Raw genomic sequence first — 60,948 nt, forward strand, 5'->3', positions numbered from 1 at the left:
GATTTTAAAGATATTATACAAGGGCTCTTTGATAACTCCCAAAAAATTTATTAATAGCTATACGTTCAATTCAGGGATAATTACATTTTTGGTTTTTCATGTTTGGGCCGATTTCACTTTTGGTCCCCCTTGTTCCAAAGTGAACAAAGTTCACCTCCATGTTTCCATTTTGTACACTTTTCGTCCACTCCGTCACATGGACGTTAGAAACTAACAGAAAACACTATTTCTGGGGTAAAAATGAAATTTAATATTGTTTTGGGGCTACAAAACAATTATAACTTTAAAGTACAAGTTGTAATTTTTTTTATAATATTGAGGGCTCGTTCGGTTACCTATATTGGATTAGATTGGATTAGATGAGATTGGATTAACCCCCTACTGACTAATTAATTATTTAGTCAATAGCATGTTCGGTATCTTAGATTAGATCTTCTATTAAATTTGTTAAATTTAGTTACTATATATGAATTGTCTATAAAACCACTTAGTTTAAAATAATACGATATGATTTTAAGGATAAAATTGTCCTTTTCCTTTCTAATCACCCTCTATTAAATTAATCTCTGGGGGAGGGGTGCTACTAATTTAATGCAATAGTAGCATCTAATAGCGGGCTTTGATTTTAGTAGCGGGTTTAAAAAAGTGTGAATCTTGTCAACCGAACGTGTTATTAGCCCCTACTATTTAGTCAGTAGCACCTTATAGCAGTAACCGAACGAGCCCTGAGTATAAGAAAAGTTGAATAATATTTAATTTTCACAAACAAAAGAAAATATATATATATATATATATATATATATATATATATATATATATATATATATATATATATAATACATTTAAAAACTCGCCCCCGACCCCGGAGACGACGGAATATTCCGGCGACACCTCCACCACAACTCATCGGCGGCCCGCCGCCCGGGAGGCGGTTCCTCCCCACCGGAGAAAAGCTTTTGGAGAAGCTCCGAGAGATGGACATTGCCAGAGACAGGTTCAGGCTCGACAGTCTGACACCGGCGGAGGCGTCGCCGCCGTCAGGGGAGTTTGACGGTGAAGGACGCTGTGAAAATTCTCAAAATTTCCCAGCTGGAGACGATGAAGTTGAGGCTGAGGCAGATTCCTGGAAATCTGCGGTCAAGATTGCTCGAGCACATATCAACGGCTAGAATTCGCCAAAATGCTTGACCAATCCGGAACAGTAATTGTTCTGGAACATCGTTTTTTAATGTATTATATATATATATATATATATATATATATATATATATATATATATATATATATATATATATATATATATATATATATATATATATATATTTCCTTTTTTTTTTTGCATTTTGGTTTGTGAAAATTAAATATTATTCAGTTTTTTTATACTTAATATTATAAAAAAAATATTTACAAATAGTACTTCAAATTTATAATTGTTTTGTAGCCCCAAAACAATATTAAATTTCATTTTTACCCCATAAATAGTGTTTTCTGTTAGTTTCTAACGTCCATGTGACGGAGTGGACCAAAAGTGTACAAAATGAAAACATGGAGGTGAACTTTGTTCACTTTGGAACAAGGGGGACCAAAAGTGGAATCGGCCCAAACATGAGGGACCAAAAGTGTAATTATCCCTTCAATTCATATTTCATTCTTTAATATAAATCCATGCTTATTTCCCTTTCTTAATAATTTTAAAATTGTCATTTCACTATTTTCTTCCCACTCACCCAGCCTTATATTCATTTTTCCTATTTCTTTTATATAATTTTTTTATTGATTTTCAAAATAAAAAAAAAATCTTCTTTTTTTAACATTTTTTTCCTCTATGTGAGGTATATTAATCAACTACGATATTAATTGACTAAGGGCATTATCAATTAACGAACTAATTGCTAAAATTATGGTTGAATAATGAATTGACTATTAAAAGTAACAAAAACAACTGTAATGCCGTCAAAGAAACCCAACACAATTCAACAAAAAAATCCACACAATAACCAACTGAAACAAATAACAAAACCAACTACAAAAAACGAAAAACAGCTATTTTTTTGCAAAACAACGAATATACAAAATTGTATTAATTTATACAAATTGGATGATGGATTGACAGTGACAGAACAAAAACACACCACCGCTATACCCCAAGTCCAACTACATGTGGCAAAATAGGTAATCAATATCAAAAACTGTATTAAAAAAAAGTATCGATTAACATTAATCGACTACTGCACATAGTTGATCAAACATTAATCGACTACTGAACGTAGTCGATTACGAGTCCAACCTGCACAAATTTTCTCTACCAACGTCGTTCTCCGCCATGTATATCCAAAAAACCCTAGATCTACTCCCCATCGTGCCCACACCACACCATCACCATCCCCACCTTCATTGACAATGGCCCCAACTCAATCTAGCCAAAAATCCTAGATCTACCACCATTTACTCCACCATCAGCCTTGTTAATACCACTCGGTCCCGCACCTGCACCACCATGAGTGTCACCACCACTACCACCACTATTTCCTCCAAAAGTATTCACTCTCATCTAGACCATCGCCTACGCCACTGCCAAAACCCGCAAATATATGGAAAGACGCCGTCTACAATCGCCCCCTCGGCCGACACCTTCAGATTCGTCGGGTGTTCCGGCGCCGTATTTTGGCGGTGTGAGAAAAGAGAGAAGAGAGGAAAAAAAAGGAGAAAAGAGAAGAGGGAAGAAATAAGGAGATATAAAAGAATAATGAGTATGATTTAAGAGGGTATATTGGGCAATTTAAATGTGTGAAAAATGTTATATAAGGCAAAGGGATTTTTTCAAATTATTATTTGGAGAAGAATCAACCTCACATAATTTTCCCAAATAAAATGGGTAATTTTCCCAAATGAGATGGGTGCTACTAATTTTCCCTTCATACAAACGAAAAAATGACTAGATTTCATGAACCTCTATTTATTTTTGTACAAGAAAAGTTAACTTGAGTGGGTTGAATAAAAAAACTTGTGTAACATTCTTTGTTGTTTCATAAGTAACAAAATGGCTACATATTGTACCACATTTTCAAGGAAAAAAAATTAACTACTAATATATTTTTTTATACAATTATTATCGTTCCTTAGTAATATTTATGTTTTTATTCTTAGGTTTTCACTTAGTTTAATAGCACTGCATAAGTGTTAAACCTATAATTCCTATAAAAATTATATGATTATTTTAGTGATAAAATATTATTCAATATAATTTTTTTTTTCAAAAATTATAAAGATAATAATTTCTTCCATATTTCACATGTCTATCATTTTTATTAAAAATGTATCCAATACTTTCGTAGAAGAATAATATTTTTTGGGTAAGTCGCAATTTAAGTCCATGGAACGGTACTTATTCGCAAATACGCCAACTCTAAAATATCGTCTACCAAAAGGGAAATCAACACTATCAAAGCCTAAAGTACCCCTTAAAATATAACTTGTCCAATTTCAAACCTAATTTAATCACTACTTTACATTGACCTCAATTTTAATAAATATTGTATATTGACCCCATTTTTACCAAATTTTGACCTGACGCCCTCATTGCGAATTTGGGATGTTTAAAAGGGTTAGAGTTAGTTTTGTTACATATGGTGCACTTAGTTTTGTTACATTGGACAGATGAGTTTATCGCAAAACAAAAAAGTTGAATGTTCCATTTTAAATTAAGTAGGGTTTCATGTCTTGCGTTTTTTGTCACTTGCCCAATATTTTATCGTATATGTAACTGATGCTTTAACCATTATTTTGTAAAATATACGGAAGAAAGATTTTTTTAATGAGGATAGTTATTGTTCCCTGCAAGGTGACTCAAACTGGTGACCAAACATTTCCTAGGTGCAAAGTGTTTACCAACAGACTACCTTATCTTGTTTTGAAAGATGTTTTTAGGGATTAGACATCTATCAATTAAAAAATGGTACACCGGAAGAATTTGAATACAATGATATAACTAGTACATTCATAAAAACTTTTGGCAAAGTCGCAAATATTATTACTCCATTTGTTTCATAATAACTGTAGTTTTTAAAAAATATTATGTTCCATATTACCTGTCATTTCAAATTTCCAATACTACATTAAATGCATTTTTTTCCTGTTTTAGCCTCATTAATTTAACTATAAGTATAAACTCTCTTTTATCACATCATTAAATAATCAAGGTTATTTTAGTCTTTCTAATGTTTTTTTTTTCTAAAATCAACACATTTATTGAGAATGCTAATACTTGTGCGAAACTAAAAACGACACTTAATAAGGAACATATTAAGTATTATCTATATTATATAATAAGATAAAATTTAATGTACTTATATCTCTCCATTGCTACACACATACATTATAAGTTGAAGTGCATGAAGGGGCAAGACCTCGACGAGGAAGATCGAAAGTGTGGCATAGGGACCAGCGAATCACCCCAACAAATGGATCCAATGCAATTTTATTTTTATATACTTTTTTTTATAAACTATTAGAGCATCTCCAACCATGCCATATAAAAAATGGCTTCCTAAAATTAATAGTATTTTATCAAACTATTTTAAACACTTAACTCCAACCATGCTATCTATATATTCGTTTGACGAAGGATTACGCAGCTAACCATATAGGTGTATTTGGTAAACATACAAGTAATTATGTGTCAATTGCATTATGTTCGAATTCCCTTTACACAATATCTCTTGTATAGTTTGCAATTCACGAGTATACATTTACCCAATACACCTGTATGGTTGGCGAAATTCATTATCATTATTTTACCAAAAAACGAAATCTCTCGCCCCCAGGGCCCCCATCCCTTGGCCCGACAAGTATTTGATGGAGGAATGTAAATTAAGGTAACTCAACGGCCCATTAAGGTAGCGGACCCGAACTTGATGCCCATAAGGAACCAACCCTCATTGGAGTTGAAATTCCCACACTGCAGACCAACTTACCACCCCGGAACCAGTTGAGCTACACCCATGTGGTATTGCGAAATTCATTATCATTAGTGTATTTAACCACCTTGTATTAATTATTAGCAATTTATGGTGGATTTCTATTTTTGTCGACATTAATGAATAAATTATAAAATAATTTTAAATGTCCAACAAATAATATTATGGCAAAAATGCTATCAATATTTATGTTAATATCTTACCTAACATGAATTGTTCATAAAATTAAGTTAGAGAATAATGTTTCTTAATACGAGTTACATCATCACTAATGAATACATTCAAAATAGGTTGCGATAGCAAAAAAAAAGATAACTAATTTTAGTTAGTAATAATTTATTTGCATAGTATCTTATATATATATATATATATATATATATATATATATATATATATATATATATATATATATATATATATATATATCTGTAAAAGTGTTTAATATTTATTTTTTTCTAAATTAGAAATTCAAAAAATAAGGTGTTGGAGGGCTTATAAGTTACAAGATTTAAAAAAAAAATACATATACCTTATCATTTTTTGTTTAAAATATTCGAATCAGTAAAAATAACTTATAAGCTTGTTATTCAAACAATTCTAAAATTTAATTTCAACTTATCACCTTTTAAAGTATCTTATCAAATATAAAAACTTATCAGATATTTAAATTGAATTAACCAAACACCCTATGAATCATTCCAAAAATTCATTTGGATGAGTCTACAACGACTCGATTTTGCATCTCTCACAATTTTGTCGGCCAAAATTAAAATGGCACACTTTCCTACTTACATATAATCAACCTCTCCTTTAATATAAGTTGGTAGACTGTATCGATCTTTCTTCTATTTATAATTAATATTATTTTGTTTTTGAAGAATCCTATTTGTTATTGTTGAATAACCATCGAATTACATTTGAAGTCTTGCACTAGAAATATTTGAAACGAGTGGTTGTGGAATTCGAACTCAAGACATTTTCATTTAGTTTGACTCTAATGCCATGTTGAATAATCATCTCAACTAAAAGTTTAAGCTGATAGTGAAATGTATCTTTTAATATTAATATGTTCAATAGTTATATTTAGCAAGGTTGTAAAAAGCGGTAATCGGGTCGGAGGCGGTCAGGGACCGACTCACGATTAATCGGTGCGGCGGTGATAATCGGTGATAAATCGAAAATAAATCGGTTTTTAAAATTTAATATAATATATTTCTAAATATTATTTATAAATACTCAAAACATATATAAAAAGATATTTAAACATAGTTATATCTCCATCATGTATATATCCTAATAACATAATAAAAGTTTAATAATAATAATAATAATAATAATAATAATAATAATAATAATAATAATAATAATAATAATAATAATAATAATAATAATAATAATAATAATAATAATAACATCATAATTCGTAAATATTCTTATAAAATCAAATGACAATTTTTTTGAATTTACATTTATTCTTGAACATTCCTGTCATACATCATTAGTTATTTAACAATAACAGTTAACATAAACAAAATAAAGCATAAACTCATATTTTTTTTTATTAAAATCCGAAGTTTTATTTTGAATTGTAAACAACCGATTTTTGGCCAATTTTTGCCACCGGGTTTGATCCGCCTTAAAGGTTTGACCACCTCGGACCACCTAAAACTGTCTCACAGGAAAAAAACCGATTTTTCAAACATTTATACTATAATTGTAAAGGTTTTGGACCGTCTCCCCTCGAAGACCGATTAATCGGCCGCCTCGGCCGAATTTTAGAATTGTGATATTTAGTGAGTGATATTTTCTCTCTCCGTAGGTGCAGAACTACAGTAGTGGGGAGACAAGGGTAAAATAGTCATTAGACGTGTACTTTAGGTCGTGTAGGAATTCGTGCCAATGGCCAAAGGAATATACTCTTTCCACTAAAGAATAAAAGTCATTTTTCTGGGTTTCTTCCTTTTCAATTTTCCTACAGTAATTAATCAGGGATAAAACAAGAAAATAATGTAGAATACATTAAATAAGGATACAATTTTCAGTTGGTGCTCATATAACCATTTCTTTTACAGGAATGAGTAACCACATTTTCACTTATGATTTTTAATTCTTGAAAAATATTTCATATTATAATTGTATCTGATAATCAAATTGTGATTGAATTATCATTTATGATGCGGGATCACTTAAATAGTAGTTCGAATGATCTTCGAATTGAAAATCAATTAACTCAAAATGTGGTTTAATTCTCGACCTTTGTGATTGATTGGTAGAGCGTACGTCATCGCATACCAGACGATTATAATATGATATTAAAGGCAAATACCATGTATAGAAACGATGAAATTTTATAAATTTTCATGTAAACCGATCGAGGAGAGTGATGTATATGTAAAGGTGATGATAAGGGATGTAAAGTAGGCCAACCTCGAGTCGAGCTTGACAGATTCGGCGATCTCCAACTTGAGCTCATCATGCTTTAATTTATCGAGCTCATTTTGGTTTATTTAACTTTTTTTTTTTTGTATATTTCTACATTGATATTATTGATGTTATATTATTATTAATAAATATAAATAAAAAAGAACTGAAAATAAATACGTTACAATGCATTTTTATATATTTTATTCACTATTTGTATTTAAATAAATAATAATTAAAAAGCTCGCGAGCCCAGAAATAAGTAAATTTAGGCTCGAGCCAACTCAACTCGTTTACGCCTCTAATGATGATTGGGGAATCCTAATTTGTACAATGTGACGTGTGATCAATACTACCCTAAGCTCTGGTTAACTTAGGTTAGGTTTTCTTTTTCCAGCTTGCACCAAAAAGTGAAATTTCTCGTAATCCCTTCCTTTGGTCCGACATATTTTTTTGTGGAGGAATGTAACAATGCTCTATTTTATTATATGAATGCATAAAATAAAATATGAGAATAAATTTCGCATGTGTCCCCCCACTACGGATTCTATTATATTGCTACAAGGACAACATTTTTGTTTGTTTGATATAAGTCCTCCTTGTTTTATGTATCTTCTTATTTCACGTGAACACCGCGCAAAACCACTAATCAGCTCCATATAATAAACAAATATATATATATATATATATATACATATATATATATACTCACAAAATACACGCATACATATGTATAGTAACATACACATACAAAAACACACGCACACACACACTAAAAAACAAAATTAAAAAAATCACTAAAATACACTACACTTTCTGAAATTTTCAGTCACACGTAATGAAAAAGAATCACATATAAATAGAGACACACACACACACAATCAGTCTCAGATACAGACTGACAAGCACAAATTTATGTGCACAAATACAAAAAATACATATACAAAGACACTCTCTCTCACACACAAAATATATAGTGTCACTCATATACTACATAATGTGCTTATGTGCACACGTGGCCGGGCACACAAATATACAACCCAACGGGTGGGTAAGTAAAATATTTGTAGAATTATTTAAAATAGAATAAATTTTAACCATAATATTTTATATTCTAAGGAAATATGGACAAATATATAAATTTACATCGAAGTGCGTAGAAAAAAAAAAAAAAAAAATTGTAGGGGTCAAAACACATATTTACAAAAACATATGGGGCTAACATCTAAATTTACAGAATATTATGGGAAAAAAAAAACATTTTTTTATGTTGGGGCCCACAACCACGGCCCCCTCGCCCCTCTTTAGGCTGCTAGTGCTTGCACACACGTATACAAATAAAAAAACAAGTTACACAATCATCTACACTAATATGAGAGTTTATACAAAAAGCTTAATTAACAAATTACAATTAACTTTAAAGAAAAGCATTGATAGAAATTAATGTTTAATTAGAGAGCTTAGCAAAGACATTTGCATTTGAAGTAGTTTTAATGGAGAGTTTGCATATAGAGTTTAATTATGTCCAAAAACTGGAGATAAGGGAACTTAGGGGAAATGTGTAAATTTTAAAATTATAGGGTGTATATATATATAAATATGTTATATAACATATATAACATTTTCTTTATGTATACATTTTTTTTTATTTCCATATAAATATATAAAAAATAAATAATATTACCAACTATCAGTTGACAATTAATCATTATATCATGTAAATAATTAGGGAAGCAACAAAAGTATTTGAAAATTCGCTATTCAAACATGTTTCTAACTTGTAGAAATTGCAAAATGACCCATAAGATGCCCGACAACTGACCTTGAGTGTCGGACACTGTTGGGCGAAAACCTACACGCAAGTGCACGTATCGTACAAGTAATATAGTGAACTATTAAGTCCGGATATCGAACCCACAGGGAATATTTAATTACTTAATCCTAGACGCTAAATTCTACCAATTATTATCAAGCCCACCCTACACAGTCGAATTTTAGAGAAAATTAACTAAATTAAACTAAATTAATAGCAAGCAAAAACAAGAAAGCAATTTAAAACGAAGATTTAATCAAGATAAGCAAGCCTAGGATTTTATTCTTCCCCCTATGTGATTATTACTCCCCCAATTCCTTCAATTATGCAAGCAATTAACCCGGATTATTAACCTGAGATGCTAAAATAATCATAACCCGCTTCCGCGTGTATTACGATTCTAATACTCTAGATTCAATTACTATATTCCTATGCAATTAATTCTAGAACACAGCATTAAGCACAAATCTCAATAATGGCTACCTAAGAGATTAACTATATTCCTATGTTAATACCACAAAGACTCTTCTACCACAGTTCTAATTATTAACCCGATCTTCCGATTCATGCGATTAACAATAACATAAAAGCACATAAGTTGATCAAGTTCATGCACTTAATAAAACAAGTAGAAGAAATAATCCGGAATTAAAACTTGCATAAAATCATAGAATTGGGTTCATAAATCCCACATAGGGTTCCAAATAAAATCCTAGAAATAAGTAGTTTAGCTACTCATAATTAAATCAAAAACGCAAATAAAATAAATCATAGACGATAAATCTTTGCTTGGAGTCTTCGAATTCTTCGTTATTGCTTTGTTGCTCTTGAAATTGCGTAAAAAGATGGATTCCTAATTGTGTGCTTGGCTTGGTCTTATATAGGGTGAAAAACTTGGGGAAGAAGGCAGTTTCCTTGTACAATTAAGATTCCTTCACTGCGCCAACTCGCCCATCCGGACGGCCGTGTGAGATTTATGCCTAAAATCCGCACGGCCGCGCGGTCTATTCTCCAGAATTCTGCTTTTTTCACTTTTGGCCCATATTTTCTCCAAAATTGCAGTTTTGACCCCATACTTTTCCAATTCTTCAATTTGTACCTAAAATACAATAAATCAACTTCTTAAGCACCAATTATCGTTAAAACACACCAAAAGCTCAAATAAAAAGATACGATAAAGTGTAAAAATATACACTTAACACACCCCCAAACTTGAACTTTTGCTTGTCCTCAAGCAAAAATCTACCAATAAGCAAATAACTCAACGATAACATCTCATCACATAGATCAATGATCAACTTCACGTTTTCAGAACTTGTAATTATAATGACAATTCCTTAGACATTCGCAAGCTCAAAATTCAACAACACTTAGTCACTCACCATTACAAAAAACCACAAATCATACAATTGCTTCAAGTATCCCATATTTGCAAGTTAAAAATAGAGAAAATTTATACTTACATGCATATGCTTGACTCCAAATACTCACCAAATTATTCTACTCTACTAATATCGAACATTAAGCTATTGGGATCATTGGGGCTTTGTGGCTTTCAATTGTTAGGCTCTTTGGTTCGAGGTAGGAAATATGGGTATGTGTGGCTATTCTTCTTGAATTTAGGTGATTACGCCAAAATTTGAAAGACAGGCGTTTGAAACAATGAATTCACCTATACGGACTTTAATAAACTCGATTCTCAAAAGTTCAAAAGTCTCCACTTTTGCTTTTGAGGCAATGGATCGAGTTTTCAAAAATAATTCAACAACTAGTCCTTATTTCTCCCTTCTAGTCTCTTCTTCTTCTTCTTTTTTTTTTTTTTTTTTTTTTTTTTTTTTTTCTTTTTTTTTTTTTTATATATATATATATAGAAGCATAGATATTTGTCTTTTTTTTTTTTTTTTTTTTTTTTTTTTTTAATTTTTTTTTTTTTTTTCGAAGAAGAAGAAGGACCTTAAGAAAAATTTCGACTGAACTTCCAAGGGGTAATTTTCAAGAATCTCCACCTATTCTACCTTACACATTGGCTAAAAGAAAGAACACCTTTTCTCCGAGGCTCAAATCAAGGTTCTAAGGATAATTTCGATAAAAAGGTCGGCTTGAAAGGCTCAAACGGTTCAAAGAAGGCCCAAATCATATCCCAAATCACTCACTACTCAATACTTCGTATCATATATTTCCTAGGGTGAGTTCTAAAACCGAACATAGCATGATATAGCACAAATTAATTCCAAATTTAAAATACAAAACATTCAACCAAAGCAATGCACAAAATGTGATTCCTAGCAATCATTCGCTTCTAAGTCCCATTGAATCGAAAGCTAAACAAACATCAAATCCTTATCACACAAAACAAGCAATCTCATCATCAAACATTGATCATCTCTCATCATCATAAATCATCGATGCATTCGACTCAAGCAATTTTTTTTTTTTTTTTTTTTTTTTTTTTTTTTTTTTTATATTCCGGAAAAACGAGAAAAACAATAAAAACGAATAAAACCTAATGCATGCAAACTAAAACAATTAAGCACAAAAATAACATGTTTTTCACCCCCAAACTTATAATTTTCGTTGCCCTCAACGAAATTAGCACAAAGTTTAAGGATAGAAAACACCTGATTTAGTCGGGGTCGATGTGATCGGGGTGCTCCTCCCTCGCTCTCTCACGCTCATCTTCATCGGCGGCTCGGACACGGGCTCAAGAATGGGTGCCGGCGGATGCCGGCTCGATGCACTCGGGCGTGCCTTGAAAGATGAGATTTTGAGGAAGTTGATTCGACTCTCTAGCCTCCCTGTCAATACCAACACAAAATAAGAATCGGAGAGTGTGTGAGTGAATTATGTGTGTGGAATCGAAGAATTTTTGGAAGAGAAATTCAAAAAAAATTCGAAAATTTGTGTGTGGGAGATAGAAAGAAGGAAAGAGGAGGGTTTAAGAAAAAAAAATGGGGGAGAAAATCGAATTTTCGAAAATTTAAAACATCCCCTGTTGAGTTCGGACGGCCGTCCCATTTTGCAGCCAATTTTCTCGGACGGCCGCACCGTTTCCCGAAATTGGGCAGAAGCCGGTTTTCCCTTCGGACGGCCGTGCGGGATTTTGTGAAGAAATCCGCACGGCCGCACCAATTGGCCAATTTGGGCAGTAGCATCGTCCGCTTCTCAGACGGCCGTGCGAGATTCCAAGTCTTTTTCCGCACGGCCGTGTGAAAAGTTTCAATAATTGCATTTTAAGGCCCTGAAAAATAAAAACTTGTTATTAGTGACCCTGAAACTTTTTAAATAATAATTTTTTTTTTTTTTTTTTTTTTTTTTTTTTTTTTTTCGTGGCCGCTCGACTCGACTCTCGACTCACGTTTTCGGCCCTGAAAAATAAAATTCAAATAATAAATTAGAATGCATGCTTATGATACTAAAAACGAAACGAAAAATGAAAGAAAAAATACGAAAAACAATAAGGCTCGGGTTGCCTCCCGAGAAGCGCTAAGTTTAAAGTCTTCAGCCGGACGTTGCTTCTTTAATTTCAAGCAAAAGTGACCGAAGTCACTTGGCAATCTTCACTCGCTTCCTAATACGGTTTGAGCCGGCTCCGTTTTACGTTGAACGTACGATTTGAATCGCGCTCCTTTATTTTGACCACCTCGTGCGGAAGAGTTTCTTGGACAATAAACGGCCGCGACCACTTTAATTTGCACCTCCTTGGAAGTAACCAAAGACGGGATTTGCACAATAACACCAATTGTCCTTTGTGCAATTCCTTTTTGATTTTCTCCTTACGACCACAATAGCTTGACTCATCCTTCTCTCGTGACTTGCTCGAGCTTTTGGGTGGCAACATCTTCCTTGCATTCTCATCGTCGTTAAGACCTCGACTCGTATGATTTTCTCTCGGAGGATTTAAAATTGAGTCCATAAAGTAAACTTGCTCCTTCCGATTCCCGTTTCCGCCATCATCTCCTGCACTCAAAGATGCTTTCCCATTGTCCAAGTGCAAAACATCAAATTTTTCATTATTTGTAAAATCCATAAGCTCAATAGCAAAACAATCATTATTATCACATGGATTTTTATTAGCACTAAAAACATTGAATTTGATTGTTTGATCATGCACAGTCATTGTAAGATCACCACTAGCACAATCAATGAGAGTTTTCGACGTGGCTAAAAACGGTCTCCCTACGATAAGAGGTATCTCCCTATCCTCATCTATATCTAGTATCACGAAATCAACAGGGAAGATAAATTTATTGACTTTCACTAGCACATTCTCTAAAATACCTTTTGGGTAAACTAAAGATCTATCGGCTAATTGAAGAGTTATAGCCGTCGGTTCAATTTCTCCTAACCCAAGATTTTTAAAAGTAGAGTACGGCATAAGATTAATGCTAGCGCCTAAATCAATGAGCGATCTAAAATTTTTACCTCCTATAGTACAAGGAATAGTAAACTTACCTGGATCGCCGAGTTTTTGTGGAAGAGGCCGAGTAAGAATTGCACTAATTTGCTCCGTGAGTTGGATCATCTCGTTCCCTTGCAATTTCTTACTTTTCTTCACGAGGTCCTTGAGGAACTTCACCCACTTTGGCATCTTTTGTAGTGCTTCAATGAAAGGAATATTTATGCGAATTTCCTTCAACTTGTCCAAAAATCTTTGATATTCGGCATCGAGCTTCTTCTTTATAAACTTTTGAGGATAAGGAATAGGAGGGACTTGTGAAGGCACCGTCGATGGTGGCTCGTCATGAGATGATTCTTTTTCCTCATTCTTTTTCGGCTTCTCGATTACCGTGCTTCTCTTCTCTTTTCGTGGGGCTTCCTCCAATTGCTTACCGTTCTTCAAGGTGACTGCTTGGCATGTCTCGACCTCGATCTTTTTCGTTAGCAATCTTTGTGGATATGGGATCGGCTCGACCCATTCGGCTACAGTGACTTGCGGCTTGATTTGAATTTCTTCCCTTTTTTCGCTCTTGACATCGATAGCTTGGCACGTCTCGAACTTTTGATTTCGAGGATCTTCCGTATTCGATGGCAATGCTCCCGGCGGGCGGTTCTCTTGCTTCAAAGCTAATTGAGCGAGTTGATTCTCCAAATTTCGCAACGAGGCTTGGGTAGCGTTCATGAATTGGGCCAATATCTCATCCGTGTTTGATTTTTGGGCCGGTGGATTGTTGCCTTGATAGCTTTGTTGAGGAGGGGCTTGATTTTGGAATTGACCTTGAGGTCTTTGATATCCTTGGCCTTGTTGATTTCCTCCATATTGCCCTTGTGATCTCCACCCTTGATTTTGGAATTGGCGAGGCGCATTGTTGACGTAGTTGAGCGACTCCACATCTTGTTGGCATTGGAGCGTGTAGTGATTTCCACTGCAAATTTCACAACATGGAGATTCAATTGCTTTGACTTGTTGTGGTGGACTTGCTTTGATGTGCTGCAGAAGGAGTTGATTTTGTTGAGCAATTTGGGTCACTTGAGCTTGAAGGGCCGTAATTGCATCTAACTCCAACACTCCGGGAACTTTCTTGGCTCCACTAACCGTCCTCTCGCTTGACTTGGCAAACCGATTTTGAGCAATTTGATCCAACATGATGAAAGCATCCGGTATCGATTGACTCATAAAATTTCCCCCGGTGGATGCATCTAAGACCGTTCGCGCATTCTCGTTAATCCCTTGGTAGAAGATGTGGATTTGCCGCCATTGTTCGACTCCATGTGTTGGACATTGCCGCAAAAGAGTTTTAAATCTCTCCCATGCCTCGTATAATTGCTCGCCTTGCTCTTGGACAAAATTGTGAATTTCTCGCCGGATTCTCTCGTCCTTCTCGGGTGAGCTATAGACTTTCATGAAAAGGTTGAGGAGTTGAGGCCACGACGAGATAGAGTGGGGGGCTTGGGACATCAACCACTGGCGAGCTCTTCCTTGTAGGGAGTGCTTGAAGAGAATTAATTGAAGCGCCTCTTGGGAAACGCCGTTTTGACGGTGGGAGTTACAGGTATCTAGAAAATTGACAATGTGCAGATGGGGATCTTCACCTGCCAACCCACTAAAGAGCCCGTTATTTTGGAGCATCGTCAAAAGGCCTTGTTTGATCTCAAAATTATGCGCCTCAATGGGTGGATATTGGATGCTCGGGCGGAATCCGTCTAGCGTTGGGATTATGTAGTCTTGAAGTGCCCGTGGACGAACTGCTGGCTGTGCTGGAAGTTGAAGGGGAGGGTCTTGGACTTGGTTTCCGTTGGCATTGAGTAAATTACCCGCTGCCCTGCGTTCTTCGTCCTCCATTATATTGTTTGCGCGTTGTCGTCTCCTAGCGGCTCGAAAAGTTCGTTCGATTTCGGGATCAAACGGTTCTCTAGCTAGATCGAGTCTTCTGCGCATACACAGTACCTAAAACAAAAATAAAATAAAACGAAAATTAAATGGGTGAATCGTGAAAATTGTTCAAATATAGAGCTAGAATAAAATAAATAATTAAAATATTCCCCGGCAACGGCGCCAAAAACTTGTTGGGCGAAAACCTACACGCAAGTGCACGTATCGTACAAGTAATATAGTGAACTATTAAGTCCGGATATCGAACCCACAGGGAATATTTAATTACTTAATCCTAGACGCTAAATTCTACCAATTATTATCAAGCCCACCCTACACAGTCGAATTTTAGAGAAAATTAACTAAATTAAACTAAATTAATAGCAAGCAAAAACAAGAAAGCAATTTAAAACGAAGATTTAATCAAGATAAGCAAGCCTAGGATTTTATTCTTCCCCCTATGTGATTATTACTCCCCCAATTCCTTCAATTATGCAAGCAATTAACCCGGATTATTAACCTGAGATGCTAAAATAATCATAACCCGCTTCCGCGTGTATTACGATTCTAATACTCTAGATTCAATTACTATATTCCTATGCAATTAATTCTAGAACACAGCATTAAGCACAAATCTCAATAATGGCTACCTAAGAGATTAACTATATTCCTATGTTAATACCACAAAGACTCTTCTACCACAGTTCTAATTATTAACCCGATCTTCCGATTCATGCGATTAACAATAACATAAAAGCACATAAGTTGATCAAGTTCATGCACTTAATAAAACAAGTAGAAGAAATAATCCGGAATTAAAACTTGCATAAAATCATAGAATTGGGTTCATAAATCCCACATAGGGTTCCAAATAAAATCCTAGAAATAAGTAGTTTAGCTACTCATAATTAAATCAAAAACGCAAATAAAATAAATCATAGACGATAAATCTTTGCTTGGAGTCTTCGAATTCTTCGTTATTGCTTTGTTGCTCTTGAAATTGCGTAAAAAGATGGATTCCTAATTGTGTGCTTGGCTTGGTCTTATATAGGGTGAAAAACTTGGGGAAGAAGGCAGTTTCCTTGTACAATTAAGATTCCTTCACTGCGCCAACTCGCCCATCCGGACGGCCGTGTGAGATTTATGCCTAAAATCCGCACGGCCGCGCGGTCTATTCTCCAGAATTCTGCTTTTTTCACTTTTGGCCCATATTTTCTCCAAAATTGCAGTTTTGACCCCATACTTTTCCAATTCTTCAATTTGTACCTAAAATACAATAAATCAACTTCTTAAGCACCAATTATCGTTAAAACACACCAAAAGCTCAAATAAAAAGATACGATAAAGTGTAAAAATATACACTTAACAGACACGAAACATATCTCAAATGCGAATACATTAAGAAGTTGAAGTTTTCGTGCTACATAAGCCACAAGTACTAGCACCTACTTAGGGCCCCACAATTGGATGATCCTCCACATTCAAAAAATAATAAAGGTATTTTAGTAATTAAACGAAAGATTTTGTATAGAGTATAGACGCATGCATTTCAACATTTTCGGTATGTCTCGTAAATTGAAACGCAATGACACGTGTTCTAAATGTTTCAGGGTCGTGTTTATAAAGTGCGCACATGGTTCGAGTATATTTTAAGTAATAATGGAAAAAAGAAAACATGTATGATGCATAACGGAAGCACAGTAAAAAAATAATTGTAACAAATCAATTCGAAAGAACACAAGAGCTCTGGAATCCACCAGAAAATTGAGTGAAAACTCATAAGTTTTAGGGTTCATTTGGATGGAGGGATTTAAAGGGGGGTTTGAAATCCATAATAACAAATCTCTTGCACTTGTTTGAATTGAGGGATTTGACAAGGAATTTTAAATCCATGCCCCTCTTTTTTAGTTGTTTTTTGAGCAGTAGTTGTGAATTTCAAATGACTCCAAATTGGTGTTATTTCAAATACCTTAAATCAAATCCTCAGTCTAAATTCCTCCATCCAAATGAACCCTGACTGATAATAAAAAAATGCTTAAAAATAAACTCTATAGCAACTATTTATACTAATCAAAAAAGGAAAACCTTAATTAAACTAGGAAAACGAAAAAATATCAAAAAGGGGAAAAATGATATAGCTCCTAAATATAATAGAATACCGAAAATTAGAAATAACCCAAATGATTTCAAATCTGAATTTTCTAGAATTAATTATGAATTATTTAAAATTTTCCTAAAACGACAAAAACATCGTTTTGAGGACCTAAGCAAAAACATTGCATTTCACAACATAACAGTGTGTTTAGTTCCCCTAGCCGCTCCAGTTTGGAAAAGTTTGACCCCACACAATTCCGCCTCCGTCGGCTATTCATCAATGTTTCCACCCAAAATAATCAAAAACATGTTTTAAATAAGACTCATTATTGTCTATGTTTGAAGAAAAAAAATTAATATTTCTTTCACTTCTAATGATGTTGTAATATTTATTTTTATAGATGTTTGTCCTATACTTAATAAACATATCTCTCTGCCCGACATATAATTTGTGGATTGATAATAGAGATTGGGACTTGTAAATTATTGTAAATTATATACAATGGAACCTTGATAAAATTAATATCCGATAAATTTTTCGCTTACATGTTTTTTTTTTCTGGTCCTGATTTGGACCGACTCGCGGACAATGCGTACAGACTTCATAATTCATTAAATTTATAAGATAACAAATATTTTAAAATTCTTATAGACCCCATTTAATATATAATTAATATTATATATATATATGACTCTTCAAATACATGGTATGTTAGAGATTTGATTTTCTTTTGTTTCTTGTCAAAGTTGACAATATGATATTAAAATCCATCCCTCACTTTTGTTACTATAGTTAAAAAATGGGTGTACTTTTATCATAGGGTTCAAGTTCAACCATAAATTGTTCAGTATCGTTGTTGCTCTAAAAACTTCAACGGGAAACGGGCGTTATAGTGTCATATTCAACTTTATCGCCTTTATCAGTTATCATGATACTCTTAATTATTTATTCGTCAGTAAACATCTCTGAAATTATTTATTATATATATTTAGTGGGTAATTATGTGTACAAATTTATAGTACAAATTACTGAATATATTTCATCAGGTGTAACATTTCATAGACCCATATAAAATTAGATTTTAAGTTTTAAACTTTAGCCAACAATATGTGCTAAATTTTACATTGTTGGAGAGATATTTACTGATTTTGGATTTGATTCCACCCCGACAAATGTACTATTTAATCTGATAGCATCTTTATGGTCCCTTAATTTTACTAATATTCCAGTTTCACCCCAACCATGAAAGTTACTGTTGGTCCCCAATTTAAATAATATCTGGTAAATTGGTCCTCCCTAAAAACTAGTTGGTCCCTTCCCAAAGTTCAGGACAAAAAAATTACTATTAAATGCTCACATGGTCGGAGTTTGTACTTCCAAGGACAGAGTAGTCAATTCACCCAATCTAGATTCAGATCTGACGGACAGATTATTTAGGCCCATTTAATATTAAATATTTATATTTTCAATAGTAAAACTATTAGAAAATTTCTAATACATGTATGTAGTTATGAAATAATGTCTATAGGTTTTTGAAAGGGAATTGCTTTTTGCGGTTTGAAAATTGCTATTTGCGGTTTCTAACAAAACCCACCAAAAAAACACTTTATTTCACTAAAATCCCAAAACTTTCCAAAAAAATCTAAAAACACCCCCCAAAACGCGTAAACGCCCAACTTGGGCGCCCATTCATGCAGTGCACGCCCAAGTTGGGCGTGCAAGCTGCATTTGGGCGCCCAAGTTGGGCGTCCAGTGCAAAAAAAATTTTTTTTTTTTTTTTCTTTTAAATGTTTGAACGCCCAAGATGGGCGCCCAAGGCGTGTACGAACACCCGGGCGCCCAAGGCGTGTACGAACGCCCGGAACGGGCGTTCGTACACGCCTTGGGCGCCCATCTTGGGCGTTCGAACATTTTTTTTGCGAAAAAAAGCCCTACAAATTGATTTGTAGGGCTTTTTAACATGAAATTGGTTCCGTAATCGACCTACCCAATGCATGTTACACATAAAAGAGTCGAAATTACATCAAAAAATCGAAGCCCAACCCTTATTCAAGCTTGATTTCGAATTTTCGATTTTTTTTTTTTTTTTTGCTATTTGCAGTTTTGGGGGGTTTTTTGATATTTTTAAAAGTTTTGGGGGGTTTTGTTATAAACCGTGAATAGCAATTTTGTGACCGCAGTTTTTGAAAACAATAAATACAAATTAGGTTATTTTTATGCTACAACCAGTAAAAGTTATACTGGGGCAAATTTTTACTGTTGATTTATACACACCAACATTGGTGGTGCGTGTTTGTGTGTATATAATTATTAGGAATCTATCTGGTGTAACATAAACATGGACTTAGAATCCTATGGGACAAGGGTTTCTCAAACCCTAGGTATATATATATATATATATATATATATATATATATATATATATATATATATATATATATATATATATATATATATATATATATATATTAGTTAATAATTAGATATAATGAACCAAAACCATATTCCTTTGTTTGGATAAAAAAAAGTTGTACAATTTAGGTACTTATAAGTAGAAAATACGCATTGTTCCACGTGGATTCGATATCACAACTCTCACGAGTCTACTTTATTACTTGTTATGGTACGTGCACTTGCGCGCATGTGTGTAAAATCCCTAACAATTATGTTTACCTATATTTGTCTCTGCTCGAGGATGAATGATACTAACGCCGTAGAACTTGTTACGAGACACAAATATCTTTCGTGGAATTTTCACGAAAGTAGGAACGGAACCTACAAAAATAGGGTTTAAAGGTTAGCGGAACAGAGAATAATGTCACGGTAGCTATAAATAACTAGAAACTATTATTATCAGGATGGAAGACCCTGCGTGGTTATAAAGAACCAAAAACTAGTATTGTAGCATAAAGAATAAATCCAAGAATCCACTTGGCAAAATCCCGATTTTCTTTTGCCAAAAATATCAAAGGAGAATAAATCCCTCATAAAATTATCTCAAAATTTGTTCATAAAAATTATCGAGATGTTCACGTTTCGAGACAATTTAAGACTCAGAGTTATGCTTCGTTGAAAGACCTAATTAAGATATGAGTTGCAACAACCAACAACCTCCTCTAGTTTAATAATCATCTCCATGCATCGCCCGATTTCTCCTCTCCCGCACCTTCCAACAAACAAATACATGTTGAATCACAAACCGAGTTTTTGGCCACACTTCATTCATTCTCTATAACACCCGTAAACAAACGTGTATGATTGATTCCACGCAGGTCCCATAAGCGGAGAAAAAAGCTCACGAGAAAAAGCACAGCCAACATTGCAATTGTTACGGTGTACGTTTTTAGGCGGCCGAACCAGAGTTTCTCTTATGAGATCTTGTTGCAAGGCCGAAATAGATGGAACTATGAGAACCAAACAATTAGTGCTCAATTGTGTTGAAGGGATATTGTCTGCGTCGCTCCATTTGTTCGACCGTTAACAACAAACCGTAAACGGTCGAATTAAGGCTGAAATTGAGATTTCTTTTTCAGTAAAATGAAATAAGACCCATGCAGTATTTCAAACTGTCACTAGCAGAAAAATTGGTTTTTTACTACGACCATTAACCGTAGTAAAATGTACCAAATTCGTAATAAAAACGTTTTTGCTACGCATTTGCTACAATTTTGCCTCGTAGCATATACGGGCGTGACAAAAACTTTGCCACGGTATATGGCCGTAGCAAATACTTATTGGATACGGTAAATCGTAGCATTTAATTACTACGACTCCAAAACTGTCTCGTAGTAAAAGGTACCTTTTGTTACGAATTTTTACCGTAGCAAAAAAATTCATAGTAAAAAGCCATTTTTTTACTAGTGTGTTTAAAAAAAGTCCTTACTTTACAAAAAATGGCAAACAACCCCTATCAAATATTTTGGATTGCACACGGTATCCAATATCATTTTACCCATTCTTCGATCATGAAAATGTTGGAAAATTTGGGTGTAAACCCAATTTTAATAAAATATTTAAGTGAGTTTCATTTATCGAAAACGAAAATAGAATTTAAATTCATAATCTACGTTTCGAGTAGATGAATCTAATGTAGTTAATTTCTCAAAACCGACTTTGTATGAATGGGAAATTAATGCATTAAGATGGACACTTAAATAAGATTGATTTATGGGAAATGAGAAGGTGAAAAGTCAGTATTCCTCATTGGAAAAATAATCTTGATGAGAACACTTTAAATAGTGGAATGCGAAGAGCTCATAGTATAATTAATAAGAAGTGTGAGCTTAAGTGCAAAGCCACACGCGCACCACTGCCTGCCCGCTTCCGAGTCTTATAGGTTGTTAGGCTTTTGGACTTTGAGAATGTTTGGTTTGGAGTTTGACCTATTTTGGGCCAAAAAAAAAAATTAAATTTTCTAAGCCAATTTACGGAATATAATTCTTTTGTTGACTTCTTTTCCGTCCTAAATTTTTATCCAAATATTCATTTCGAAATATACCTCCCAAATAAAAGAAAAGACATAAATACCCCAAGTACGAAATATAATTCTTGTTTTGACTTCTTTTCCGTCCTAATTTTTTATCCAAATATTCATTTCGAAATATACCTCCCAAATAAATGAAAAGACATAAATACCCCAAGTACGGAATATAATTCTTGTCTTGACTTCTTTTCCGTCCTAAATTTGTATCCAAATATTCATTTTGAAATATACCTCCCAAATAAAAGAAAAGACATAAATACCCCAAGGGGTCTTACACAATTAGAAAAGGTAAATAACTATTATTTTATTTTTGTTATATATTTTTATTTAGGGGTAATATGCTAAGAGCCCCTCAAATTATTTTCATTCACATGAAATTGTCGGAAAAATTTAGTTCTCCTAGATAAATAAATTAATATAATGCAATGTATTTAGTTAAATGAAACAATATTTGGACCATAATGCTAAATTCACCGCCCATTATCTCAAACAGTTTATACGAATCATGATTCATGGACCATATATATATACCGTGAACCAGACGTTTAATAATAGTGAAGAAAAATAAATACAGAAAAGATATATATGCGGTCCATATAAATTAATTGGGTTTGATTTAAAGTTAGTATATTTTGTGACGATGCATGCATGTGAAATATCAATGCTTTGCGTGGTCTATTTGTGGTCTATTTTGTTCATCGTTGCATTGATTAGGTACACATATCATATAATATAATATATATACTCTGCATGTGATAGATATGTGCCCCACCCCCACTCATCAACTTGTACTACTTTGTCATATTATATGTTTTTAATAATAAATTTAAGTTTTTGTTTGGTGAGAGAGATTATTGCAGCAAACCCTTGTCCAACTTTTTCGGCGGACAATACAATGCTTGGTTTTAATTTCCATAATTATCTTTTTCTTAGATATCAAATTCCTAGAACCTCTATATTTTTTCGTATATATATAATTAAAGGAATGGCCTAGTCAGAAGCAGAACCAAAATAAAATTTAGGGGGCCAACTAAAATTTCAAAGTTCGGGGTAGTGGTTCCGAAAAAAAATAAATAGGTTCACAAGACATTACAAAAATAAGTTTATATTGATAAAAAAATTCTAAATTAATTCAAATTATTCTAATAATATATTGAACTTAATATTTTGAAGATTCATGGCATCATCTCATATTATTTTTTAGAGTCATTAATAAAAAAAATTGAAAAATAAGTAAATATTCATAAATTTTATTTAAAATAATAATACAAATTTTAACCATTTTATTTTATATTTTTACATTAAATATGATATATTTATTTAAAAATTTATATAGATTATGGAGAAGAAATAATAAAAAGTAAGGCTTAGGACATATATTTACAAAATCTTTTGGGGGGCAAAAGTAATATTAAAAAAATACAATGCCAAAAAACTTAAAAAAATAAAAGAAAAAAGGAAAATCTTGGGGGTCCACGGCCCCCCCTTCCCCTTATAAGTACCGTCATTGGGCCTAGTGGTTGGAGCAAGTGAGCTTATGTTCGGAGGGCGATTCAGGGGATTTTTCTTGGGAGCTAGAATATGAGGTGATTTAAGAGAAGATTTTTATTTTTTAATATTTACGGACTAAAGTATATAAAATTGGAAGTTTGAAGGGGAGGGCGAAAGTGCATTAACTAATACATAAATAACAAATAAATATTGTTACAAAAATTATGGGGCCGGGGGCCACCCCAGGCATACTTATTGGTACGCTCTTATTTTTGTCAATTGACCCAAGTTTCAATCTACTTGTCAACGGTTGTTAGGTGGAGTTTGTCACATATGATTAATCTAGTATTGTTTCGATCTCACGTAAGGTTTGGAAATTATTATACGAGAGTTTAGGTTTATCCAGTCGACCTACAAAATATTATTAAAAAAAATTCAAATCGTCCAGTTAAACTATTTTAGTATATATTGGTCTAAGAATTGTAATTATATCCAAATTAAAATAGGGACTATTAGTGAAAACTGAGAACCCCTCCATCATTTTTTAAATGGGTAAATGACAAATAAATCTATGATAAGGGTACTTAATTAAAAAAAAAAAAAAAAAAAGGACATCCAATTTTTTTGTCTTCGAAATAAATCAAGTTCATTCAAACTTATTTCCAAATAAGACGGACCATTTTATATATACCAAAATTACACCAAATTCCTTGAAACCTTAATTCAACTCAATTTCATGATTTATACCCCAATTTAGCCCAATTTCACCAATTAACCAATTTTGACCATGATTCCAATTTTGACTCGCCACCGGTCTCTTGCTTTCACTTTTTCTTTTGAAAACATTTTTTTCTTAAATTTTTTTTTGCGGCAGCTCAACCGCCGGTCTCCGACGTTGAACTTTTTTTTTTTGAAAACTTTTTTTTCTTAAAAAGAAATATTTTAATTAATATTATTGTTTTTGCTACTAAATTACTGTCCAACAGTAATTTAACTGTCGGAGACAGTTATTTAACTGTCTTAGATAGTAATATTACTGTATGAGACAATACTCTTACTGTATTAATTAATTTTATCGTCTTGGCCTGCAATTTTGCTGTCTTCGATCGTATTATTACTGTTTCCGACCGTAATATTACTGTCTCATGTAATAGTATTATTGTTTAGGACAGTACTAATTAGTAATATTACTGTTCGGGAAAGTAATATTCATAATATTACTATTCGGGACAGTAATATTAGTATTCGGGATAGTAATATTACTGTTTGAGACAGTAATATTACTGTTTTGGACAGTAATAGTAGCAATATTACTGCTTTGGTATTCACTATTACTATCTGAGAAATTAATTTTGTTGTTAACACAATGATTTAGATAGATTTTTTTTAAATCGACGCCAGAGACCGGTGGTTGACCGGCCGGAAAAAGAAATACAAAAATAAAAAATTAACGCTGGAGAACCGCCCGGTCAACACCGGAATTTGGCCGGGAAAAAAATTTCTGAAAAAAAAAAAAATCAAAAAATTATGAAAATGGGGGTTTATGTGACATATTTGTTCAAATCTGAGGACAATGTGTAATATTGATGAAGTTATAGTGCAATGAATGGAATTGATTAAAAATATATTATGGTGGGTATTTTAGACAAAAGACGTAAGAATGAGTTTATTTGCAAGACTGTTTTTATCTGGACCTATGTGCATTTAAGTCTCTTGTCATGGGTCTATTTGTCATTCGCCCATTTTTCATTGCATTGTTTTTCCATTTTTGCTTATTTATTCTAATTTTCAATTTTTTTTTTCTTTTATTCATAATAAACTACAAAATTACTGAAGACAACTATTTTTTTTCACAAATAGCATGTTTACCGAAAATAAAAATAACTAGAAATTAACAAAATCAACTATAAAAATATAAACCAACTATATAATCAACTTAAAAATATTGAAAACAACTAGTTACTAATGAAATCAACTACAACAGTAACGACAACAACTATATTTATGTAAATATATAACACCAACACAATTTCAACAAACGACATCCATTCTGCTATTGATTGAACAAAAATCAGCCTCCAACAAAGGAAGTCAACAAAAAACTCAAAGTAAGGAAATTAAGAACTGAGAATGGGGTTCCAAAAAAGAATTTTCAAAGAAAAAAGACGAACATCAACAATGAAACGATGTTGGCGGTAGCCTATATTCAAATCTCTGACGCAATATTAACCCTAGCAACTTATACATTAATTGACTGCTATATATATGATGCTCTTTGCCATGTATCCGAAGGAGTTAGATTGGGGATTGAAGAAGAAGAGGAAGAACAAATCGTAAATTATGTCTCAAGTGGAGAAGATTGAGAATAAGGAAGACGATGTCGTTTTGGCCTCTTCGATCAGCTTATAAATTTTTTTGACAATTTTGAGATGTTTTAGCTCGAAAAATGGTAGGAGATTCGTGACAAAGAGCCCGAAATCCCTTGTAATACTTAAATTTCCGTGCTCAACTTCTTTGAACATTTCGTGCTCTTAGCACGAACTAGTGTGAAATTTTTGATAACTCCGTGCTAAACAACACGTACGAAGTTTTCAAATTGTTTTTTCATGCTATTCAACAGTGCTTCGTGGTGATTAGCATGAAATATTCAGATTTCGTGAAGTGTTAATGTAGGTAGTGTCAGGGAATCCATGAAGCAATTAGAGGCAATTGCACACAAAGCAACCGGAGGGGAAGTTAATTACATAACTAACTTCTGGAAAGTTGTTTGCAGTTGTGCAATTGGGAAGATGCATTGTTGGAGTATAAAAAGACAGTAATCCTGATAGAGAGAGAGAGAGCAACATAATTAATTGCGTGAGATCAGATTTAGAGAGAAACAAAGAAAGAGAAGCTAAGTATCAAAAGAGATAAATACTTATATAATAGTTGTTGTACATGTGTGTTGATCTTGTACTCGATCTGTTAGTGAATAAAAGTCGACGATTTCTTCGATAACTATTGAACCTTGATGTGGACGAGACGGTGAACTACTAGCTAGATACTTTATCAAACCACTTGCTTTGATACTAATTTTCGAGAGAATGAATTGAAGTTGTTGGGAAACTGCTAATAACTAGCGCAACGTACAAATCGCATCAATCTTCTTAATTCTCTCTTGAACCATTAACTTGAGACACCATTTGATACCAATATAGTATATACATGAATACCTAATCCATGCATTTTGGGAAGTGTAGCTTCGCTTCTTGATATGGGGTCGGGTATAAACACGTGGAGCATACAATTGCAGTTTAACGTGCAGGAACGAAGAAAGATCCACTAATTGGCATCTAAAATAAGAGAGGCGGGTACACAAGTACGTGATCTATATATCCCTCCTCGTCTGTACTGGCTCAGCTCGCTCTCAATAGACATGTCACATCACACTCACGTGTGGTAATGACCAAAGTCAGACGATGGTCCGATCCTACCACCCCACTCCTGAATCATGTATAAATACTACCTTGGCTACACCGTACCACTTTTTATTCATCCCAATATAATCTAGCTTTAATGGCAAAGTACGTAGTTACACATCCAATTCCATCATTCAATCGAGTTTTCGTTGGGCGATTCCAAAACAACTTCTTAACTCTTTTTTTGTAGGCCAGGCGTATATATTTGGTCAAGATCGAGATTGTTAAGTTTGTGGTTTTTCATGCATGCCCAATTTTGTAAACACCAATTTATAATTTTATCAGTTTGATGCATATAGATCGAATGATGAAAAATATGTCACGTTTTATACACATTTCTTTAGTCGAAATTTACATTGTAATTGTCCACATTTGAGTACTTCTCCGATACTCATCCATTGCTACTTTAATTATTATATTAAATTCATAATTACAACAATGATAATAATAATTATAATATTAATAATACTAAATAATCTCCTAATTACTTGGACTGCTTCATGCATCCATTGATCCAATATTATTTTGAATATGTGGAATCTCGACAACAATATCCAACCTACTAGGTTCCTCCACCCTCACTACCCTCATCTCACAAAATTCTTCACTATTGATTACATTATTATTATTATTATTATTATTACTATTACTATTACTATTAGTTCCATGATTGGTACGAACTGCACGAACATCTGCACGAGCACGACAAACGGGGCAAGTCTTGTGAGAGCGAAGCCACATATCAACGCACTCCACATGGAAGGCGTGTTCGCACAACCCTAGTTTCCGGCACTTGTCTCCATCTTCAAATAAGCTCAAACATATAACACATTCCAATAGTAACAATCCATTATAATTTCCATTATTATTACTTTGACTATGTTCTTCTGATTTGAAAACAAACTGAGGAATCGAAGAAATGGCAGAAGAGTCGAGGCCCTTATTAGTGATCAAACGAGAGCGACGATAACGAACATATAAGTTATCGTTGGTACTTATTCTACTATTTATGGTAAACAAGTTTTCGAGACTAATCATGGGCAAACCGAACACCATAGTCGGAGGTACTAAGATCGGCGGTGGTGGTGATGATGATGATGACATGGCACCTTGAGCTAGGAACCATTTGGTATAGCAAAGAAATATTGCGCCAAACCAAATTACTAGAAACAAGGATACGATTGTGATAAGCATGATTTTCGAGAGTAGAGTGTCCATAAATATTGAATTCATTAGTAGGAAAAATAGTTGAAGTGATGACGGACTAATATATAGAGGTACGTTCGCGCGCGCGTGTGTGTGTGTGTGTTCATGGTGGTGTGTTTTTCTAGTGCAGAGAATGGAAGAAGTTTTTTGCGTGTAGGACAGTGTCCAAGTATGCATTGCATGCATAGGGTACACTGCATTTACGTGAACGTAAATTAGTCGATAAAAGGACTAAAAAAGTGGTCATTTAGAAAATGAGGGTACCAACTAAGCTTTAGCCTAGTGGTACCAGGAGCCTCTTATAAGACAAATTAAAAATTAAAAAAAAAATACCGAACACCATTAACTACACGTGTGACGTTTAACAATTTTTCTGCTTCTTTCCGTCGGCGGTCAACAGTGGCGGAAAGAAAAGTTTTCGAAAAAAAAAAAAAGTCAACGACGGCGACGATCAAAATTGGAGTCAAAATTGGGTTAGAGGTCATAATTGAATAATCAATGAAATTATTGGGGTCTAATTTGGACTTTATAATCTGAACATTTTTGTAAAAGAAATTTGGGGATGGACATAGATTGAAATAAGTTGTCCATCTTAGGCTTATTTGTAATAATATCCACTAATTTATATTTTACTTTCAGTTCTAATTCAAAATCTGTAAAGTCTTGTGAACTCTTCTCAAACTTTGGAACTTCGATTATTTCAAAATCAAAGGTTATGCTAAATTCAAATTGTGTACAAGACATAACTTGAAATCTAGTAATTCAATGTTGATTTTCCATTTTATACTAAGGTAAAAATAAAATGTATATACATGTATGTATATGTCAAATTAATTAGGTCAATCCGTCCATCTAATATTATTTTTCGTCGACAAATTCGGCATTTGATGACATGTTCTTTGTGCTCTAATTTTTCTTAGGTTCTAATATAAGAGTACAAAGATCGAACATGTCATCAATTGCCGAATTCGTCGACAATAAATTAAATAATATTAGATGGACGGATTGATCTAGTTAACTTGACATTATCGATCTGCTCGAATTTTCAAAGGTTTTAGTGAGACAATATTGCAATAGAAACATCCGGTCGAGCACGACAAATAGGGCAAGTGTCGTGGGAGCGAAGCCACCGATCGATGCACTCGACATGGAATTCGTGTCCGCACAACCCTAGTTTCCTGCACTCGTCTCCATCTTCAAATGAGCTCAAACATACAGCACATTCCAATAATAATCCATTATTACTATTACTATTACTATTACTATTATTATTAGTGTGATGATTATTATGCCTGAAAACAAATCTAGGTATGGAAGAAATGACAGAAGAATGGAGACCTTTATTAGCCGATACCTCGCACCAATATTTGAGATACCAAAATACAATTGCGATAAAAAACAAGAAGAAAATCGCAATGTATATGATAGCGCCGATATCCATTAATACAATGGCATAAATTCATTTACGCAGTAATCGAGTAGGTATACTGTGTGTGAGAGCTGCATGCATGGGCGTGTGTGCTGTGTTTTTCTTATGTATAGAATGAATAAAGTTTGTGTGTAGGAAAGTGTTAAAGAGTGTGTGTGTGTGTGTATATATTTATGTATATATTGCCTAGGGACACTCCATTTACATGACCTGGATTCGTCAATAAAAAAGGGGCTAGCAATAAGTAGTCATTTAAAGTGTTCAAGAGTATGTGTGTGTATATATATATTTTCTATAATAATAATAATTATTATTTTTAGATCCTACTTTTCAATTTTGAACACACATAATTTTTACTTTCACACTTTACTTATTTTTTCTTCCGAAAATACCCTTGAATAAAAATTCTATGATAACGTTCGTCTTAAGATTTCAAAGAAGAAAATAAATGATCTGCAAAGGAAGGTGGCTTAGTTGGTGGAGCAAGATATTTTCATCTTGTACACTAGCTAAAGTGTCACAAAATCTATGGCAAGAAGAATCAGAAGTACGTAATACTATACAAGCGAAATAGGGCGACGAAAATCCCAAGAAAAAGAGCACGGCTTTATTGATTGTTTCGGATACGGAGTAGTACTCTTCTAAGTTACCTGTAAATTTTATTTTATCATATGCCTAAATGCAAGTATGGCATACAAATTGTGTAGTAGAAGAAGTAGTACATTTTGTGTTATTACTTGGACAAATTGATTGATGGTGCTGTATCACATAAGCTTGTATCTTTTCTCTTGGAGGCCAGTAACTCCCATTTGTATCTCTATTATTGTGTGAAGAGGCATCTGCATTTTACAATCATTGAAGCCAGTTAGTTTGTATGTAAGAGGAAACAAAATAAAAAGTTTAGCATCGGTTCCGAATTATACTACATGTCAGCTTCTGTAACGAAATGCAATGAAAATTTATAATAATAATAATAAAACATTGAAGTGAAATTTCAATCAGATTATAAAACAGAGCAATAAATTTACTTTTGTCATGCAATTCGAGTTTTACCTACATTCCTTTATGCTGCAAACGGGATTATTTCCAACTATAATTATATTCCTAAATGATTCTAATTGGGTGCAACTAGATGTGTCTAGGTTACAAACAAAGAGACATTTGTCCTACACAGATCGTGAGGTCAAAGGTTCTTTATGTATCTTCTTTGCATCTCAAATTATCTAAAATGCCACTAGAAGGGACACATAATATATTCTAACAAATATTCCAGGGTAGAATGGTATTTTGATGTCATGAACATTTCAATCCCAAAGAACAGGTATCATAGTATCTAATTATTAAAAAAATAATCTATCAATGTTTTCTATCATGCCTACATAGAAATAATTTCACTATTACAAGTACAAGTAAGCATGAAAAAATTACCTCGATATGGGGGATCTCTTTCAACGGCCTATCGGCAAAATAAGCATACAAAGCCCTCAACACAGCCTGGAATATTCGAAACAAATCATTTGCCATCTGAAGCACGATCCATTTTGACAAGAAAAATAAATTGATATTTTCAAATGTAAAACCTGGTGAGATATAACCACGACAGGAGCTCTTTGTCGTTCAAGCTCAATAATCACGGGCTCCAGCCTGAAAGAGAAGAACGGTAAACACATTACGATCAGTAGAGCTTAAGCTTTTTCTTCAATAACAAATATTTTTACGTTCACTAGAACTGCAGAACACAAACCTTTGTATAACATCAAGATAAGACTCCCCACGAGGATATCTGTACCTCAGTTTGTCCTTTTTACGTGATCTGTGACATATATAGAATACAAGATGAGTGAAAGAATAACATATTTGAAAAAAGGAAAAGAAAAGGCAGACGTGATTTAGTAAAATAGTTTCACATAATTTATAAGCATTAAATGCAATGACCGTAAAATTCCATTATTATTTTTTTTATCATAAGATTAACCTAAGTAGTATGACTATTAACACCATAGAATGGGATTAATGTTGATGAAAAATGGACTGAAGACTAAGACCTTCCAACTGTTTATGACAAGAGATTCACAAAAGTTATGATTTACTAAAATTTAAATAATTTGCTTTTCAAGTTATCCCTTAAAAGAATGACTAAATATAATAGATTACTGTGTAAAATGTTTGCTGAACTCCATTCTTCCAACGTTAAGTAGATAAATTTTCAGTGTAGGTATTGTGCCAAATCACCTAACAAATCTATTGAGACAAGTCGATTTCTGACATACTTCCTTCAACATGGAATATGGCTTATAAGGGTGGGACTGGATATATTCCTTCTCAATATTTATAATTTACTAAGTGTTAAATGCACTGAATCTCCAGGAAGCTAGCAGCATAATGCGCCATTAACAATACCAAGCCTACGGACAGAGCAGACTTGTGTGAAAACTTCATATCAAGTCTCGTTTTTAGATAAACTCCAATAAAACAATTAAAGGTGTACTAAAAGCTATCAAACTATAGATCCTTAAAATATTCTCATAGTGTCCAAACCTATGTTTAATTACCCATTTGCTTAACTAATTAAATGCAGCTTGGGTTTGCACTAGTAGGACAGAATCTTCTAGTCGTTAAGATAAATAAGTACTATAAAAGGGTCGGTCGGCCATTTATTTAATAGCCATTGTAGGTTTGGTTGCTGTCAAGTGACAAACATGAAGCTCAAGCATCTTAAGATGATAGTCTAATCTTGTCTACTGAACAATGATGAAAACAAATAACGGTACTAGATGCGCGTGATATGCAATATATCATTTTCAGGTCAGAAAGTATTACAATATCTAATGTTTGAATTACTACCTCATCTGAAACCTTACGATTTTAAAGATGTTTGTCATTTACTATTAAATAGCTCTAATCCATCCCTCAAGTGCAGTTGATTTTCATTTTTGTGAATCTTTTAGAGATGGTGTCACTTAAAATATAATGACTCTTAATTCTTAACACGTAAAGATAGATGAAAAATAATCACGAAAGTAAGTCATGAGAACTGAAGCATACTGGTATTCCTCGGGCATATTTTTCTTTATTTCTTCATATGACATCCCATCACATACACCAGCATTAATTTCATCAAGGGCACGCCATTGTATCTAAAAAAGAATATAACATAATGGATCAGATCCGATATCACTTATCAGTTCAAAGTAAGCTTGCAACAGCCATCGATTAGACTTTGTAATTTGAAATAAATTATAGAAATTATTAAACAACCTTAGGGAATCCAGCTATTGGGCTTGCTGTTAAAACCGTTCTCTGCAATGTGCTAGTCCATATCTAAGCCAAAGGGGAAACAGAATCAGAAAAATATTGAACTTCATCAGAATATTTTATGCATAATAGACTGCAGCCCATGTAAAATATATTTCATATTATTCATGAAAAAATTCCCCATATTTATGCATAATTGATTTGTATCTTTCTATTAGAATAAGCACAGGTATATGAAACAGATCATCTGATTGAGAGACAAAATAAGTTCAAATCAAGTTCCAGAACTCTATAGAAGCATTTATTTACATTAATATATTATTAAAATCCCAAAACCCAGATCTATTAAGATGGAGAAACTTACTGAAGCAGCCTTTTCATTTTTCAGACGTTTCTCAACAAAATTTGCAAGTTTCTTTGAGTAAAGCTCACCAGAATCACTGCAAAAAAAATTTACATCCTAAATTAACAATTATACAGTAAGCACATTGATTATGTTAAGTAATGAGATCATAATACTATACATATGTAACTCGAATAAAAAAGTAAAAACAAGGAAAACTTTGTCGTTACTAATGGCAACTTTTAGTTCACACTAACGGAACGTCATATTCTAGAATTGAACATGATATAAAGCTCTTGATGGAAGGGCTCAACCACCTATTCTGCCTTAATAGACCATGAGAACACTTCTTTTCTACATGAAGCATAATTGCACAAAATGTATCTCTCTCTCCATTTCTCTAAGTTTTTCACACAACTAGATGCAACATAGATAATTACTTATACAAAACATTTCAAGAGGGGATAATAGGCAAAATAGCTCTCACGTTTATTGGAGGACTGTCCTGAAAAGGAATGTTTACCATCAGAAATGGTAAACTGAGGCTTGGCTATAAAGGATTCATAGTTCAGATATCAAATCAGATTTAGCTATGGTCAATTGTGAATGCAAGCAAAACAGGTTAAACAACATTTTCATGTTGCACATATGAGAAACCTTATCATACTATCACCGCCAATTCGACCTCTGACATTGTCTCGGCTCTCTCCATGCCTCGTAAGCAAAATTGGACGAGGAGTCAGATGTGTATTCACCTGCCAAATAACAGGCAACACCATTAGAAGTCACATCACATATCACAAATAAGGTTGACCCCTCCCCCTTTCCCAAAGGGAAAACTAAGGGGAAAATGAGGGGGAAAAAAATATAAAAGTAAACAAAAAAAAAAGGAAATATTCAGTGTTCTGTTCTGCAAGGAAAGGCAAGCCATATCCCTATACAAGAAAAGTACAACATACCAGGAAGAATACTATCCGCCCCGGAAGGTAGCCACTAATGTTGTTCACCTGTTTCATGAAATGCCATCACACTTGTAAGATATTACATCTCAGCTCATTCCAAATTTTCTTGTTTTCCTCCTTTTCTTTTTTTCTTTTTTCTTGTTTTTTTCTCCTTTTGAGTGTGTGTGTGTGGTGGTGGTGGTGTGGGTGGGTGGGTGGGGGGGGAGGGGGGTTCTGCAACCACATAAGTTCAAGAATGGAGGCACATGGATAAATTCAAATATTAAGTCAAATATATAGATAAGGCAATTCAAATAAATTCATGTGATCTGCAATACCAAGGGAAAGGGGGTTTACTTGTATTTGTCCACCGTGGCCACTGACCATATCGATCATCTTGATATAAGAGCCTTCTTCAACTGGCTCATAGAACTGAATCACAAAGAAATAGTACCCGTAAAACATTCATCATACACAACTAATGTTTACTAGCCAAAAGTATGTCCAAGGAGATCTACCTTTTCATAATTCTCGAGTCGGACTTTAAAGTCATGATACCCTGCTTCAAAATCGGGTCTGAAAGATACCACAAATCACAATGTAAAGTATAGTGTACAAAAATAACTAGGAAATCTTCTTGCATCTTACTCTTCTGCGTAATCTGGGCTTTGTTGAACTTTGAGGCGTATATTCCTTTCAATTATTTTCCGGTCATTGCATAATGTCTCTAAAAAGATAATCTGCGAGTAAAAAATATCAATCATGTATCAGTCAGAGATCTAGTGAATATTATCCAACACAACTCATAGTGCACGTGTTGACCATGATTAGCCACAGACAGACATGTAAAACAAATGTGAAATAGGTAATCAGAGGGCAAGAATAACATGGCAATCCAAATTGAAAACTTCGTCCAAACTTGTAAAACATCAAAAGTCATACAAATTTCCTGGACATATCCCCCTTAAACAGTAAGTGGCCATGCCCAAAAATTCCTTTAGAAACAAGAAACTATGTATAAAGCATAAGTCTTGCTTAAACCTGACCGTATATCAATAGCATAAATACTAGATTGAATATTTAAGTTCTTTAATATTTACCAAATTAAATCATATTGTATTTTTATACTTAATTAAAATTTTAGGAGTATCATCTGGACCCACTAATTCTTTGTAAACTTTAGGGACAACTTGATCATATTAATTCCAGGACAAAATGTATTTCTTGAGCATGTGACATTCTTCAATATTTGTCCACAAATTAGAAATATACCATTTACAAGATATATAATTGTAAAAACAGCACAAAAGACACCCCAAAATCAGCATACGGATGGTAGAACAGAGGGGACAACGAGAGGAGAGCGGTGGCAACTTGAGATCCTTAAGGTGGGGCAACATGGCCACATATTTTCACTAGAAAAGATCAAGCAATATCTATTTTACATATAGGCTGTACTAGCATGCATGGTGCAAAATATGTCAAAGACAAGTAAAAAGCAGTAGAATTATTTTGAACTGCTCCACTGACTCTAACTCTTAGCCATCTTACTTAACATGCCTAAGTCAAGATCTATGTTCTAATCTAACTTCATCTGCACCCCATAACTAAAACAATCAAAATATCTGTAGCTACCCATTGCTAATTATTTTCTTGTGCCTTAATTGTCTCTCCCTCTGCCACAGATTTCCCAGAAGAGAAGAGAAAAGGAAAGACGAAAATAAGAAGTTTCCTCCGTTTCTTCCTACGTGATCCTCACACAGTGGGATAGTCGAAAACCATAACATTGCTCTACAAAGATTACAGACCCCCTCAACAGTTAGGTATCATTCTCTTGCAAGTTATTTCAACTCGTTTATGATTTTGTGCCTTGGTGAACAAGTAGCTTCGATACAACCATCTTTATCCTTTCATGCCAGGCACATAAACCATATCAAAGCATACGCAACAAAATTTATTAAACGAGACTCAAAAAGGATATACAATCAATAAGTATCAATGCATAATAATTCATTAGGAATACAGCAAACAACACTCAATAATATTACCTTGCATCTGCCTTCAGCCATTTTCATAAGCATATTCCTTCTTACCCTGGTGCTATTCGTAGCATCAAATATCCCAACCTAAACATAATTACGAATTGCATTATGAAAGGATCAGATACTTGTACACACTAACAGAGTAAAAATGACTTACCTGACCACCCTCTTGCATCCAAGATATCATATCCTCCATTGCAAGTGCTGCTACCTAGTAGCACGGCATGAATTAAAACTATGTGCAAGGAAAAAGGTTAATAAATGTATAACTGTTAGTGTAGAAAAATCAATGCATGGGAAACAAGTTCGGATGGATTTTATAATTGCATAACTCCAGTTTGAAGAATATAAGCGGGTTTTGACATAACTAGATATAGAAGGGGAGATCAAAATCAAGCAAAAGCATATCTTTTGATAGTATAACATATTAATCTGTTGGCATGCAGAAAAATAAAAAATAACAACATGAAATTTTTCACCGTAATATCTCAATATAGAATATTTTTTAACTATATATTTTTGATGCTCGGGAGGCCTTTTATACTCTTTCCAGAACCCTCAAGTACGCTTTACAGAGAAGAAATAGTGCTGCTTGCTGTCATAGAATGGAGTAGACTTTTTTACCACTACAATCATTGAGCCGAGGCTTCTATACTTTCCTGGGTTGCATGCTATAAGATAAGACGCTTATAAACATATGTGTGTTCCATCCCTTGCATATAATGAGAAGAAACGTATATTTCTGAAAATATTGGATGGGAATTTGTTTAAAAGTATTCATGCCCCGAGGGTTGTGAAATTAATGGCATGGGGTAAATGCGCAAATGATAGCACTTATAAAAATCTTATTGGACAGATTTGAAAATTTAGAAGAGACATCATCCATTTCATGGTAAATTATATACATTATTACCCTTGCAGTTTGGCCTATTCAAAAGAAAAAAAGTCGAGTAAGTTTGTATATTACGACAAAAAAAAAGCAAGAAAATCTTGTTCTACATTGTGGATTGAACGGCCTATTGAAAGGTGGGGTTCGTAAAACAAAGACAAACCTCAAGGCGCTATTTCTAATACATCAAGTATTTGTAATTTTATAAGTTGGTTTATTTCGTAACTAGGTCCAATCTCAAGGTTATTTTTAACCTCCAAATTCGATTTCCCTACTTTTGTTATATCATGTGATGCAGACAGGGTAGGAAGACAGCAACAACAAGGAGGGCTGAGGGGGGGAAGACAGTCGTAGTACTTGTTCCTCAACTTTATTTTTAAGAGAAAGGTGGTATGGAAAAAATATAAAATAAAAATGACTCTTTGGACTGAAAATTACACTTTGGGTGTCCCAAAATGGGAGTTATGAAACAAGTGTAGAAAGGGAGTCTCAGCAAGTGTCAATTTCTAAAAAATAATCTTTCAACTATCACTAGTGTATTAAGCAAAGAAAATTATATAGCTCATTCAAGACAATGAATATTCATGACGAAATTTAGTTGTATTCTACACATAAAACCATTAATACATTAATAAAATTGTTCAGTTCTAATAATTGTCCAATGGGAATGTTACCTCATTTCGTGCTTCCAAGCCTTCCGGGTTGTCACCTCGGAAAAAATCAGCTGACTGCATCAAGAATTATGTAATATAAAAAGAAGATCCAAACGCAACAAGTAACCTCGGTTTTATAAAGGAATGTAGAGAGACTAATACGCCAACACAATGCAACAAGTTCCATATGGTGACAGTTATTGACTGAAGGCCTAAGCATGTGTATCACACACTCTTTGTAGTTCTATATGATCATGGTACCATAAATTTAGTTATACTAAAATGCTTATCTTTAGATCTGGGGGAACCTCTATCTGAACAGATCAGGTGATTATTATTCCTCAAAAAAATAAAGAAAAGCACATGCACATGCATATCCAACGAATCAAACTTACACAAAAAAGAGGAATTTCTTAGTCATATTTCTATGCCGTTGCTCTTTTTTTTCTCCTTTTTCATTTTAATAATAGTGGTTGGTGAGGGGTACATTTGGCAAATTAAATATTCCAAATAGACAGGGACAATGAAATTGATACCACTTAATTAATAGTGCTTAATGAGACAATCCAACAAAACATGAAGAAGAGATGTCACCAACTGATAGTACCTGGTTAACTCCATGCTTTAACCTCCGATACTGCAACAGAAATAGAAATCAATGATTCTTTATGTTTTTCTAATCCCATATGAAGAATAACAAGAAATAACAATGCGAGAACAATTACCTTCCCAACATTGAAGTGTTTGGTATCATGACCTAACCAACGAAGATACCGCGTAAGTTTAGCTGCAGTGAAAGTTTTGCCACGAGCAGGCAAGCCAACCTGTAGTAAGCGTAAATTCGGTCAGAAATTGACATGGAGTCAAATAATTTATAACAATATTTGAGGGGCTCTTTATATAATATGCAATCATAACTTCTGACAAGCATCGGTAAGAGAAAATGAAACTTGTATCAAGCATAAGCCAGTGTATAGAGAAAGTACCAAGACAATTGCCAAATGTCTATCCTCCTTGGGTCCCAGCATCTGATCTGCAACAGCGCCAGCTGCAACAGCTCCTGCAGCGGCTGGCATAGAGTTCTAAAAATAATCGATGAGTAATAGGTTAGAGGTAATTTTAAGAGAAAAAAAAAAGAATAAAAAAAACAAGTTTTGAGGTATATATTTTCGGCATTCTTCAGAGTTAACAGTGTGCATTCCCACAAACCTTGGATTCTGAATCAAGTTTGAGATCAACAGTAAAAGAACTAGCTGATTTCATTAGTCTAGGAGATCCTACACCCCTATCCACAAAGAGTCCTCTGTGACCTTCTTGTTTCTGCATAGATGAAAAGGCTCCAAACGACTTTGATTCAACCAAGCCAGGTGCCAAGGAATACTTTGCTGTGTCTGGGACAATGACTTGCATCCCCTGGTAGAAAGTTAATGATGATCAGTCCAAATAAAGGAAGAGTTATATAACAGTTGTGAGTATATGAAAGGCAAGAGAAAGTACGGAACCAAGTTCTGTTAACTGATAAATAAGTACGTTCCAAGACTGCAAGATGTATGTTCACAACAGTACCACTATAAATGACCAATACAAAAATCACACATATATATATAACTTCTAAGTCCTGTTTTTATTTGAAAAGCAGACAATTTCCTTCCTCCATATCAACAACTGGATTAACCGGGTGATCATTCTGTTGTATTGGAAAGAAATAGCAATTTCCTGGACAGGTTCACATTCTACCCAAAATCGCAATCTGGTGGTGTTGCAGTTGCAAGTAAAAGATTTTAGTTATCAAAGATTAACCTTAAAACCCAAAAAAAAAAACTAAAAAAAAAAAAAAAAGAAAACCTAAAAACCAAGATATGCATACCAAGGACACCTAAAAACCACTATCTCCATACCAAGGAAGACCAGCAGACCACATATAAAAGAACTAACTATATCTTAACGCCATACTGCTACAAAAAAAGTTATGGCATTTAAATAAATTATAAATGAATGACAGATAAGGAAAAGAACAACACCGTCAAATCAGGTCTGTCAACACCAGCATCCTTCTGGTGATGTAATGCTCCACTAGAGCCATCAGTCTTGGAAAATACCCCAACACGACTCAGTGACCTAGGAGTTTCTGTCATGTTAGCTGCATACACCAGACCTGAATTTGCAGATGTTGCTGGAGCTGGAACAACGTAGTGCTCAATATCAAGCTCCAAGCTTGCCGAAGATTCATTCTGTAAAGGAAGGTGACAAAAAAATGAAGTGGTAGATAATATCAATGAAAACCATTTGAAGAGAACTTCAAACATAAAAACTTATAAAGGCCAAAAAAGAACAGAAAATTATTTGCACACAAAATCCTGAAGTGTAGAGCAACAAAATTAAGAAAATTAAAAGAGAGGGGCAGTATATTCATAAAATTGTATATAACTAGGTGGCAGTTTTCCAAAATATACTCTAGTCTGAACATTTTCAGAAATTTGTGTGGAACTATAAGAGCTGCTAATTTAGAGTTTCTACTAAAACCAATTCAATCAACCACCAACAAAATTAGCCTGCTAGTGGAATAACGAACTTTTAGACACTAACCAACCACTCATTTTAGATGTGTTCATCTGATACCTCATTAGAAATTAACTAACAAAAGCACAAACATAAGAATTCAAAACTTTTAGAGGCCCTTTTTCCACAAATGTGAACCAAAAAGGCAAAATGAATATGAACAGTTTTTTTGTGCCGACACATTCGGACCGAGATCCATATTTCCAACCACTTTAAATTCTGAATTAAATTTTGGCACCAATATATTTGGCCCTATATCTATATCTCCAGCCAATTAAATTTGTAAACAATTCAGATAACACAATCCAAAATCCAAATCCTCGCAAGTCAGATATAGAGAAAAAAAAATAAGAGATCACACAAGCAACTAGCTATTAATTATCTAATGAAATTAAAGCATTAACATCATTATACGAACTCGATAAGGCATTAAATATTTAAGAGGTTGAGAACATTTCCCATTATACGGCAAGTTCCACGCATACCTCATTACTGGCATCGGCCGCTGAATTCATACTGACGTCTGGTATCCCGCGAACAGAGGAAGGCTGGAAATTGTCCTGATATGTTCTCCAACTAGCAGCAAGATCGAACGGCGAAACTCTATCCGCTTTAATGAATACTTTGTACTCAAGAACATCGTCACTGCTGAACTTAAACATGGCCGACCTCCTGTCACCTCCCAACGCACCCCCCGTCAATTGCCTGTTCGAACCTTCCTCCAAAATACAAGGGATATTGCCGTATTTTGGTTTCAACAGAAACTTGAAATCCAACGTCTCTATTTAAATAAACGAGACGGAGATTATTATTAGAATTTGAAAAATACATAGACACAACAAATTGAGGGTACAGATTATAAAATAATGGAGGTAATTACCATGATTAGGGGGTACAACAAAGCTTAATTCCCACATAGAAGCCGATTCCCGTTCCATGGAGAGCTGAATTGAGTTCACAGTATAAGTAGTTCATCAGCAATTAATTACCCAAACAAAAAAATTGGAGGGAGAAGAGTATGCGAATCGATTTTCATCACTTTTGCAAATGAATTATTTAGAAATTAAAAATTAAAAAAACGGAAACGTACGGCTCGGGAGGAATCCCAGGAGCCGACGAGGGGGACGGAGCCGTAGACATGGGGGATGAGGTCGCCTTTAGGGTTGTAATTCTCCATTTTGAGAGAGACGTAGAGTTGGCCGCCGGCTTGGTCTTCTCGGTCGTCGCTGCCATGGGAGCTGCTGTCGGGGTTCTTCGATGCACCGGTGCCCATTTTTTCTTTTTTTTTGGATTAACAGCAAACTAAGTAGTCATGAGAATGTGGGGGATTGATTGAAAGGGGATAAGAATGGAAATGGAATAATAGAGTAGCTTGGTGGTGGGGGAGGAAGAAGAAGAAGAAGAAGAAGAAGAAGAAGGATATGCTGTGTTGCTTTTAGGATGTGGATTCTGGTTCTGGTTCTGGTTCTGATGGTGGCCATGGAGAGTAGGGAGGGGGTAGGGCCCTATAACGAATCTATTATTTATTAATATTAATATAATATTAGGATTATCCATCCAAGAACTACTCACTACACATGTCTCTGTTACCTTAGATCAGATTTTACCTTTACTTCTTCTCTCCTTTTTTCTTTTTTTTTTTTTTTTTTTTATTTACGAGTTAAAATACTTTTAACAGAATAATTAAAAACTATGGGCTCTTGAGGAAAACCTTTTAAAAAAAAAACTAGCAGCCAACTATATGGGTACACTGGGTGAATTTACATTCTCGTATGATAATTGGAAATCATACGAGAAATGTAAATTACACTATGTTAATCATGTGTGACGAGTTCGACCTAGCAACTGTTGGCAACGGGACTTGAACCAACTTACTCCAACTGCTAGGTCATCCTATGGAGGACAAAAAGATGTGGGGTGAGGGTGCAAAACAAGGACTTCCCGGGTCACTCATTTCCACCCTTTTTTTTTTTTACTTTTTTTTTACTGTATGAGTTTTATAAAATCGACTATGAAACATAGTCGATTAAGGAAATTCTTTAAAAAAAAATCGTTTTACTTTTTTTCTCTATCACGTATATTAATCGTATGTAAAGCATAGTCGATTAAGAACCTGAATACTAAAATAACAAATCACAACTACAAAAAATGGCAAAATCAACTATATTTTACAAAAACAAAAAATATAGAAACATTATAATTGATTTATACAATTGGGATGAATAAACAAAAAATCAAGAAAAATTAGAATTTGGAGTTGATTAACCTTAATCGACTACTGAACATAGATTAAGCCTTAATCACTATTGAACACGTGTGTAATCGATTAAGGGTCCAGCCTGCGCGAATTTCTCTACCCGCGCCATCCTCTGCTTAATTTTTAGTAGTTTCCGATAAGGATATAGTGGATTTTAATTTCCATAACCCTGGTGAAGAAATTAAAAAAAAAACAAAACAAAACAAAAAATTAAAATAAAATTGGGCGTTAAAAACTATATTTTTTAGACCTGGTGGAAAAAATAAAAAAACTGAAATAAAATAAAAGTAATAATTTGTTTTAAAATCGAAATTAAAAAAATCATACTTTTTTTTTTAAGTAATTACCGGCCAACCGACTTTGGAGTAAATTGAAAACCATCGATCGAAACATTTAAACACGGGTCGGTTAAATATCTGTAATTGGCAATCAAAAGTGGGTCGATTAGCCGATAAAACCGGCCCATGCCCAGCCATACCTATAAGTATATATATTTAGGGTTTTATGGTGGTTTTAGTGTTTTGGTAAAAGTAGTTGAGTCGTAGGCCATAGCCTATAACCTTGTTTCTACACAAGAACTCCAAAATCACGCTGTCAACAACCCCAAAAACCATGGCTGATAATAATACATCAAATCTTTTTCTACTCAAAAACTCAAATACTTCTTCTAACGGAGAAGGGTTTTCTCTGGTTAAATTTAACGGCAGAAAACTGAAAACTGTACAGGCATTGGACGCACCTTACGGCTGTGATCACGTCTTATGCTTCTGCGACGGCCTCCTTCTCGTAAGCCGCTTTTTAAGCGGCGCAATCGCATTGTGGAATCCATCCACTCGAACAATAGAAAAGATTTCTCTCCCCTACACGTGTTACGGTTCGAGCTACGGGGTTTGTCGAGACCCGATCACGGACGATTTCAAGGTTGTCATCCTGTCTTACCGTTACTACACGGTTTATTCATGCAAGAATAATTCATGGAAGAAGAAGATGAAATACGAGTGCATCGAGTTCTTTTATTACAGTTATACTTCTATAATGGACGGTTGTCCCGGGGTATGCGTTGACGGTGCCAGCTATTGGGTTCTCGAAAAATCGAAAAGAATTATGTACTTCGATCCGAGAGACGACAAGTTCAAGATTCTGCAGAAGCCGAAGAATATTGCAGATGATGACGTCAGCAAGTCGATTTACTTGGTTGATTTGGGAGGCAGCTTGTGCCTTTATTGCAACGGGAGAGACGCGACTAGGGTTACGATTTGGGCAAAGGAAAAGGGCATTGACAATAATTCCTGGAAGAAGTTGGTAACTATTAGGAATGTCGAGACGTCGATTAAGCTGTTTGAGCCGCAATGTTTCGTCGGAAATAAGATTGTGATTCGAGTACAGTACGATAAGGGATTGGTAGTGTACAATACTTCTAAGAAGAGGTTTAAGGAATTGAAGGAGACGAAGGCTTTTGGAATTGGATTGGTTCCGTATTTGGATACTGCGTTTTTCCCTATCGAGAAATCGAGGTCAAAGAGGAAGCGGAATTCTTTACAATAGAATATATATTAATAGTTAGCATTTCATAGTCTTAGTTTGATGTTTGGTTTGCTCGAATAGATACACGTATACTTACACGTTTTTGGTTTCGTGTAATGTTTTGGTCTCGTTATTACTTATTAATTGTCATCCATGTTTGTTTTGGTTATTGATTTGTTGCTTAATCAGGTGGTAACAAAACCATTGTCACTTTCTTACGCATTCGATCGATCATCTTATTTCAAACTCGTGCATCGATCTTATATTTCGTATATGTCACGCATTTGTTGTTTTGAGCCGCCAATCTTTTGTCGGAAAATAAGATTGTGATTCGAATAAAAGGAATGGAAGGTGATGGATAGTATTTTTTACTTCCCTTACGAAGAGATTTGAGGAACTTGAAGACACAAAGGCCAAGGGGATGTCGGTTTTGCAGAACCTACACCAGGTCAAATATCAGTTTTACACCATTGATCTATACATAATAACACACGCATTGATGTGTATGTGTGCTTAATGAATAGTTATTTATATAAATCTACGGTTTAAAACTAGATGGTGTATTTCACCAGGTGTAGGATCTCATAAACCAGGGGTTCCCCAAAAATTTTATATGCTTCTTTATATATATATATATATATATATATATATATATATATATATATATATATATATATATATATATATATATATATATATATATATATATATATATATATATATATATATATATATATATAAGAAATTTGTTATTTACATATTTTGTTGTAGACTCTATATCTGGTGAAATACCCCATGTAATTTTACACCATTAATCGACACATAATAACACATACACCCATTTGTATGTGTACTTACTATATAGTTATTTATGTTGATCTACGACAGTGGCGAGTCCAGGAATTCGGTACAGGGGAGGCTTCAATTTTCGGGGGTTCGGAGATTTTTTTAGGATTTTTTTGAAAATAGGAAAAGGAGAAACGAAAAAAAAAGAAAGAAAAAAACAAATTTTAGAGTTTTTTTTAATTAATTTGGATTTTGGGTGGGCTAATTAATAAAATTTGGGACTTTTTTGTATTAATTTGAATTTTGAGTAGGCTAATTAATAAAATATGGGGCTTTTTTTGCATTAATTGAAATTTTGGGTGGGCTTGTTAATAAAATTTGGGTGGACTAAATAGAAATATGGTATAATTAAGGGGGCAAATTAAAAAATGAGGGTGGACTTGAGTCCACCGTACCCTTGCCCAAGAATGGACTCGCCCCTAATCTACGATTTAAAACCACATGTTGTATTTCACCAGGTATAAGATCTTAGAGCATCTCCAACCGGTTTCACCATTTTTTCACCAAATCCCATTTATGTTGGTGAAAAAATGGGTTCATCTCCCACCGGTAGCACACCATTTTACTCTTCCACCATTTTTAGTGGAAAAATGGTGGTTTTGGTCTCCAATGGGTATCACCAAAATTTAGACCAAATATTAAAATAATAATATTTCACCATTTCACCACTTATAGGAAATGGAATTTGGTTTGGTCTCCAATGGCATTTCACCATATATACCCCAAAACTATAAATCTAATGTTAATCGTAATTTTATAATATTTTATTTCCTAAATATTAATTATAGATCCAATGCTAAGTAATAAATTTTCTTAACTAAATAATTTAAAAATTATGTTATTAATTTTAAAAAATTGTCTAAACATGAAATAACATGAACTCAAATTATTTTAAATATAATAAAATCATACATAAACAATAATATCATAAATTATTGCATAAATAAAATATTACAACATAAATCAATTTGAAATCATAAAAAAATCTCATTCACCATTATTATCATCATCATCACCATCATAATCTTCAACATCACCGATTTGAGCACGTTTATCCCACAAGTGTGCTACCAGTCTCCTTCTTAATTCATTGTGTATTCCTTGATTTATCAGATTTCGATGTCGACCAAGAAAACTAACATATGCCGTATTATTAAAATCTCTCAAAAGCTCAACAGGCGGGATAGAGGACAAACTTTCATAGTCAAGGTTTGTGGGAAATTGAGTATCATCAAAAATATAAGCATTTCTATATCCACTGCGTTCTTCCTCAACTATCATATTGTACAGAATAATGCATGCAAACATGACTTCTTGTAAGTCTTCTTTCTTCCAGAATCGAGCCGCTCCTCTAATAATTGCAAATCGAGCTTGAAGAACTCCAAATGTCCGTTCCACATCTTAGCGTATTAGTAAAGTAAAGAAATGAACTAATAAACATTGATACCAACAAAATAAACAAATTAATTAAAAATAAGCATATTTATAGTTTTAGAATTAATGTTTTGTTAATAATAACAAATGTATTTATATTTTAAAAACTAATTTAATAATTAATACCAATGTATTTACGATAAATATGCTAATAAGTTGGTAAGCGGGTGCAATTAGTTAAAATAGTCATTTTATATGGTACTTAATAAAATTGTGCTAATTACGCCAAATCCTATTTTTATCTCTATATTTGGTAGGAAAAATAGGATTTGGTGGAAAAAATAGGAAAATGGTGGACCGGTGGGAGATGAAAATTCCTTCACCAAAAAATTTGGTGGAAAAATAGGATTTGAGTATTTGGTGATATGGGGGTTGACCACGGTGGGAGGCTAAAACCAAATCTCTATAATTTTAGGTGTAATGGTGATAGAAATTTTGGGTGAGAGGCTAAAAACACTTAAATTAGATGAAAAAATGGTGTTATGGTGTCCGGTCGGAGATGCTCTTATAAGCCTTTACATATTAACCTAGCTAGCTAGTCCCCATGCACTATTCTTCACAATCTGCTAGCCTGCTACCACCAAGAAAAAAAAAATTCAAAACCCTCATTTTTTAAGTAAATTGTATTTGATTAGTTAATAATATACATTATTTTCTTGATTTTAGTTTAGTTCTAAAGAGAGGAGTTTTAAAACAGCAAGAGGTCATTACAATAGAAAAACTGTATTTTATTACAATAGGTCCTTCTCTCTTCCACAGAATCAGGGGCGGAACCAAGATCAAATTGTAAGGGGTCAACTAAAATTTTAGGGTTCGAGCGCTCCGAAAAACAAATTAGGTTTACAAAACATTGCAAAAAATATATTACTAATTTTTAATTAAAATATCATATATATTATAATTATATCATATTTTAATCATCACAAAAAATTCTAAACTAATTCAAATTATTCTAATAATGTATTGCACTTAATATATCGGAGATTCATGGCACGATCTCATCTTATCTTTTTAAAGGCATTGATAAAAAAATTCAAAAATAAGTAATATTCATAAATTTTATTTAAAATAATACAATTTTTAACCATCTTATTTTATATTTTATATTTTATATTAAATATGATATATTCATCTATAATTTATATAAGATATTATGGAGAAAAAACAAAAAAAAATAATGGGTTAAGACACATATTTACAAAAAAAATTGGTGGGCCAAAAATAATATTCAAAAAATACAATACCAAATACCTAATTTTTTTTTCTTGGGGGTCAAAAGCCCCCCTCCCCTTGCAAGTACCGCGGCTCCTTCGACCCTACACCCGGTGATAAACACCGGGTGGGTCTTCTGCTGCCACGTGTCCCTTTTTTTATTTTTCTAAAACCCCTAAAGGTAAACCCTAGCGGGGAATATATTATAAAATACAAAAAAGAGACACGTGGCAGCAGAAGACCCATCCGGTGTTTTTCACCGAGTGTAGGGTCGAACAAATCCAAGTACGGCCGTTGCACACAACACCGTTGAAGAAAAAGTCAGATTCTCTATTTTTGAACGTATTTATTTTAATATTTACTTTAACTAGTAATTCACCCGTGCGATGCACGAGATCAATTTTTTCAAAAAAAATATTTTGGATAAAATAAAACGAACGAAAACTTTGAACAGTTGACATACATGTAAATAATACAAAATATTCATTTGTTTGTGATTTACCTTCATATTCGCTGAAAATCTTTTGTCACACAACATTGCTCGTAATTTTAGTTATATCGCCCGATTCTGAATTGATAATTATTTTTTATCTCAAATCTACTTTTATCTCTGGACATTGCGGTGTACAATTGCCTATCCACCCTAATATTAACACTAATATTCCACTAACAACTACTACTACTAATACTAAAACCAACATTGATAATACTAATACCAATACTAATATTAATACTAAAATCAACACTAATAATACTAATATTAATACTAATTTTAATATTAATACGATGATTAATACTAATAGTCTAATACTAATATTAATATCAACACTAATATTAATAATAATACGCCACTTCTAATATGAATATTTAATGTTTAAACTAATAAGCCAATACTAATAAGAAAACTAATACTAATACTAATGCTAATGCTAATGTTAATGCTAATAGGCCAAGACTAATATGAATTTGAATACTAATAATAATACTAATAATGATAATAATATTGATATTGGTATTGATACTGATACTGATATTAATTTGATACGAATATTAATACACATACTGATACACATACACATACACATATTGATACTGATACCGATACCGATACTGATACTAATATTATTATTAATACTTATACCAATACTAATACCGATACTAATATTCATACCAATAATCATACCAATACTCATATAGATATAGATATTGATACATATATTGATACTGATATGGATACTCATACTCATACTTATACTGATGTTGTTATTGATAAATACTAATACTGATAGTGATACTGATACTAATATTGATACTAATACTGATACTGATATTGATACTGATACTGATATTGATACTGATACTCATACTAATACTAATACTAATACTAATACTAATACTAATACTAATACTAATACTAATACTAATACTAATACTAATACTAATACTAATACTAATACTAATACTAATACTAATACTAATACTAATACTAATACTAATACTAATACTAATACTAATACTAATACTAATACTAATACTAATACTAATACTAATACTAATACTAATACTAATACTAATACTAATATTGATACTGATATTGATATTGATATTGATATTGATATTGATATTGATATTAATACTTATACTGATATTGATATTGATATTGATATTATTGATGATACTGCTACTGATATTATACTGATAATTATACTGATATTAATACTGATACGAATACTGATACTGATATTTATACCCATACTTATACTCGTACTCATACTCATACTCATACTCATACTCATACTCATACTCATACTCATGCATACTCATACTCATAGTGATATTGATACTGTTATTAATACTGATACTAATATTGATATTGATATTGATATTAATACTAATACTAATACTAATACTAATACTAATACTAATACTAATACTAATACTAATACTAATACTAATACTAATACTAATGCTAATACTAATACTAATACTAATACTAATACTAATACTAATACTAATACTAAAACTAATAATAATATTAATACTAATACTAATATTAATACTAATACTACTACTAATACTAATATTAATACTCATACTCATAGAGATCTTCCTCAAATTTCAGTTTGCAATCTCAACAAATCCGTAATCGAGACCTACTTCATAAAAATCAATCTCGTAATATTGTACGTCGATTTCTTTTCATTGGAATATCAAACCATTTTGTTTTAGGGAAAGAGATAATTTCTCTAAAATGTTTTTAATGATCCAAAGAATACACACACATAATGTCCTCGTTGGATTGACAACATCGATTTTCACATATGTATATTTTACTATATATTTCACACATTATTTTTAATGTGTTTTTTTCCTTCCCTGATCAATGTAGAATGCTATATAATTTATATATTTCTCTAGTTAGTATAGGTTTTTCTGCAAAAACATTACTTCTAAATCCTAATATGCTTGCATAAATAATTATTCCTATTTCAAAACATACAAAATCAAATATTGTCACAAATACATCTAGGGACAATGTTTCTAATATATCATAATATTGGAATTACAGTGAATGAAGAAGGGTGAATCTAATGTCATGTATGTACATAAAGATTCAAAAGATTAACAGCAAAAAAAAAATTATGAACGTACAAACTAATAATATTTTACATAAATATTAAAAAATGATAAAAATAAAAGAATTATTACGATACGTACAAATTAATATTGTAACATAAAAATATAAACACTAAAGAAGATTTATTTAAATATGTTCAACAAATTATATAAGAATCTCTATTACAAATAACGAAATACATACATGAGTTACTTTAGTATTTTTTTATTACATTATCACCTTCATTAAACTCAACTTCTTCATCGAAACTAAACTTACAATTATTGAATGTATAATCAAAGATGGAAAACCAGAAGTAAAAGTTTTTAAAACCCATCCATATAATATATCTAAATCATATATTTGTATTCTACGCAACGCCACAATGCTTCTCCCTTGCGGACGTCGCCGCATATAGCACACACGATGTTATCCATGGATCTGAAAATTAAAAGGAAAGCAAAACAATGATTTGTTAGATTATTATACATACGCATACATAATAAACGTATAACGTAATAAACACTTGGCGATAAATAAAATGCTCAAAGCGAGCATGCACATCGCACAATACTGATCGCATTATGAAATTACAAAACATAAATATGAAGAAGAAAAAGTTTTAAGGTGAGGACCTTGGTTTAGCATGATCATAACAAAACGTGTTGAGAAAGAATGAGATAAATGATCAGTTTGTGTTGATGGTCTTTATACTTCATTTTCACATACTAAATAAGTTAATAAAATAACTTTAAGCAAACAATATATTTTATTATTTTTTGTGTTACTCGGTTAGAACAAATCAAACAAATTCAAACAATTAGAATTAATAAGAATCCGAAATTATTGAGATGCATAATAAATAAATGCGATTGTTAGGGGTTACTAAAAAAATTATTCAAATCACATGTATTGATTTGATAATAACATTAAATAGTAATGAATTAATCAGAATCAGAAATAACATAACCAAGGAAACATAACAAAAGTAACCAATTTTAATATAACATGGCTTTTAAAATATTACCACTTTTACGTGTTTATTAGGTATAAAATATTATGCTCGTAATTTATTTAGTATAATACACACATTGATTTGATACAGTAATAAATAGAAACCTAAATAATATCAATTTGTATATAACAAAGACAAACATAACAAAAAATAAATAAACAAATAAAATCAGTGATCAATCATATCCTTAAAATTCATACTTTAAATAAGAATATCAAACAAATGAAATCAAGTCATTAATCTTATCCTTAAAATCAATACTTTTAATAAGAATATCAAACAAATCAAATCAAATTATTATTTTATGCTAATGTTAGACATTATTTTTTTTCTTCTCTAAAGTATAAGTTGATATGCAAAATAATCATTACAAATACTTATGTTACAACATTATCGAAAATACAAAAAAAAAATCATAATGAAAATGCTAGGAAAATTAAATAAATAAAGTAATTTATATAATTAAAAATTATTAAAATAATTAATTCGTAATAAATGTAATAAAAAATAAAAATCTAGTTAATAATGCGTTTTATTACTTCATTAAATATTTAATGGAATAATATTGAAATATGTTACTTATATATACCATTTATTAAATTATTTATGACAATTTAAATATATTTCATTCCATTAATTGACATATTACTATTCAATTAATATATTATAATTTCCTAAGATTGAGTATATAAAAAGGACAACTCGATACAATATTTTATTCCATTAATTGACATATTACCATTCCATTAATATAATAATGCACTAATAAACTAAATTAATGTACAATTATAAAAAAAAAATTACTATATAATGAATTAGTGATAATATATTAGCACTCAACATTTCAATGTAGTTAAGTGAAACAAATCGAGAAAAAAAGACGAAAACAATAAGTTTCCAAAAACAAAAACGACAGATGATCCAACTTTACACGAATTAAAAAATGAAATATATAAAATTTTAAATAGCGAAATTGCATATATAACCATATACTAAATGAGCTTGATGAAACAATATTAAAAATAATTACAGACATATATAAAGAATAGAAAATTGATAATTGCATATAATGTTTTACATTTATCACTTCGATGACGGTCTTTTAAGGATTGAAAAAAAATGAGTATTTTTTCTCGCACAATTCATATGAGATTCACGAAATTCTTTCTATTCCTTTGACGCAACCAATGTCGTCACACATAGCCCATATGTCGATATTATCCATAATATCTACAAAAATAACATAAACAAACAACAAATAACATGTTAGACTAAATACATGTATATGTGTAAATAACCATTAGACACATACATTATATCAAAATAATGAAATTAAGAACATGTAAAACTATGAATATATTAACAACAAAAAAATACAATATTTCCTCTTTGCAGCCATTTCGGGCTGACCTATTTTTTTTATTTTTATGCGAGTGTAAAATTCGGGTGGAGAGTATGAGTGAGTGAAATGGATTGGAATGAGGGGTATTTATACTTGAATTTTATATAATAAAAAAATAAATAATAAGTTCTTATGGAAATACACATTTAATGTTATAATCTTACCAATTATTTGATTAGATATTTTCCATGAATTAACCATATGAATCAAAACCAATCAACTTAAATAGGTAAGAAATCAAATTATATGACATAAAATTGGGGAATGATTGATAATTTATAGTAAAAAAATATTTGAAATTCAAAATTTGGAATACAAAAATTTTAATTTCAAATTTTAAATGTTGTTTAGTTATTAATATTTATAAAATTAAATTAATACATATACATTAAGTTGGCGAAATATTTAAACAAAAAAAATCCATGTATAGTGATTAATAATTATTAATGATTTGTAAAAATAATAATTATTAGTATTATTATTATTATTATTTTCGAATATTATTATTAAAAAAACTAAATTCCAAAATATATATCATAAAAAATGAGTGTTCTATTTTAAAAAAAAAAGACATTCGAAAAATATATTTCGGAAAATTAAATTAAAAACGTGAGATAAAAACAATTAATCAACCGTGTATAGATAATTAAATATAATAATAATTATTTCGCTATAAAAAAATAGTGTGTAAAATATGATATAAAAAATCGAATATTCGTTAAAAAATTGAGTGTTCTGAATTTTAAAAAAAAAAAGAACAGACGAAAAATATAGTTCAAAAAATTAAAACTATAAAAAATATAATATTTTTAGAAATGATAGGAAATTAAATTCCTGAAATATTATATATAAATATGTGGTAATTATTAAATGATTGTGTAAATGTGAAATAGGAAAGAACTTAAAAACATACCTAAATAAAAATGACACATAATCAATTGAAGAATCCACCTCATCAATTGAACTCCAACTAAGCAATTTTGACAAATGACATCATCATTTGCCACATGTCATTCATTGAGGGCATAGATTCTCTTTTTATATTATATATAGATGTCACAAAAAAAACTTTAAACTATAGTTATTTATTTATTTTTATGCTCTTTATAGTTATAGTATTTTATCGAGGGTTCTTTGATATAACCCCAATACTGATTTCTCCCCAAACTATTTATCACCATTTCAGAAAAGTCCATTCATAATTTCAGGTAGTTATTTTTTCAATCACCTCCTCATCTGTACTATCATCTGCTATGCGGCTACCTCATCAGCTGTTTTTTTAATTATCATTATTTTTATTTTTTATATATTTTTTATTTTTCTAATTTTATTTTTATAGAAATTAATTACAAGACAAGAAAGTAAATTGGAACAAATACAATTTATTAATCAAAACAAGAGTGGATTACAATATTTGGGCATCTCGCCTAGCTAATTCAAGGGCTTATAGCTTGTTCTTGAATCGAATAAGTATAAACACATCGAATTGAAATATGTTATGAATTCGAGTCGGATGCTCGAGACGTGAGCTTGAAATTGGGGGCTCGAAACCGACTCATACATTGGTGGGTCCGGTTCCGGATCAACGGGGGCGGGGCGGGTCGGTCGTCGGGTCGGGTCTAAACCGGACCGTGGCCGTGTCTAGTTGAAAATGAAAATAGAAGGCATGCAAAGAAATAGAAGGACTACTATTATAACTACAAAATATTTAGGGATTGTTTTAAAATGATGGATGAAGTTTGAGGAAGAATAATGTATTTTTCCTCATATTATACGACTATTCGATTTTCAGCCCTAAAATTGAGATTGCAGTTTTAGTCCTTAATGTTACCAAATTTTTTTTACAGTTTTCTTCTGCGGTCTTACTTTTTTTGTTAAATTCAACAACACAAATTACGTGTTTTGGACGTGTCACCCATTTCAACCTCATACATTCTTGCCTCTAGCTTTTGTTTTTATCCACATTCAATTAATCCATAATTTTGTCGGAAGTTCTCGGCAACCCTAAATTGTGTTGTCCAAATTCTTGATTTCACAAAGGGGACTGAGTTATAACAATTTGCACTAGAAAAAAATGTTCGATCAAGTTGCCCAAAAAGGATGTAGCATCTTTTTTAGCAACATTAATAAGCCTTAACGAGTGATTCATGTGGGTCGAAGGTTTGAAATTAGAAATTTGCGGAAAATAAATTAGGGATTTAAGGGAAATTTTTGAAAAAAACTTATAGAGTAAATGAATTTGGGGCAGAGTTAGAAAAGTAGATAAGAAGTGGGTTTGAAATGGGTGACACGTGCAAAATACGTAATCTTTTATGTCAAATTTAACCCCATTGTTAGCGCTAAGAAAGTACACTAATACGTGTTCATATAGACTATAATCGAGCTAATGTTGAGCATTTGCTCGCGAGTTGTTCTATATTTTTATATTTCATGCTTTTAGTTTAGAGTGAAAAATAAACAACGTAGTAATTTTGTCAAAAAATGGCAAGATTAAGGACTAATATTGAAACTCCAAAATATTTAGGGATAGTTTTTAAAAAGTGGGTAAAATATAAGGACGAAAAATATAATTTCCCAAAAAAAAAGTAGAAATAATAAACTATTCGAACCTGATTCGTGGTATTAAGCTCATTCGAGCTCGATTCGACTATTAATAACTAACCTTAAACACGATTTTGAAAATTAGGTAAAGAAAAAATCAAATAATTAGCTTCAACACACATGTGTTATATGTTTGACTTTATTTGTTTAAACCCTTAGTTGTGATCAAGATTCAACTCAATGTGGAAATGGGACATAAGTTTTTAAGAACAAAAAGAAAGTTTTTAAGGGTTTACATATTACAGTCAGTTTCTAATACTCCAAGGTGGTGGTATTAAGTGACCGAAATAATCAAAAGGGAAATTGTACTATACTAATCTATGGTAGTGTTTGCAAATGATTATTTAAAAGCAGAAGTTAGTGATTGTGATTTAAGTTAGTTTTAAGTGCTTATTTCTAAAAGTTGGGGGTGTTTGCAAATATTTCGGAAAATGAACTAAAATTGAAAAAGCAGGATTATGAGTGCTTTTAAAAAAATAGCTTAAAGTAGATTATTTTAAGAGAAGCAAAAGCAAAAGTTGATTTTGCAAACACCTAAAAACAGATTATGAGCAAAAAAAACCGCATAATCACTTTCAAAAAGCATTTGCAAACACCACCTATATCTATACTCTATAATTACTTAATTAAGAAGGAATGTGGTTAGTGGTTTCTTCCGTTTTTTGTGACTCCAAAAATAGCCATTTAATAAACAAGATTTGAGGGGCAACAAAGTAATGTTACTTCATTCATTACAGCTTTAATTCATTAGTATTTAAATACATCGAACCTTACTAATATTTTGTTTTGCTATTTTATTTCATTTCTGAATTTTGATCCAAATGAAACAAAAAAAAAATTACAAGATTGAACGTAATCATCATTTGCCTTTTGTTTTAATACATCAATTCAAAATATAATCCAGATTCAAAGTTAATTTCATTTTTGTTTATTTCTCGTACTTATGGTCTGAATAATTAAAACTATTATTTATAATAATAATGTCATATGTTTGTATTTCATCAATTAGATAAAAAAAATATTGCTTTTTATTTATGTTCTCAGAGAAAAAATATATCAAAAATTAACTATGTTAGAGGGCAATTTAAAAAAAATATATATGTACATATCAACTACATATGTATACTATTGTAGTAGATTTCCTTGAATTTCTTATTCACAAGAATTTGAATATAATGAAAAAAAAATGATGAAATGAAAAAAAAAACATAAAAAAAATAATGTTTTAATGTTTGTTAATTATATTAAACTACTGATTCATTAGTATATTAATGCACTATTCAGAAACTGTGTAACTGTACACCTCTTTGGAAGGAAGCCATTTCACTATGCAAAATATGTGTATTAAATAATGACCCTTAACATAAGAAACTCAATGGTGTTCATTAAAAAAAATCTCAATAATTGTAATATATTTACAATAACTTAAGAATAAGAAAAAATGCTATAAAAATATGAAATTATGAAATAACATCAATCGAATAACAAATAAACAAAATCAACTTTATTATTCTTTTGGTCAACTAAAAATTAATTGAGTTCATTGAATTTCTATAGCTGATAAGTTAAAATAAAGAAAATGAAAGGATTTTAAAATGGTAATCCCAATGAAGAAAAGGTTGGACAATTTCACAGGACTCTGTGAAAATGATTTTTTTGTTTTTTTCTTCAAAAAATAAACCCTTTAATCAACAAGATTTTGAGGGGCAACAAAGTAATGTTACTTCATTAATCCCACAAAGTCAATTCATTATTAGTATTTAAATATAACAAACGTTGCTAAATTTTTTTTTGATATATTAATTCAAAATATAATCAAGATTCAAAGTTATTTCATCTTTAACTTTTGATCCAAATAAAACAAACAAAAACTTATTACAAGATCGAATGTAATTATCATTTGATTTTTGTTTTCATACATTAATTCGAAGTTAATTTCATTCTTATTTATTTCTCACTTTGGGTCTGAATAATTAAAATTATATATATATATATATATATATATATTGATTGATAGATTAATTTTGGTATGTAGGTTTTCAATTACATGTTTGATTGAGGTGAAAATGATGATATTTCGAATCGGTGGCATTTACATCTTTGATTTGAATAATTACTATTTAAACAATTTAAACATATATAATTAGTAGGAAGCAAAAAAATTATTCCTAATCCTAATAATAACCATGTACCTATCTATTATTAATATCATGCATAGTAGGAACAACGACTGACTCGCAAATTTATTTTCTTCTTACTTTTTTACTTTTGTTAATCGTCAAGTTAATAAACCGGTTCATTCTCTTACTTCGTTGATTGTTAATGATTGTTTGAAGGGATGTCCCCTTCCCCATTTTTTGGCCATGTATACCTAATCTAATTCATATTTTTCTCTTAAAAAATATCATGCATAGTAAATATAATAAGACACGTGCAACGCACGTGCACCTGCCTAGTAATAATAAAAATGAGGTTTGTAAGAACAAAAAGGAGGTTTTTAAGGGTTTACATATATAATTGTACTTGTCAATATTGGTTTTTTAGCTCGAATGATGTTCATCGCCTTTTTTTGACCTACTTGACATGTATCGTTCTTCGTATTTCATTCATGATCACATTAGTCTATTCATATTCCCAACTACTAATTTGTTCAGATTCTTGAACGAATTAGAACCATCGGGAATCGGGACATCACAAATCTCTTCTAGGTTGTGATCATCGTTTAGCAGTAAAGTCTCCAATAAAGGAAAAACACCGGGTTTCAAATCACTTGATGTAGTTGTATTCACCAGTTTCTCCAATGTCGAACATTCACTCAAACACAACCACTTCAAGGTTCCAAGTTCTAGTGGATTCCAATTGTTGAAGTAGAAATCACGCAAGAATAAGGCTTCAGTGTTTTTGACAAACTTGTCAATCCAATTTCTTGAAGGAATTTGTTCCGGAACTAAAGAAACATTCTTTTCGTAAGATCTGCAGCCCAAAGAATCGTAAAAAGAGTCGTGTTCTACAGGAGAATTTTTTTCACCAAGAGTGATACTATATTTCACTATTTTTCTTGAAAGGCGCAACTCTTCAGCAACCAAAGAAGAATCATCTATCTTAATCTCCAACCAAGTCAGATCCGGCAGTGACTCAAGTTCTTTCAGGGTTGCACTATCCCAATTCGAAAAACAACCTACTATCTTCAACTCCTCAAACTTAACAAACTGAGAAATTACTCCTGGTGCTAATTTTAAAAGTAACCTACTATCTTCAACTCATCAAACTCAACAAGCTGAGAAATTACTCCTGGTGCAAATGTTCTGAAAAAGTAACAACCCACTAACTCTAACAATCTCCAGCGACTTAGTTTTTCAAACTCCGTGGTTAACTCTTCGAAGGCGCAATAGAGGCACCTGAGAATTTCAAGAGTCGACAATTCACCGAGAACATTGATAGTACTCCTAGTGCATGAATCTAAGACGAATGTGTGGATATGTTTCATGAGATGCATCGATTGTGGCAGTGATTTGAGTGAATACGATGAAAAATTGAAGACATAAAGGCTGCTTGTTCCCTAAAAAAACGATTATGAATTTGAATTTGTTTAGTCGGTGGGGTTTTAATCAATAGTAGACGAAGATTAGGAAAAAATATTCAGTGGCAAGCTCAGTTCTTACTTTCAGAAACAGAGAAATCCAATTTGAATCACCGTACGACTCATCTATCCAACAATCCCGCGATCTCATACTCAAATTAACACAATCTTCCTCCGAAGCGATGAAGATAGCAATATCTCTAACGACATCATGCATTTTCACATGACGTTCGTCCTTACCATCTAGTAGCAAAAAACAACTTCTAAGAATATTTGTCAGTGCACATGCACTGTTCCTTGCTTCTTCCAAGTTTCTGATCCCGGAAACATGTGTAACCCCACCCACACAATGTTAGGTATTCTATTGGGATATCGTAGTCTTCTGGGAACATGCAACACAAAAAAAAAAATTGACTTTGCATGTGGATTCGCCAATAAACTGTAACTTATCTTCAAGGGCTTATAAACGTCTTCCAAATAATTCCACAAGCTTGTGGGGTTAGAACTTCTTAATTGCCGGAGAGCATCTTCCCAAATTTATTTTGCTCTCTTACCCCTTAGAGCCCTCATAATAGTTACGAGGGTGATGGGTAGACCCTTGTACTCGTCAACAATACGCTTCGCAAGGGGAAGCAAATTCACATCGTTTGCACAATCGCCGACTTTATCTTTGAAAAGGATCTCGGCTTCGCTTTCGGAAAGCAATTTCAACTCAAAAACCTTTTGAACATTCATATCATTGAAGACGTTCATGTTGCGGGATGTCAGAATGATAGTACACCCATTAGCACCGCTTTCGTGTGGTATTCCTATGTCTTCTAATCTCAGCCTATCCCACACATCGTGTAGAACAACGAGATTTCTCTTGTTGTCGATTAATCTGGATCGAATAGCATGTGCTCTACATGTTGAAGTTTCTTCATTCAACTTCATGCCGAGGGATTCCGCAACTTCAAGCTGAATTTTCCTAATGTATTTTTGTTGGATGACAACCACCATCAGCACTTCCTCAAACATATGTTCTTCTCTCACTCTTTTCATGATATGCAGAGTCATAGTCGTCTTCCCCACACCACCAACACCACATATCCCAACTAGATTGATCACATTATCTTTCAAAGTCGTCATGAGGTCATCTTTAGTTTGTTTTCTCGAATCAAATTCGGAGATCAATTGTAGTGGAATTAACCCTCTAGCTGCTGTCGGGGATTGAGAGGCAGGTATGTTGTCGAACTTAGAGCGGCCTAAAAGCTCCTTAACTTTTTGAGTCATTTTCACGGATTTCTTGTTTGCCAAAAACCGGGATTTGATAGTCCCAAAACCACATTTGGGGATATTCTCAGTCTCAATCTCATTCACTTTGAGTTGGATCTTATCGACATCTGTGATCCAACTCTTAACTTCCAACAATAATTACTCTTCCATTGTACTCGACATCAGTAATTAGCATCAAAAGACCATTTTTCTCTTCGTTCAACTTCTGGGCTTCCTTAGTCATGCCCTCAATGTTGCTTTTGAAATAGAATAGATTTTGGATCTGGGGCTTGATTGGTTCAACAATTATTGTTCCAAGTTGTGTAACTAATACATCGACAAGAGCTGCTGCCATTTTCCTGCATTTTTGTTTATCTGGTTTTAATTAGTAACGATTCTACTAGATTAGTCGATACAAAAGGTAAATTTAAAAGACCTTAGTGCCCAAATATTCAATTACTAATCAGAAGACATTGTGAAATTAGCAAAATTAATATGCAACAACGGAAAACCGAACCAAGATACAACAAAAAAGAGAGAGAAAAATCAAAGACTTCCAAACAAAGATAAGGACCCATCTTTTTTTGGTACTAGGCAGGTGCACGTGTGTTGCACGTGTCGTATTATATTTACTATACATGATGTTTTTTTAGGGAAAATAGTATGAATTAGATTAGGTACACAAGGCCAAAAACGGGGGAAGGGAACATCCCATCAAACAGTCATTAACAATCAACGAAGCAAGAGAATGAACCAGTTTATTACCTTGAAGATTAACAAAAGTAAAAGAGCAAGAAGAAAATAAATTTGCGAGATAGAGGTAGTCATATACAAATGTCACC

General features: G+C 32.6%; 3 protein-coding genes across 3 annotated transcripts; 1 reads left to right on the forward strand and 2 right to left on the reverse strand.

Annotated features, from left to right (window-relative positions):
• Window positions 1-30,267: 30,267 nt before the first annotated feature.
• Window positions 30,268-41,915, reverse strand: F2KP (fructose-2,6-bisphosphatase). Its single transcript, XM_012983856.2, has 23 exons — window positions 41,455-41,915; window positions 41,245-41,308; window positions 40,850-41,145; window positions 39,827-40,036; window positions 39,015-39,218; window positions 38,792-38,887; window positions 38,531-38,629; window positions 38,413-38,442; window positions 37,827-37,880; window positions 36,421-36,474; window positions 36,270-36,347; window positions 34,870-34,961; window positions 34,740-34,797; window positions 34,579-34,653; window positions 34,240-34,287; window positions 33,938-34,035; window positions 33,302-33,377; window positions 32,941-33,003; window positions 32,728-32,819; window positions 31,427-31,495; window positions 31,263-31,326; window positions 31,111-31,176; window positions 30,268-30,521 (listed from the first exon to the last, which is right to left on the reverse strand). The coding sequence occupies exons 1-23, from the start codon at window positions 41,635-41,637 to the stop codon at window positions 30,447-30,449; spliced, it is 2,244 nt and encodes a 747-aa protein (XP_012839310.2). The 5' UTR covers window positions 41,638-41,915; the 3' UTR covers window positions 30,268-30,446.
• Window positions 41,916-43,233: 1,318 nt separating this feature from the next.
• On the forward strand, window positions 43,234-44,166 carry LOC105953816 (F-box protein CPR1-like). The gene has a single exon (XM_012977497.2). The coding sequence runs from the start codon at window positions 43,234-43,236 to the stop codon at window positions 44,164-44,166; it is 933 nt and encodes a 310-aa protein (XP_012832951.2).
• A 14,592-nt stretch (window positions 44,167-58,758) lies between these two features.
• On the reverse strand, window positions 58,759-60,461 carry LOC148764965 (putative disease resistance protein At4g27220). The gene is made up of 2 exons (XM_088814587.1): window positions 60,311-60,461; window positions 58,759-60,234 (listed from the first exon to the last, which is right to left on the reverse strand). Exons 1-2 carry the CDS (start codon window positions 60,459-60,461, stop codon window positions 59,390-59,392), a joined length of 996 nt encoding a protein of 331 aa, XP_088670713.1. The 3' UTR covers window positions 58,759-59,389.
• Window positions 60,462-60,948: the final 487 nt, after the last annotated feature.

Source organism: Erythranthe guttata, chromosome 14 (genome assembly GCF_056151865.1).
Source record: "Erythranthe guttata isolate IM_541 chromosome 14, IM_541, whole genome shotgun sequence".
NCBI classification, from domain to species: Eukaryota; Viridiplantae; Streptophyta; class Magnoliopsida; order Lamiales; family Phrymaceae; genus Erythranthe; species Erythranthe guttata.

What these genes read in the sequence shown, in the direction of transcription:
- F2KP (XM_012983856.2), bottom strand. Translation starts at nt 41,637, where the DNA reads ATGGGCACCGGTGCATCGAAGAACCCCGACAGCAGCTCCCATGGCAGC. An exon ending in GGATGCAAGAGGGTGGTCAG is followed by an intron (nt 36,348 to 36,420) that starts GTAAGTCATTTT and finishes AATTATGTTTAG; the next exon opens with GTTGGGATATTTGATGCTAC. An exon ending in GCCACGGTGGACAAATACAA is followed by an intron (nt 34,288 to 34,578) that starts GTAAACCCCCTT and finishes TTCATGAAACAG; the next exon opens with GTGAACAACATTAGTGGCTA.
- LOC148764965 (XM_088814587.1), bottom strand. Translation starts at nt 60,461, where the DNA reads ATGGCAGCAGCTCTTGTCGATGTATTAGTTACACAACTTGGAACAATA. An exon ending in GTTGAACGAAGAGAAAAATG is followed by an intron (nt 60,235 to 60,310) that starts GTCTTTTGATGC and finishes GTTGGATCACAG; the next exon opens with ATGTCGATAAGATCCAACTC.
- LOC105953816 (XM_012977497.2), top strand. Translation starts at nt 43,234, where the DNA reads ATGGCTGATAATAATACATCAAATCTTTTTCTACTCAAAAACTCAAAT.